Consider the following 72089-nt stretch of genomic DNA (forward strand, 5'->3'; position numbering starts at 1 on the left):
TTGGGCACCAATCCGACCCAACCCACCCGACTTTCAGCCCTACTGCCGACAGAGCACTCGCATTGACAATGACCGCAAGTTCATAAGCTTGCAATTTTTATACATCATCAAGATCAAACCATCCAAATTATGGGCCCCACTTTGATGGATCATTATCCAAAAATTAAGCAGAACTGAAGACTGGGGCATCTAAGACATCTGATGGACGGTTTAAATGAGAATTATTCAACTGTTCAAATTCAATTAATTTTTTTTTTTTTTTCTAATAATCGGAGATTTCAATCGATCTGATTTTGACATTATGACTTACTGAAATTCGGTCCTACCAACTGGACTGCTTAATCTGAGTTAATACATGACATGTGTCCAGTGACCAAGGCGCATGCACATGAACTACCAAGTTCTTCCAGAGTATCAAATAACTCCCGTGCGTCATTTGGTTCCTTTGGGCCCCCATGCACGTACACATCACAAGCAACTCGTGATGCAGGGATCGTATCGTTTCTCACCTGCGGCTTTTTACTCCTTCATTTCTTCTTCTCTTATTATTTCTTTCTATTTCACATTCTTCCTCTTAGGCATTGCTTTTTCTATTATAAAAATCTATAAATAAATGTGTTAAATAAAAGGGGTCCCGGCAGGCTAGGGCGGCTCAACATTCCTGGGGGCCTTAGGCAAGTCATAAAAACGAGGTTTTTAGTTTTAAAAAGTGAGTCAAGTCATAGAAAAATGACGTTATAATTTAATTTTTTGAGTACTTAATTAGTAATAAAGTAGGTAGTTGTGATCCTAGGTTTTAGGAAAAGAATTTATTAAAAATTATGCTATTATTTTGAAAAGAAACAATAGAGTTAAACTGTTATTATTGATAGTGTTAGTTTCTAAGATTTGTTTTTTATTTTCAATTTAAAATTTGTATACTAATTTTTACATGTTTCTATTTTGTAGGTCTTTCAATAATTTTTATTTTAAAAAGTTTAGGCATTTTTTCTAATTCTTAATTTTAATTTTACTATAATACAGAACTTACATAATTACGGAATTTTAATATTACTATAATATAGGGCTTTCATAATTAGGAGGCCTTACACAATTGCCTCACCTGCCTACCCCTTTGAGCCACCCAGGTCCTCTCGGGAGGAAGGTTGCATGTGTACACATGGACTCTATGGTTATTCCTAACCATCCAATTTTTTTCATACAAATCTGGCTCGACTGATGAGTGGACCAGTTTGATTTATGGGCCAGGGCATGCTAAGAACCAGTGGATGGTCCAGATCTTTAACGCTATGCACGTCCACGTGGAACATATGTGGAAGATCTGGGAAACTCATCACTTGGGCCCACCTGTGAATGTGTCCCACCTTAAAGATCAGGCCAGGCCAGTTTATCAGGTGGGCCAAAAGGCATGTTGAATGAGAATCGGTGTCTTTCTACATAAATGGCCCACCTCATAGCAGATCAGCTGGTTTTGGCTTTAAGGAACGTTGGTCGTGGTGCCCACCTAATAAACAGACCGGATATCACACATGCATGGCATATTTGCACGTGAGAAGATGAACGGCTTGTAATGAGAACAGCTTCAGGAATCCTATCTTCTAACTTCTGTCATCCATCTGACGATCCAAACCGTTGGATTCTTGTATGCCGGACATATTTGAAATCGTACAAAATATAAAGGGGACGCGGGAGAAGTGACACCTGGGCCCACTGACGTTGATCATTTGGATGAATCAATGACGTTAAAATGCCATCCAACCCGTTCATAAGGTGAATCCAACAGAATGAAGGGAAAAAGCACAGTATCAGCCTACTACGAAACTTACGTGCGCCTGAAAAAGGGTTCAGTGTAGGCGTTGCCATTCCCACTATTTCATGTGGTGTGGTCCACTTGAGATTTCAATAGGCCTGGTTTTTTGTCCGACGTCCAAACATGACCTAACTCAAAAGATGGATGGAGTGGATGTCATACACATCAAGGTGGGCCCCAGATAGTTTGTTTGAACGGCCACCCTACAACAAGTGCTGTTGGACGACCGAAAAAAAACAGGCGAAACGGTGGGCCCCACCCACACAGATCAGCTTTTTGGATGCTTGCAAGTGGGCCCACCAATGTCTCAGCTCAGTCAATGCGAGGGGTCACTCTCGTGATATCGAGTGGTCACGCTCGTTTCAAGTCTTACTCGCACGCATTTTAAGAACATGGTAGAGCCACTTTCTACCGCACACGTGGCAGGTCATGTGTTAATCTGAACCGTCCAACTAGTGGGCCTCTTTATACATGGTCGTATCTTATTATTATTATAATAGAATAACAGCGATCGCTTATCTTCACGGCACGTAATGTTGACCATCAACTGATTTTCTTCGCTAACTATGTGAAGCATTTTTCCGATGGCTAGGATTATCCTGTGTATGTGTATATTATAAAAATATCCATCTATATTAGGGCCCACTAGATGAACGATCCAGATTGCCATATAACACTGCCACGTGGACTGTAGCACGATGGCTCTACAGCATTCTGATTCTCTGGCCTCTACCTTATCACCTCTCATGACAAGTAACGGTAAAAAAAAAAAAAAACAAAAAAATCCTCTTTGATTTGCATCCGTCCATACGTCATTTGGGAATTCATGTCGTTCGTAAACATGCTCCCAGAAATTGTACAGGAATGTATCATTCAAATCGAACCGTCCAAATCATGGACCCACTTTCCACGTGATGTTTGTGTTATATCCACTCCGTCTATAGGTTTCCCCGGCTCATTTTAGGACATTCTACCAATTATGAATGGGATCCAAAACTCAAGTGGGCCACACCAGAAGAAACGGCAAGGATTGAACGGACACCGTTGAAACCTTCATGAGGACCACAGAAGTTTTGGGTCAGGCTGATATTTGGGGTTAAGGGGAATCAATTTCTGACAGGTCAGATAGGGAATGGGACAGTCTACTCTCTATACTATCTGGATAATCCAAACCGTTAATAGAAGGAATAAAAATGGCCATTGATATGCTTCTATATGGTTGCCGCACACGCGGCATCTGGGAAACATGTAAATCAATTGGACCGTCCAAATCATGGATACCAAATTAGAGAAGATCCGAGATCATGTTGATTGATAATTGACTTATTTTCCTTTTCAAATTTCCATTTGATGGTCAGTGATTGCATATCTAGGATCATCCGTTGATTCTTTGGCTAAGGTTTTTGGATTAAGACCTATCCATAAGGGGGCCCCACCGATTTGGATGGTTTGAATTTTCGACTGAGTTACATGGATGCCACGTGTGTTGGTTGTGCACATGCACGTGTGTTACTGTACTCTCCAATCTATCAAATAACTGTGTAATCTGGACAAGTTGGCCAGACGGGAAGTATCACACACCACCGATGACCTCGGTGGTGTGTTGACGTCAGCAAGTTATGTGGGCCCCAACATGAGGTATGTGTTATATCCAAGCCGTCCATCCATTTGATGAGATTGTTGTAAGGCTGTAGCCCAAAAATAAAACAGAACCAAAGATCAAGTGGACCACATTGAGAAAGCAGCGGGGGATTGAACGACGGCTACGTTGAAACCTTCTTGGGTTCACATAAGTTTTGTATCAATTTGATTTTTTTTTAAACTCTTCGTTCAGGTTTGTGTGACCTTACAAGGGGATTCTGACAAAAGATAAACATTACGGTGAGCCAACCGAAAATTATTGACCCCACCGCTATTTGTGTCGTGGTCACTTGTGCTTTGAATATGACTCATTTTGAAGCGTGTTGGCACCGGAATAAAATTATGAATTCAATTACCATCTTCTTCAATGGTAACTACTTCAAATACACGGAGTTTCTCTTGACTTCTTATAAAAATTTCTCAAATTCATGAGAAAAAAAAATAAGAAAATAAAAGTAACATTTTTAAAAATCATAAATTGATTGATTAGTGTTTGATATGTATGTACATGTTACACTTTTAATATATGAAAAAAAAAAAAATCAAAATTCGTAATTATCAAAAATAGTAAAATTTTAACTTTAACAAAAATCTTAATTCTAATAAAACTTTTTAAAAACATAATTTTAAAAATAAAAATTTAAAATAAACTTTTTCTAGAAGAATCTTAACATGATTAGAAGTTGCTTCTAAAAAAGAAAAAAAATAATCTAAAACTCTAAAAATATTAAAAATTTTAGAACTATTAAAATTAGTAACTTTTCTTTAAAATTTGTTTCTAACTAAAAGTGCACATTTTCTAACAAAACATGCAAATGCAACTCACTTTGTAGGTTCATTTATCTCGGTTGGTCCATTTTAGGAAAGATTTATATATTGTGCGTCCCGTAACGATACCGGATCAAAAGTTACTGTCAATTTCCCATCCACCTTCTTTTGGTCCAACCATACTAGGAATGCATGCGCAACAAGTTCTGCATCACATATTCTTTAAAAATGCACTAAAATGATGTTGCCAGATAAATGAACGGTGTGATATAAAAAGTTAATATTACTATTGGTCTCCTGTCATTTTAATTCTTTTTCACTTGAGCACGCATACGAATGATGTCAATGGTGTGTGGTACACCTGCAAGACGAATCGTTTATCCAGAGCATTGATCTGACCGGCCTCACTGTTGATGGACCATGCACAGAACCTTGACCAAACAATCTTAGCCATCCAATATCCAACCTTTCTTTCCTCATTGAATGTGGACCACTGCTGTAAAGTTTTCTTCTAAACTATATATCAGCAGGATTTCCACAGAATTTTAGGGCAGGAGCCATAAGAATAACAGATGGGAAAACAAAACTTAGGCAGAAGAAGACCTTACCATGATATTTAAAAGGATAATGATTGCTAAGCCAACACCATTACAGTTATGATATGATGGCAGCCATTATCGTCCTATAGCAGACAAAACGGCTGTAATGGTGTTTTATTTTCTCATAAAGGCTATCATAAGGCCATTATTACTCCATGTGGTAGCAACTATTATTATTACCCAACCCACCGTTTGCATGTTGGCATAGGTGTGTAATAAGAGATTTTTGGTGAATTTTGAAATCCAATACATTTATAAGCTTCACATTATTACATGTTTTATTTATTTTGTGTATCCGTAAGTGTGAGAATTTAAAACTATATTATTTCCATATGTGCAAGTACAATAATGACGTAAATCCAATCTAATGGGATTCCATAGCATTTAATCCCACCCACGAAACAGGCCCTAAATCAAATCAGATGTTCAGTCAAAAGACTGTTTTAAGCGGAGAGGTTGAGCCATATTGCTACATGATCCCGGGAGCAGATGTGAGTTTTAACCGGGATCTCAGCCGCTGCTTTCAGGATAACCATCTAGTGGGACCCATTGATTTTCAAAACATGGTTCATCTATCATGTGGACCATTGATGAAGGATGAACGTGATGAGGTGGATCACCGTCTTACTCCGAATTTACACAACTTCTTTGGACTCGGCTTCTTGAATTCATGAGGAAAAGAGTAAGGAAAATAGAAAATAAATTTTATAATTTAATTGATAAATAAAATAAATAAGTCTACAACCTTTTAAATAAAAGTATCAATGTTGGAAGAAGTTTCGGTCAATATAATGGTATTGGCAAATTCCACGTGGCTGCATCCACGTTAGGTGGCTAAACTAGCTCGTCCTACCCCAAAATTATATATGGTACGTTCACTAGCTAATTTATTTTGATTTTCCAAATACATCCATTTTAAGTTCTTATTATACGAATCACCTCCGCTTTTGATCGGGCCTCTTCTGATTAATCTCAGCCATGAAACTGTCCGCCAACCATTCTTCAGACATTAATTGGACAGTTCATATTGATGGATACCCAGCCCCAATGTAATGCAGAGGGTATGTTCTACCATCTCTCTCCTCAGCAAAATTTGGGCAGATAAAATAGCCAGCGTGATTGTTTATGACATCCAACAGGTGTACGTACTCACATGTCAGGAGACCAAAAGATAAGACGAACCAATCATCCAGTGGACCATGCATGAATTTGGATTTTTGGATCATATACATTGTTGAATATGGTGAGGCTCACCTGCTCATCAGATTGCCCTAAATTTTCTACTCATCAGATCACTGTGGAGGGAAGCACCCATTGGACGGCTTGGATTGCACACGCAATGTAGGCCCCACAAACCTGGACTCAGCTAATTTTTTATGGAAAAAAACAAAAAAAACAAAAAAGCTTTAATACCAAAATTTTGGTCATTTCACTCCATGAATTGCATGCTTTGGGAAATTAAGTATAAATCCCTTAAACATATGAAATTAAAATTTACACCAAAAAACATAAACTCTTATTTATTTGACAGTCTTACATTGTTTTTAGCTTCTCACACGTGGTAACATGGCACACGTACATAGCATAAAAGCCGCTCATCAGGTGGAGCTGACCAACCAGATAGCTTCGCAGGCTTTGAATTATGACTTTCCACCAATCAATCTAAGCCGCCCATTCATTTTGTACATGCCCATCTCAGCTAGCGATCGGATCGGCCTATTTCTCCCACGCCATCCGATCACACCCACCTAGTGTGAGGCTTGAATCATTCACACGTGTGACACGCTACCCCTCTCTTTAGTTACACAGGGGGTTTTATAGCAATAGACAAAAAGACCAGGACTTATATGTTAAAATCCTAAATATTAAAAAAAAAAAAAAAGGAAAAAAGAAAAAAAAAAAGTAGAGAATAAAAATCACAAAATTCGAAACGCCAATCTGCCAGTCTCAAATATAACCACCTCACACGAGCCGGACCATCGTACGGCTATAAAGTGGCACGTGTGGGGCTCTCAAGCATGTAGACATTCACGTGCGAAGCAACCCCGGTAAAAAAGAGAAAAATACAGAAGGAAATGAGAGCGTTCTCTTTGTTTCTCTGTCGGTCTCTCAGATTTTAGAAAATATCGAGAATTTCCAGGATATAGCCATTGCAGAGCGGGCAATTCCCCCTACTTACCCATAGCTCGCGGGAGCACAGTCTGCAGAACGTGTGCCCGCACGGTATAAATGCCGCTCCCTTATGCCTTACCATGCACACGCAGCACACGTACTCTCCACTTTCTCCCCAGTCCTCTTCATCCTCTTCATCCTCCTCCGCGACGGACCCGTCCTGACTGTCCGCCTGCAACAGCGACATCAACGAAACCTTAACGGGCGGCTCCACCACCTCCTCCACCACCACCGCTTGCCCCCGATCGACGCTGACGGGATCTGCAGCCGGCGCCGGCGCCGGCGGCACGACGCACTCCGTCACGATGCCGGCGCGGCCATCGGGTGGGATCTCGATCGTCGATCTGGGCTCCACCGAGCCTGTGAAATCGTCGATGACGGACATGGAGGAGCCGGATGAGCTCCAAGCGGCGCCGGTCCGTCGCAGACGGAGGCGGTCCTTGAACGGCTTCCAGTTGATACGGTGGCCGCCTCGGCCGGTGCCGATCATGCCTTTGTATGCGACCGCGGAGCTGGATTCCTCCTCGCCGATGATATCGAGAAGCGTGCGGCCCGGCGGGAAGATTTCAGGAACGGCTGGCATCTCTTGGAGGATGGAAGCTAGGGTTTGGTTATCTTGCTGCTGCTGCAGCAGCTTCTCGTTTTCTTCGACGTCCTGATCTGGAAATTTCATGAGGTTCCGAGGGGTAGCACGGTCAACTACGGACATTTGATGGGAGAGAGTCGGCCTACGCCTGCCTTCCTCCATCTGTAATTTCTTGAAATCGCAAGGACAAATATGGTTATTTCAGAATGCGTTATGACGCCATTACAAGATACGAACCATTTGTTGAGAGAGGGCACTTGGATTTTAACGGACGTGAACGATCGTTTTCTCCCCTCTCCCTTCCTCTCCCTCTCTTTCTTTCCTTTTCTCTTCGTTGGAGAAGGGAACGGAGCTCTCTCTCTCTCTCTTTCTTTTCTAAAAACCGACAAGAGAACGGTTCTTCTGGGAAACCAAGGGTCTGTCATACTCCGTCTCTTATAGCCGAAAAGGCCCAGTTTTAACGAGCGGTCAGAAAAGGTATTCACCTCGTGTGACCGTTGGTATCTGTTTATTTACACAAAAGCCCTACCACCGTACACGTGGCATTCTGAATTATACATCAATGGGATCCGAAGCAATGAAAAGCTCTGTGAGGTGCACTGTTTATCAGTGATATGTGTGACATCTAATCCGTTCATCATTTTCGCCAGCTCATTTTCTACTGTGGGATCTGAAATGATTGAGATCCATTATTTAAGTGGTCCACACTATCTGGAAAAGTGGGGATAATGACACTACCGTTGAAACCTTATTAAAGCCTACTGAGGTTTTGGATTAGTTTAATGTTTGGATTTTGTCTTTATCATCGTGGGATTCGTCTTATGAACGGTTTGGATGGCATAAAAACAGCACGGTGGGCCCAGGAAAGTTTTAACGGTGGACGTTCCCATCCTAACTTTTTTTGTGCGGTGTGGCCCACTTGTGTTTTGGGTCATTCTTATTTTTTGTTTCACGTCTTAACATTAAGCAGGGTAGAAGATGAACGGAGTGCATGACACGTACACATCACCCTGGGCCCCGCAGAGCTTTTCATTGCGCACGCGGATTGCGTCCTACGCCGCCCGTCTCTATCTCTAGTCACGAACGGGCAGTTCTGTAGACGGGCCCACCATGATTTATCTGTTTATCTATGCCGTACATATCTTTTCTAAGATCATTTTAATATATGAACATAAAAGTTAGGCAGATCCAACGCTCAAGTCTACCACACTACAGATGACTCCTTGCATTTCATGCTTTGTGCATTTAATGCAGCCAAGTTTATTGTTTGGTGTGCTGAATTTGAGCGTTGGATGTGCCTCATTTTTGTTTACATAACTTAAAATGATCTGAGAGATGGGATGGACGGCGTAGATGAACAGATAAATCACGGTCTCCCCGCCCACAAAACTGCCCATTCGTGGCTAGAGACGGCGGGGATAGGACGCAATCCGCGTCGGTGCAACAGGCTCCCTAGTCCCTGCTACAAAAATTCACGTCCATATCAATCAGGAGTCAGGACCAGACAATGGGATCTCTCAGCGAGCGGATTAGCTGTTACCCGCTAAGGTGTTAGCCTAACCGTGTGCGGCCCACCTTGATGTATTTGTTGTATATCCATGCCGTTCATGTGTTTTTGAATCTCATTTTAGGATGCGATCCCAAATCTTAAGAAGATACAAATCTCAAGTGGACCATTGCACTAGAAACAGTGATGAATGCCATTAAAAACATTTTAGGCCACAAAAGTTTTGGATCTCCCTTCGTCTAGGTCTTCTTGACATTATCATTAGGTTTTATGGCAAATAAACGTTAGGAAAACCTCACTCTGGGCCCTGTGAAAATTTTAATGGTGAGGTACTCAATCACAGCTGTTTCCTGTGGTGGGGTCCACCTAAGATTGGGGTCTGCATAATTTTTGGGATCACGTTATAAAATGGGCTGGAGAAACGGATGGACGGCGTGGATATACAACAAATCACCAAGATGGCCCCCACGGTGAACGGTTATGGATGGATCATTTTTCGAGAGTTTATACTGTTCGTTCTTAGGGCGATCCAAGCCGTTTAGACGATGGCATAGCAGATGCATGAAATTATTCTATCTTGGAGAATCCTAGCCTTTGAATATAGGCCTTTTCTCGGTCGAATTTAGACGGTTATTGTATTTTCTTTCTTAACCGTCTATTCGTTGGCCAACATCTGATGTATAGTCTTCCATGTTTTTTAGTGTGGCCTTGTATTGTGAACCTTTGATGGATATAGTTCCGCGTGTGCGGTGGAGATTGATGCGTCATACAAACTGGGGTACTCCCGACGAATCCCGTTTCTCTTGTCGCAATTGATTGAAGGTATATGCTCCAATGCTCCCAAAGCACCGTAAGTTAAAGTGCTCCGAGTTGCATAGTTCATTTGGACAGTCTGATCGATCGATCTGACCCGTCTATTAAGTCTACAACACATTTCATGGAATACCATGCAAAAATCAAACCGATTCCAATTCATGTTGGTCTTATTTTCTATAGCTAGCCTTTTCCAGTCCATAGATTGGATGGCTTTGATTGTTTAATGAAAGTGATTATTAAGAACCATAAAGAATCCATGATATGTCTAACAAATAGATGGATCAGATTGTTTATTGGACCTATTATATAAATAATCTTGACCGTCCATTTTAAATTTCATCGATCAAATGGTCAATATCTGTCTAATAGATGGCAAATTTGCACTGTAGTCTATGAAACGTGAGTTGGACCTAATGAACGGTGTAGATCCGGTGGATTTAGACTCTCTAAGCGTCCAAATGCAAGTAAGAGCACTATAACTTATAATGATCTATAAGCACTGGAGCATTTCTCGGTGCTAGAGGCACAAGTGGGGCCTAGGGGTGCACTTGGTTCGGTCCGGTTCTAAGATGAAACCAGAACAGAACCGTTCCTACCGGTTCTACACTTTTCCAAACTGAAAGCAGGCCATTAGCACCTTAGAACCAAACTAGAACTAAAACTAAACCGTGAAAAACGGTTCAACTCCGGATCAATTCCACATTTCCAGGCTTTTAACAATATACACCAATTTTGATTTCTGAAATGTGGAGCATGCATGGCATGACATGAATTGGAGATACAAACTACATGCATGTGTTAGCACCTTTAGTTTAGTCCGCCAAAAAAGTGGCCTTAAGCCAACAAAGACAGCATGGTTTTAGGGTTATTAAGAGAATATGTAGGATCCTTGACTTGAGGATTTGAATAATATACAATGGTTTTTTTATTATGAAAGGTAAAGATCATGTTTAAGAAGTTTAGATCACTCCTTGAAAATGTCTTCAACATGATAAAAGAAAATACAACAAAAGCCCTTATTCAACAGAAAAATTTCAAAATTAACGCCGGAAATCTTTCAAACTTGGATGTTTTTGGCGCATAGTCCATGCATGGTGGAATGTAAGAGATCAGTGGTTTGGATGACTGATCTATTTGGGCGCCATCTATCATAATTGAAAACCCAAATATACTAAGAAAAGCCTAAGTTAAGGATCCTATAATTCATCATTAGAGTAATCTTCTCAAGTGTGACAGCAGTAAAGATGTAGCACAGGTGAAAAACGGATCAATTCCACGATTTCGGTTCTGTTCGGTTGGGTTCTACATGGCCCTAATATGGAACTAGAACTGAAACAGCTGCAGTCTAGAACCGGACCGTTGGATTGGTTTCGATCCGGTTCCACGGTTCTACCAGTTCAATGTGCACCCCTAGTGAGGCTCATAATTAGGCAATCAAGACCTTAGATCCATTGAGTCCCACTTGGATGGATGGACCATTGTCAGAAGAAATCTTTTTGAAAGGACAATCATAACCATGAGATTTCTGTCCTACAAATAAACGGTTTAGATGAGAAGTAAGACAATAGTCCACGTTCAAATTAAGAAAAACCTCCAAAAATTGGCGTCTAGGATCATAAAAGAGATGAGATGTTTTGGGTCATGGTCCATCAGCGGTAGGAGGCAACTGAACATGGTTTGGATTACGACGCATGGGCCCCACTCGTCAAAACTGAAATCCCACGTGTACTGTGCAAGGCCTTGGGTCGCGTATCATACGGTTGCTATAATTCCTCTTTTCTGGTACTGAAAAGCTTCGATACTCTGGCAGAGTGTGATGGATGATACACAGGCGCTTAGATTTTACATAGAAACTGCACACTTCGCATATAAGTAATACAAATTGAACTGTCCAAATTATAGATCCCATTCTGCATGTACCATGAATGAAAAATTGAGTTTATATGACCGTTGGATTGGACGCTGTTTATTGGACGGTTAGAAATGAAAAGTATCTTCAACGAACCATTGTCCACGAATCAGATCGTAGCCACAGTGGGTGTCATCATTTAGTTGGTCTAGTTTATGTTATCACATGCCACGTGTACAATTTATTAGTGCCGCGTATCAAACGACATTCACTGCATGAGCACCAAATAACTCACCTTTACGAAAAAGGAGCCGTTGGGGTGCTATATCCCTGGGTGGTCCCCCCTATTTGTGGGCCCCACCAATAACTAAGGAGTTATGATTCCAAGCAGTATTTTTCGATTTTTGTTTTTAACCCGTCCAGCCACTTTCTATAGCGCATGTATGGCATGTCTACGATGATCTGAACAGTTCATTCATCTGGGCCCATGAATGGGTCATAGGCAAAGTTACCGTGATCGCACAATCCTAACCGTTAAAAATGGGGTTCTGAAATTAAGAAAATATATAATTGATTTTATGGACCCTTATAGAGAATGGATGGAATGGATTATCAAACAAGTGTACCACCGTGTAAATTTGGATAGACAGGATCTCGTTTCCTTCTTTCGTAGTATCATTTAATACTCCAGCAGAGTACCATGGTTCATAGGTAGGGACGCGGATTAGGTACCTTCTCCGCTGCTCGTAGCTCGGAACAGGCTGGGGATCTGAGGGGCCCACCGTAATTTATGTGTTTATCAACACCGTCCATCCATTTTTTTCATATCATTTTAGGATATAATCCAAAAAATCAGATATATCCAATTCTCAATTGGTACACACAATAGGGATTAAATTTTCACCATTAAAAACTTCTTGGGATCTGCAGAAGTTTTAGATCAATCAGATATTTGTGTTTTTACTTCATTCAGGTATATGTGACCTTATGAACAGTTTGGATAGCAAATAAACATCATACAGGACCCTAGAAAGGTTTCAACGGTGCGAGTCATTATCACCGCTGCTTTCTGTGGTGTAGTCCACTTAGTCTTGTATCTGCCTCATTTTTTGATTTATCTCTAGAATGATATGTAGAAATGGATGGACGGTGTTGATAAAACCATAAATCACGGTGGACCCCTCGTAGCCCCAGCCTGTTCCGACTCGGGACAGGTGGGAGTAGTACCTAATCCGCGTCCAGGAAATTCTCCGAATACTCGGTACTACGGAAGCTCATGAGGGTTCATACACATTCGCTCAGAAATTTTACATAGACCATAAACGTGACTCAAATTTAACGGTCCAAATAGTGGGATGTACCCTAGATAGGTCGTAACCTTAAAATAAAATTCAATTGATTATGTGAATCTCTGATATGATGGACATCTTTTGATGAATTCAGACCGTTGACTGTTAAAATTCAACTGTCCGTCAGATGTCCGCTAATAAGTCCGTTATCCGTGTTAGCATCAGCTCAGTCTTCCGTTTTGCTTTCTCTAACTAAAATTAAACCGTCTAGGCCGTTTATAGATGGGGTACGTGTATAATTCCGTATAGCGCATGCGTATCAACCTTCACATTCTGACAGAGTATAAAATGTTTTACTCTTTTATTTACCCAAAAGATGCAAGGCCTTCAATGGGCTGGGCTTGAACTAATTGAACTGGGCCTTTGGGGATCGCCCAAGCCCTACAAAATACCTTAGTGCAATTGGCATGTGGCCCATTCACTGACCCATACTCAGGTGGGCCCACTGATCATGCGGACCAGGCCAAAGGAAACGGACCGTGTTTTTCATTAGTGATCCTGCTACTATGAAATGACAACAAAACCTATTTTTGGGTTCCAAGTGACAAAGAATGGTGGGCCACTTAACAAATGGCCTGGATCGACACACGTTTGCGATACCATACTGGCAGGTAGGGGTGTACACGAGCTAGCTCGGTTAGCTCACTCGGCTTGACTCGAAAAGGCTGGTGGCAAGGAAGGTATGTATACGAAACAAATACCCTTTTTTCTTGATTTTTATGCTGCTTAGGTGTTTGATAAAATACATGTGAAACTACCGTTGCTGTTTTACATACAGTGAGATTTTGAAGGTGCAGTCCATGTGTTTGTGAAAATGCTGCATAGGCAAACTTGGCTCAAACTTGGCTTGAACTGGCCTGAGCTGCTGACCGAACTGAGCCGAGCTGGCCAGTCAGGCTCGAGGACCGAGCCGAGCCGGGTCAGCTAGTGGCCTCGACTCGATGTACACCCCTACCGGCAGGCTTGTTGTCCCTTCAGAAATAACTGATCCAAAATATTCATTTCATGGGCCCTACTTGATGGGCGATGCTGCACAAAAGTGCTTCATCTCAGCCATAGATCTAGATCAGACAGTTTACAGGCAATCATCCAAGCCATGGGAACTTCAAGGTGAAGGCAGCATTTCCTTCCCTCATAGTCTGAGGCATGTCGTTTCTCTCAGTCTAGATGTCAATCATAAAAATAAGATTTGACACATACCCATCCACAGTAGTACACACCAGATGAATGGCATAGATCATTAGAAGATAGATCCCACCAGCCCAAATGACAAGATTAATTCAGTCGACGATCTAATCTGCTATTCACCATCAGATTTTATAAATGGACCATAGCCCAAATCTCGCGATGATTTGGACATTTCCAACCACCTAAGAAAATGTCATACAAACACCACATTTATTTTGGTCCAGGAATATTGCACCTAATGAATGAGAAAGGAATATGAGGACCATCGACAATTCATCCTAAGACTCCATAAATCCATAAATGGACCACATGCTAAAAATATCTGGTCGAACTAAAAAAAATGGTGTGGTACAAAAACCATACACCATGGTTAGGATTGTCCGATCATTGTGATCTTTCTTCGTCCATGAAACCTCGCACCTAATGAATGAATGGTTTAGATCATAGGAGAAAAGGATGCTAATATGAAGGGCCACCCAATCTCATTGCCCATAAAACATGAAAAATGGACCGTCTTCGGAGCCCCATAATAAAATAAAATAAAATAAAAAACACACACACGCACAACGATTATTCTCCGCCTCTTTTCCATTTTCCTTTCCCCTAATAAAAATTCCAACACTGCTCATCTCTCTTTCGGGCACTCCCGTGCTGATAGATACAACCATGCTCTTTCCGAAAGAGACCCCGCTGATAGATTCATCCATCCTCTCTCTTTGAAACACAATAATACAAAGTAGTGGTCGTGGTTGTGAATTTCGATTCCCGTTTTCCTAAGACGCTACATTTTCTCATAAAATAAAATATAAGCCTCGGATTGAAGTACTTCTGTAAGTGAGACCTCACGCACATAGGCATCACTTGCATAAAACCACAGCGAAGTCCCGTCTTCTTTCTTGATTGTGTTCCCTCTGCTTTCGGCTTTGAAATATGCAACATAATGTCCACTTCTCATGGTCCCCGAATGCTCCACCACCCCCACGAGGCGGTACCTACACTTCTCTTTCTCTTCGCACCTGAAAAAAAAAAAAAAAAAGGGTCATCGACCAACCATGCTGTCGCTTCGTCGTGTTGGATAATGTGCAATGTATGTCTATCAGCGTGCATTAACAGCACATAACATGCATGTTGGTAAGCAAACAACAATGTTTCCACAGGAAATTTGTGTGGTTTGACAATGCAAAGGATTCTGTAGGTTCCATGATTATGTTATCTAGACAGGAAACAAAACCGGGGATGCTCCAAACATCAGTCAGTTCAGATGATCCTAACATTCCAATAGGTGGCCCAGAAATAGACAGTAAAGAAAAAATTGAGTGCAATAGTCTACATTCAATGGAAAGTAGACAGAGATCCGAGGGTTCGATCATCGATTTGAGAGACTTTCATGCATCCCTCATTGCTGGTGGCACCCATCCAATCAACAGTTTGAATGACTAAACCATGGGTCCTACTTACACGAAAAATGAGCTGAGGCAAAGTACATCATGATACTTTCTTCCTCATGTGAAATGCGGCTGGCAATTAATCTAACAGTCAGGTGCTTTGGGTGTATGGTTCCACAGAATCATGCAAACGTGATATTCGCTCGGTTGCCGAATGAAGCCACTGTAAGATATAGTTAGCAGCTACACAAGTAAAAGGAATTTTGTCCTCGTATAATCCATTGTTTTAAAAACTTGTTGACTTGAAACTCACATTAGATTTTAAGTAGACTCAGCAAGAATTTGTTTTTGCTGACTTTTTTCACGTCACGTCGAGTAAAAATTCCACTTAGTGAAGTGGAACTGAACAGATCGATCCGAGTTCCTTCTGGGTTTTCTATCAATTTCCATATTTTGGTAATATAAGCACTTTTTAAATAATTGTCAATTATCAAGTTTGAGATATGCCCCAGTTCTCTCAGAGCACTATAAGTTATAGAGCTTCTTATTGCATCAGTCCACTGGGACAGTCTAATCAATCAATCTGAACTGTATATTAAGTCCAGAACACATTTCACACTGATCAGATGATCTAATCCAAACATTTGGCATTATTTTCTATAACCATCCCTTTTCCAAGCCATGCATGGGATGGCTACGATGGGGTCTAACAAAAGTGATTTTATTTTATTTTTGTCATAAGCAATCCATGATAGACCCTAACGAATAGATTGATCAAATTGTTGATTGGACATAGTTGTGTAAACAATCTTGACTGTCCATATCAAAGGCCATTGGTCAATGGTTAATATTCGTTGGGTTTGTGTGATGTTTGAATTGTAGCCCATGAAATGTTCATTGGACCAGATTGAACAATCTGGATCAATGAATTGGACTGCCTAAGTGGGGACTGATGCAACTAGGAGCACCATAAGTTATAGCAGTCTGAAAGCACTGGAGCATTTCTCATGAAGTTTTAACTTAGCAAGTTTTTGGCTGGGTCTCCGAGTCGGCTCACAACCTGATGAACTATTGAGTTGAGTTTTTGGGTCTTTGAACTTTTACATGGGCTCCGTCCATTGAAGTGTGTGCCATTTTCGGCAAGTGCATTTCATTATACAGGATTCTAAAAGAATTCCAGTGTTGATATGGAAAGATACAAAACAGATCAGTCATGGGAATATGCACAAGCCAAAGTTATTGATATTAGCAGAAGTAACAAAAAATTTAGATTCATTTGTCAATGTCAAGAATACTTGGGTTGTGTTTGGATGTAGGAAACTAAAATGTGGATACATAAAAGGAATCCTTGAGAAATGAAAAACCATGGAATCCAATCTTCCTTCTGTTGTTTGTTTTGAATTCCAATTTTAAATGGATTCCACATGTGCTCACCATGTGTCTCTTCTGACTTGGAAATTGATTTAACCCCTTTTTAAGGGGAGGGGAGGGGAGGAAGGGGAATGGAAGTCCATAGTTTTTTAGCAAAATCTGGGAGATGGAAATTGATTTCCAAGGCTACTTCTTTTTCCCCCTCGTATGGAGGAAAGGTGGGTTTTCAGAAAACAATCTCATTTTTAGGGTTTTCCATCTTCCCAAACACCCCTTAAAACCCAAAGGGCATGATGCTTTCTCGACTCAAACTTCAAGTCACGGGCATTTCAAGTATGGTCTGAAGCACAGAGAATCATGGAAAAAAGAAGAAGAAGAAGAAGAAGAAGAAGAAGCTCAATCATTAGTTCTGCCACTACATCACCAAGACTCGCAATTTGGGTTACATCCAAATGCACCCTTAAAAAGCAATACCAAAACCAATCCATGAAAGTTGTATGCAAAAGATGAGATTCAGGCTATCGCCAATACTGGTAGAATAATCTGGGAGCATGGATAATGTTATAGGGAAGATTATAACTAGCAACAATTCATTTGATCATGGAATCACATATGAGAAATGAAATGACATAACTACCATCAATAAAGACATGATACACAGATATGCATATGCACAATGTATTGTGTCGAACATGACATGGTACGGATACTCGTAGCATACTCGTAGGAAAATGTTTTGACCAAATCCTATGTTTTCGCTTTTTTTGTTTTCTTTCTTTCTTTCTTTACTGTAATTTTTAAAGGGGGGCCACTCAAGTGGTACCAGTGCCACCTAAGCTTAGAGTGGTGCTGGGTAAAAGTGGGGCCCACATGATGTATAAAGGCCATCCAACCCATCCATCCATCAGATGCATCACTTCATAGTACCCACAGGCGTCAACCATCAGCCAATCCAATACTCAGGTAGGCCACAACACAGGAGAATGTGATAGGGGACGCCCACCCTTAATTTATGCAGGGGCCCACCCAAATAGAAAATCGGACTGATTTTTGGCCTACCCCTCCGAATGGACATGATTTCATACATACAACATGGTAAGCCCTCCACGCAAAGCAAGGGTGGATGTTCCCTCCTAATTACAAAAATGGGGTCTAGGTTAAAGCTATCAAAAGAATCAATACAAAAGGCCCAACCCATAACATCCACCTTGACCCTCCTAATCACCTCCACAACAATTACTGAAACATTTGTTGTTCCTTTCTCCCCAAATGGCCCTAAGGCCCGCCAATAAAGCGAGATCCCAAAGCACCTAGCCTTTCTGCCCACCTCCCCACCTTTCCACACCAGGAGGAACTCAACAATAGAGCCCACTGGGACCCACGAGACTCTAAAAATGTCGATGAAACAATCCCGCACCTGTGGCAAAGGGACACGAAATGAAAAGATGATCCACCGACTATGCATCCCTCATACACATCAAGCAAATATTTGTAACACACCGATCCATTGCTCAAGTGGTATACTAAGTGAAGATAACCTCATTTCAACACTGAGGTCTTGGTATCGATTCCCAAGTGGGGTATGGCTAACAGTGGAGTGTACTAACAAGCTAACAAATACAATAAAATAAGCAAATATTTGTAAGCGTCATGTTCCTCTTCTGAAGGCTATCGATGGTTAACACTTTCTTTTTCCCTACTAACCATGTGAACACTGCTACCATCCAAGTGGGGCGACCATACGACATAATCGGCCGACGAAGAAAAGCACCTTGCCACAGGGAATCTTATCTGTTCCCCCATCTCGCATGGAGAAAATAATTCCCTCCATAAAGGAAGATCCCAATTTTCCCACTGAAGAAAGCCTGCCTAGATTTGGGAAATCTTTTTTTAAGAGCTCTTTCTACAACCCAAACATCCTTCCAAAATTTTATCCGTTCCCCATCTCCCACAGGGAACACAATCCCCTACATAAAGGAAGATCTCAATTTTGCCATCGCCTTCCAAACAGCCAACGCCTTATTTATAAGGACTCTTTTGGCAACCCGACCCTAAAGCTCTCACTCATACTTCCTAGAAACCACACCACACCCATAGGCTCTTTCATACCAAACCGCCACCACCATTTACCAAGCAATGCAAAGTTCATGTTTTCCAATTTCCTTAAGGGCCTGTTTGATTTTCCACATTCAGTGTAAATGCACTGTAAATAACCAATTATTACAATTTCACATTTTGAAAATAGGTAGATATTTCTGCTTCGAAAAACGGTCCAAAAGGACTGGCTTAAATTTGTGGGCCCCGCCGTCATGTATATGACATATCAGCGTCGTCCATTTGTTTTACCAGAACATTTCGAGGCATAAGCCGAAAAATGAGGCAGATCCAACATTCAAGTGGCCCACAACAAAGTAAACAATGACCCCAAGAAGTTTTTAACAGTGGGTGTTCGATTTCCTTTTTACTGTGGTGTGGTCCACTTGAACTTTGAATCTGCCTCATTTTTTGGCTCATGCCCTAAATTCAGCTGGCATAATGGATGGACGGTGTGGATAATCCATATATTTGGCAACATCCTCGATTTTAGCGTTGAAAAAGTAGGAGTCAAATCAACCCTTGGGATCAATGTGGTAATTACCAAAGGAAATAATTATTACCCATTTGCAATGCATTTACATTTACTTTAGAAATGTGCCCTAATAGTCGCCCTTCCCTTCTTAGTCGGCCGACAAACCCCATCCCGACATGGTGGAATTTCTTCTAGACTCAACACCTTGCATAGGAAATCGCTTCTCACCTTCTCAAGCTTAACCAATACCGCTTTTGGACACCAGAATAGGCATGCAAAGTATAAGGGAAAGTTAGATATAGCAGCCATGGTTGAGTGTCAATCTGCTTCCCAAAGAGAGGTCTGCTTTTCCAACTTAAAAGTTTCCTTTCCATTTCCTCCATCACTCTGCCTCACAAGTGTATAGTCAACTTACCAACGCAAATGGAAAGCCCGAGTTAGGAGGACAGAAATGCTCCTACTTGACAACAAAACACCCAAGGGAGCCTAGCCACCTCTTCCTTGGAAGCACAAACCCTAAGGGACTTGCTCTTCAAGATGTTTACCTTGAGCCCCACGACCACCACGAAATACCTAACAATATTTTTGAGGTTGTCCACCCTCTTCGGCATCATAAAAGTGTTTTAAATTGCTTCACTAAGTAGCATGTAGCTTACACTAGGTAGCATAGCCTTAATGCCACATAGCTCATGAAAGTAGTGTAAGTCACGGGTGGCCTACACTGCATGTTAATTTTGCATACGCTACATGCTATATAGCCTATGGTACATGCTACATAGCTTACATTACAAATTATTTTTCCCTAAAACATTAAATCAATTAATGTTTTTAATGACTTGTTGCATTATCCATTTTTTAATAAAAATTGGTTAATCTCTTCAGTGATTTTAGTAAAATAATATAGGTAATAAAATCGGTTAGGTTGCACTTTTTTTTACCTTTGTACTTAAATCTTTGCATATTTTTTCTATTATTTTAGGTTGTGCTTGGTTGCATCAAATGTCATTAAATTTTATTATTAATTACACAAATTTGGTGCAAAATATTGTGAAATTTCATCGTGTTTGGTGGAAGCAAGCACAAACCTTAACTAAAAATCTCGAAGAGGCATGTAGCTGTTGCACGCTATGTAGCTTAAGCTTCATACTTCAAAGCAATGTTATCAAAATCCTACAATTTATGATATACGATTTTAGTTGAATCTTAAGAAAAATGATTTCAATCTCAACCTCGAATCCCTTTTTATATGAATCCTCCTCCTCCTCCTCCTCCTCCTCTTTTAACAAGAAACCACCCAATTACATTTAACTTTGCTCTTTTACATACATCCCCCTCCAATTCACTTGTGTCTTGAAAGGGTCGTGCATTCCTCTCCCTCTATATCACCGCCATCATCATTAGCTTTCGCCACTTAAACTCTTCATTACTTATGCTACCACTGGGCCATGCCAAAAGGAAGCTTGTGATCGAGCCTAGCATCACCCAAGGTGATCAGAAAAATGCAATAAATCTATCCCACAACTTCAACGCGAAGGAGCAATGGATGAATAAGTGATCTACCATTTCTACCTCTTTCATGCATAACTTACAACAATTTGGGATGATCATTGCCCTCTTCTAAACATTATCGATTGTTAGGATCTTATTTCTCGCCACCAACCATATAAATGCCGCCACTTTAGGAGGGCACTACAAGACCAAACAAATAATAGTGTCCTACTCTCCTTGCTCGGATTAGGCTTACCAAGAGAATCATAGAAGGATTGTACTGAAAAGTCTCCTGGTCTCTCTGACACCCAAAACATGGAGTCTTTCGGTCCCCGTTGCCATTTGAGATAATGAAGCCACTCTGATAGCCTTGAATGTTCTGCCTCTTCGTTTGACAATTTTTTACAATATGGCGGAGTCCTCGCAACGGAATCACCTGAAAAGGATATGAATCTGTCTATGGTCGCCTCTAGGTCCTTATCAACTCTGGCTATTAATGGAAATTCCATACTACATGGAACCTCCCCTATCCAAATACCCCTCCAGAATCGAATTCTTCTCCCATCTCACCATGTGAATCAGACAAAAAAGGAGTTTTTTTGTGACTTTTGGATAGCATAAAAAATACATTTCTAGAGAAGTCTGAATGGGTGAAGAGGGGAAGTTCAAAGATAGAATTTTCATTGACTATCGAAAGGGAGGAGGCTGGAGATAAAAGTCGGGCACTTTGGAAACAAATGCTCCCCCCTTCACCTGAATTTGTAGCTTCTTCACATCATGCTTCAAACAATTATAAGTAAATATAAAGATTTGTTGTAACTGAAGTGGCAGCTCTCAAGGAAAGATGTACAACTGATTTCTGAGTGATGGGTTGCTTGAAGGTCTCCCTTCCTCTTAAATATGAGGATTTTTTAAAGCTTTCTTCTCTTTTGCTTCTTTTTAGAAAACTTCGAAGCTTTCTAGTACTACGCTGTCGAACTCCTCTAATGTTAAAGAGGTCATGATGCTAACTTGTTTAAGTTTTGTGAAGAAAAAAAAAAAAAAAATCAGTTATTTTTATCAGCTAAAAATTGGTAAGATTTGCATTAGTAATATTGCTTTATTTGTGGTGGGGAATGGGTGTGTTTCCTAGATCGATACCCACTCTTTCCAAGCTTGGAATGGGGGTATGCAAGGAGCATGGGTGAGGGAGGGAGGGAGGGCGCTATGGCTTCTGTCTTTCTTGGTAGCGATTTGGTCAGTTTCGAAGGTGCGTAATGAGAGGGTCTTCAACTGGTCCAAGCAAAAGGAAGCGGTGTCCCATAGGGCTTTCCTACTTTTGAGGATTGTGATTTAGGTCTGATGGGTTCCTGGGCATTTGCTCCTGGTCAGCCAAGGGAGGGATGATCTTTCACCATCTTCTCCTTTTGCTCTTGTACACACACATACAAAAAAAAAAAAAAAAAAACAAACGAACAAACAAAAAACTCTTTCCCTTTTTCTTTTGTTCTTTTGTTTGGTCCTCAACATAACTTTTTGAGTTATCATTGAAAGAAGGTAAAAAGAAAATTAACCAGGAAACTAAACCAAATTTCAACGTTTTTTCATTGCAATTAAAGGGCCGTGTTCAAAATTACACATTACACTGTCCTCATCAGTCACACCAGGACATGAGCTTCCAACCATCCTTTCAAGAAGAGAACTTCTCAGCAGTGTTCGAAATATCGGTATCGCATTACATATTGCATCCTTGGGATACAGATACGTATCGGTTATCGCACAGGATATATCATTTGTATCGGGTAATTTACACTTTTTGGGAAATATGGGGAAACATTGGGAAAATGGTTGAATTTTTCAATGAAACTTCAAGAATTGTTAAAAAAGACCTTAATACACACTTTTAAATTGTAACATCTCAAAAAAGAAGTGCACCAATAGGTTTATTTTGTATAGGTTCTTAAGCTATGCACTGCTTGACTGAACTAATGCAATCACATCCAAATTGAATGCATAACATTTAGAGTATATGTGATAATCATTTCATCAAACATTACTAAATACTTCGAAATTAATCTCAATTGACAACTGGCTGAAGGGAAATTTTGAAAAAATATATATATTAATATTTTAATAAATTTTATTACTTTTTATTAATTTTTAATTAAAAAATGATTTTTATTTTCTGAAAATTGACAACGACATAACAAATCGGTAGATCAGCCCTCATACATACTTGATTTCATGTTTGGAGTGCAACATTGCAAGCAATTTGGGACAAATTAGGAAAATTTCGAAAATTTTCCAAATCGGACCACCTACACTCAAATTTCAAAATTAGAGTGTATGTGATGATCATTTCATCAAATACACCTAAATACTTTGAAATTAGTCTCAATTGACAGTTGGTAGAAGGAAATTTTTGAGAAAAAAACATAAAGAACATGAATAACCAATGGATATCAAAATCAAAGCTCCAACTCCATGATTTTTCATGCAAAACATGAAGAACCAATGGATAACCATTTGACACTTATTTAACATAATTTCAACAAAAAAGGATCGGAAATTAAAAATGCTCAACGGATCGAACATGTGGTATATATCGGCACTACCTATGCATTTCGTATCGCATGGGTGGGAACAAGATATATAGTGAGATGTATCGCCTGATATCGTCAATATTTAAAACATAGCTTCTCAGTGACATTACAGAGAGTTTCTAAGATGATTAGTAAAAATCTACCTTCTTTAAATAATATATATATATATATATATATTTACACACTCACGCCGTTGTGGGATTTCACCACCTATGGATGCTCAAAACCTTGACCGGGTGTTGAAACTCCTGAGAGTCTACCACCGGAGCAAGAGTAAGGATCCATTAAAAAATAATAATAATAATAATAATAATAAATAAAATAAAACAAAATAAAATCTACCTTCAACCTCTTTTCAAGAGGAGACATCTCACAGTCAGCAGCAATCATTGTAATTTAACTCCCCAATAGATCTTTGAAGATGCTCTATGAGCATTTGCATTTTTACATGGACATATGCCCACATCCCTCCTTGATATCTTGCAGTCATCTATCATCTTCAGATTGTTAAAGATTATCCCATCTTCCAAAAAGGTTGAACCCTTCTAGATGGACCTGCCTTGAAACCTTTGACTCAAAATTCTATGAAATGTTATCATACTCTACAAAAATATAGCATGCTTATCATCCCACTTCATCTTTGGATCCATTACTCGAGCATTTATCCAAGTTCAATCTAGCCTGATTGTACAACCGTACGGCCATACCAAGCCATACCCACATGTCAATACAACCGTACGAACAGACTTGTAGGGTTGTTCGTACAGCCAACCTCCCCATTCCTTTCATCATTTGCTTACTCCATTCAAACCCTAATCCCTAAAATCCCAAATCCCAAACCTAGTTTCCTAAAAATTCTAATTCCCTAAAACCTCAAACCCTAATTCTCAAATCCAAAATCCCCAAATCCCCAAACATTATATTCCCCAAATCTGAAAATCTAAACCTATTTTCCAATTCCTTAAAACATTTAAATCAGCCCTAGCCTATCAACCCTAACAAAGACAAGTACTTCCTTTGAATGACGATTAGTACCTATGCTAGATGGAAGTCCTACCTTCCATAGGTCCTATCTAATCATGTTCTATAAGATATAACTGACGGGTTGTGATTTAGTCTTGAATCTGAGCATAGTTAAATACTTGAATTCTTGTGATTGATTAGCATTATTTTGTGCTTTAAATTGTCTTAGTTAATCCGTCAATGATCTCATTGCATCATTCTAGGCTAGGCCATCCGTCCCGCATCACTTCATATACCCCATATAGTCGCCATCATCATTAGCTTCCGCCACTTGATATATTTTTTCTTATGCTACCACTAGGCCATGCCAAAAGGAACTCTGTGATGAAGGCCGACATCAGCCAAGGTGACCGGAAAAATGCAATATATCTATCTAACAACTTCAAGGCGAAGGAGCAACGGATGAATAAGCGATCTACCATCTCTGCCTCTTTAATGCATAACGCACAACAATTTGGGATGATCATTGCCCTCTTCTAAAGATTGTCGATTGTTAGGATCTTGCTTCTCGCCACCAACCATATAAGCGCTACCACTTTGGGATGGGCACCACTAGATCAAACAAATGATAGTCTCCCACTCTCTTCGCTCATATTAAGCTCACCAAACAAATTATAGAAGGAATGAATGAAAAAGTTTCCTGATCTCTCCAATGCAAGGTGTCCCAAAACGGTTACGTATCGTCCGTAACGGCCGATACGTAACGGTAACGGTAGTACCCATTACGCGTTTCGGGGTCGTATCGGCCGAGTCCATATTCTGTACACGTAACGGCCGTTACTGACCCGTAATGGCTATTACGGGCCTTTAAAATTTTTTTTTTAATCAAGAGGGACAAACACAAGTGTTGCATTTCTCTAAAAGTTTGTCTTCTTCTCTTCTTCGTTCTCTTCTACCTCTTCTTCATTCTCTCTTCTTCTTCTTCTTCTTCTTCTTCTTCTTCTTCTTCTTCTCTCTCTCTCTCTCTCTCTCTCTCTCTCTCTCTCTCTCTCCCTCTTTTTTCTTCTCTCTTCTTTCCCTCTTTTCTTTTCGGTTTCCCTCTCTCTGTTTTTTTTTTTTTAAGGCGTACTGCGCACCAGCCAGGGGTACGTGTCACGCTAAGACGAGCGCTGACACTCCTCGAGCTCCGAGTTGTACGAACGGTTCAAAGGAGATCAAAGTTATATGGACTCCACAGTGATGTATTTATTACATCTACACCGTTCATCTATTTTCAGAGATCATTTTAGAGCACTACCCAAAAAATGAATTATATCCAAAGATCATCTGGACCGCACCAAAAATAGCAACGGAGATAATATTTTCACCGTTAAACAATTCGTAGGGCCTACGATAACGTTTATTTTCCATCCAATCTGATTTGATCAAACCCGAGTGGGCCCCACCATGATATATATATTTTATCCATGTTGTCCATCCATTTTGCCACGTCATGTTACGTCAGGATCTAAAAAATTAATAATATCCAAATCTCATGTGGACCACACCATAGGAAACAATGGTTATAGAATGCTCACCATTAAAAATTTCTTAAGGTCCATTGTAATGTTTACTTTCAATCTAACCTATTAATTGGGTCACACTGACGTTGGATCAAGAGAAAACACATGTCAGCTTGATCTAAAACTTTTGTAGCCCCCAATAAATTTTTAATGGTGAACGTTTAATTAGTGTTGTTTCTTATGGTACAGTCCACCTGAACTTTGGATGTGCCTCATTTTTGGGCTCATGCCCTAAAATTATTTGGCAAAATGGATGGACGGTGTGGATATAACACATTCATCACAGGTAGGGCCCAAAAAACTTTGACAAGTGTGCTACACTTCACAATCCGAGTCCCGCCTAATTCGAGCCTTAAAAAATTGTACACGAGACATATATTAACTTAAAATTTAGCAATTAAATTATGAACTGCAATCGCTAACTCACAATGCCAAAATCAAATTGTTTGAATAGTTTTAATTGTTAATTTGTGGACTTTTATTTTTTAAAATAGGGTCTTTTGATTTTTTTTCATGATTCACTATCCAATAAATGTCCACCAATTCATAAGTGAGATAATGACAATAAATTGCATGAATTTGAGGCTGATTTGGTGCATAGATTGGTCCTCCAAGTCAGCCCCAAATTGGCAACGCCATCTACCTAAATTTAATTTCATTTTTTTAAAGAACTATTGGAAGAAATGATATCAAGTTGTTAAGTATATAAATTAGATATTTAGAAAATTAAATAAATAAATTTTGTAGTCAAATTCAGGTTATCTAGTTCATAAATTTATTAGACAGTCCGATACAACTTCTCACCAAAGAGTGGACCGTTACACCACCATAAACATGTTCCAATTTATAAATGAATGCATATTTGGAATGCTTAGAATATTCCGGATTTAATCCATATTTTTTCATTTTTTTTGGCAAAAAAAAAATTTTTGAGCCGTTACGGGCCGTTACACCCCCGTATCGCCATTACACCCCCGTATCCGTATCGGTTTCGGAGGGCACCGTTACGCCAACCGATACCGATTCGGGACACCTTGCTCCAATGCCCAAAACATTGAGTCTTTTGCTTCCAATTGCCATTTGAGACAATGAACCCACTCTAATAGCCTCAAATACTCTGTCTCTTCATCTGGCAAACTTCTGCGATACAGCGGAGTCCACACAACAGAATCTCCTAAAAAGGACATGCATGTCTATGGTCACCTCTAGGGCCTCATCAACTTTGGCTATTGGCAAAAATTCCATGCTAAGTGGAATCTCCCTTATCCAAATATTCCTCCAAAATTAAATTCTTCTCTCATCTCACCATATGAATCAGACAAAAAAGGAGTTTTTTGTGACTTTTGGATAGGAAAAAAAAAAAAGATACCCTTTCTAGAGAAGGTTGAACAGGTGAAAGATGGAATTTTCCTCAAACATCGAAAGGGAGGAGGCAATATGGAGATAGAAAGCTGGGCACCCTTTGAAACAGACGCTTCCCCACTCTTGCACCTGAATTTGTAACTGCTTCACTTCATGCTTCAACCAATTATAAGTAGATAGAAAAGTGTTATAACTGAAGTGGCAGCTCTCAAGGAAGATGTACAACTGATTTTCGAGGGATGGATTGCTCAAAGGTCTCTCTTCTCCTTAAATACCCCGGACTACCGCTTGGGGGGGGGGGGTGGGCGGCGGGGGGGGCGAGGCACAAAGCATTGTCTCCATCTTTTGGGATTCGATTATCAAAAGACTAGCAGGTGGAAGAAATCCAATTTATCATTAGGAGGTAGGAGTGCCCTCATCAAACCGGCTCTCGCTAATCACTTGTGTACTTCATGTCCCTCTTTAAGATGCCACCAAGCGATGCAAAGCACATAGAGATGTCATTTGGGATGGCAACGACAGTGGCATCAATTCCATCTAGTTAGGAGGGATATTCAAAAGCCTAAGAGGGAATGAGGTATCGGGTTATAAAAGTTAAGAGAAGAGTTTAGCTTTTCCTGGGAAGTGGTGGTGGAGTTATGAGGAAGAACCAGGGGCTTTGTGGAGAAATTTCACTCATTATAAATATGGGGAATGAGGGGGGTTAGTTCACTAGCGTCCCCCATAGAATATATGTTTAGGTTATTGAGAGAAAGACATTAGCTTGTTTGCCTGTGTTGAATGGCTGATAATCAGAATGTCACAGAAAAGGTGAGCATGGCTTTTAAGAAAAAGGTTCATTTCATCATTGGACGAGCTAATAGGGTGAGGTTCTGGGTGTGGGATGATGCATTGACCGACAATGTCTCTCTTGTGGAATATTTTCCTTCCTTGTATGCACTCTTGGTATGTAGAAAGGCTGTGAGGGATTGTTATGTTATTTAAGGAGGGGACATGGTTTGGAATGTGCTAACCAGGAGTCTTCGAGATCAAGAAATCAGCCTTTCGGTAGGCTTGCGGGGCAATTATATGGCATCAAAATGAATCTTGAAGTTGAAGATAAAATGGTGTGGTTGCAGTACAAAAATGGCATCCTCTCTTCGAAGCACTGTTACCTGGACCGTAGATTGCTCTGGTATGAGGTGTGGGAACAGGTACGCAATGCTACTTTGTCCAATGTCCTTTATGCTACGGTAAGAATCTGCGGGTTGCTCTATTCATACACTAGGTATGTACGGTATAGTTTTATATACAAATTGATATGGTAATTTATATATAAATTGATGAATATTATTTTCATAGGCCCCACATGCATAATATTATATATGTTGTTGCATAAATAAAAGTATAAAAACTCTATGCTCTAAACGTAGATTGACATTAAAGTTAACCTACGGCAGGACTACAGCATCATAATTTCAGATCTGCAAAAAAATTTAAAAAAATTAATAAAAATTAATAAAAAATAAAAAATAAAAAAAGAAGAAGAAGAAGAAAGGATCAAGATCACGAATGACCAATAATCCAGACAGTGGGATTCAAAATGGAAAATGTAGGGGTTGCGATCCATGTTAGAGAGAGGTGATCGTCCTTCCCTACCTGCTAAGGTGTGGAATGGTGTTTTAAATAGCGAATAGGGTGTCGCGTAGTAATTGCCCCTTTGAAGCGCGAGGCATAAGCTACACAACATATGGTGTAAGCTACATGCTACTTCTCATTTTTAATTAAATTAATAGGAAAGATTGAGCGAAGAGTAAATATAAAGATGAAATAGCAATGAACTGATTTAAAATTGTTGCTCATATTATTTCATTGAATTCATTGAAAGTATTAACTAATTTCTATGAAAATAGCAAAATGTGACAAATGATTGAAAGTATTAATTGATTTTACTGTTTTAGTGAAAAATAGAATGTAGATTAAGCTCCGTAGTGTTTAATGTAGGTTGCATAGCATGTAGCATAGCCAGTAGCATACACTACATGCAATTTGTGTTATTTTTATGCACTATGTGGTAGCAAGGCTATGCTAAGCTACATAGTGTACACCATTTAAAGCACCGGTGTGAAAGCCTTCCATCCCTCCAAGAGTTCAGGTGTTCATGTGTATAGTTGTGGTAAACAAGATCCCCGCGATCAATAACTGAAGAAGAGTGAACATGTGCTTCATGTTAGAAAGGAGGAAGAGTTTGTGAACACGTATTCATCCATTACAAGGCCTAAGAGCATTTGGAGATGACTTTACCCTCTTTGGGTGTCATGGGTTCTCAATTGTTCTATCCAAGGTATTTTGTATCGGTAACGGTGGTGGTAATGGTCACCACCATTAGTGATACAGGTATCGGGCAAAATGGCCGATATGGGGGTGTAACGACCGTTACAACCCCCACAACAGTTGATAAAAAAAAAAATTGCCCAAAAAATTCTGAAAAACATCTAGAAAATCCTAAATAATGTAAATATTCCAAATATGTATTCATTTTTTGTTTTGAATATGTTTATTGTAGCGTAATGGTCCACTCTTTGGTGAGAGGATTGTATTGGTGAATTTATGAACATGGTTAAATGACTCCAATGTTTACACATCTCAATCAAGTATTATAACTAGAAATCAGGAAAAAAGGGTTTCATTTATTTAAAAAAATGGCCGTTGGAGCTTCTATTCGCTCAAATCACTTCAATCTACGGTTTTAATCCTAAAAACTATAGTAAAAGTAGTCGAAATCTTCTGTAGAATGATCTAGGAGAGCTTTTGGAAAGAGAAATGTAGAAAAATGAGGAGAAAATAGATTTAAATTTATTATTTATTTATTTTTAAAGTATCGCTTTTTCGACTATTAAAGGGGTAACGGTCAAAAAAGTGATCGTAATAGTCGATACGGTCCCAAAATACCAACTACCCTAGTTCACCCCCGTATCACGTAACAGTCACGGCCGTTACCTATACATATCAACCTTTACGGCCGTATCATAATGGAAACAAAAAACCTTAATTCTATCCTAGCTCTTTTGGCGGGGTGGGATAAAGTCCCTTTTTTCCCTAAAGGGGTGACACTACGGGAGATTCTTCCTTTGCAGTCTTGTGGGGCATCTGGAAGGGGAAGAACCTCAAAAAAATTTAAGATAAAGAGAACCTGCCAATCCATTTAGAAAGTAAAATTCAGTACATGATTTCAGAGTGGACCTAGATCAATCTACCCTTTAGGAAGGGATGATTTGCTCAGCGTGTAATCCTGGCTATCCTTTATTTTTGGGGGAAGCTTTGCTTTTTTGGGTATTTTAGTTGCTTTGGGGTGTGGGCTTCTTCTGTCTCTTGAAATGATAACTCATAATCTCTTTTACTTCCGCTTGTTTTCTTGTTTTTCTTTCTTTTCTTTTTTTCTTTTTTTTATTCTTCTTTTTTCTTCAGTAAATTAGAGTTATCAGTTTTATATAATAAAAAAAAAAGTAGCCCCAGGTTTTCAATTCTAACAAGTGGGAGCCATACTTCGGTAATCTGTAATCCAAACCACCAACCTATTGTGTCCAGCTGTGGATGGAAGATGCCCAAATAGGACAATATTGACCTTTTGACTCGCAACCTACAAATAAATTATTAGAAAGCGAGTAAAAACAGAAAGTCGAAGCTTTTGTCAGCCAAAAGAGAGGTTGAAGACGAGAAATACAGAAAATGGTCCACACCCAACTGAAAAATGTCCATTGGTGGATAGGATTTTCCAATCTGGGAGATGTTTGGGGCGCAATCCATCCACAATGGGATGCAAAAGAACAATTGTCTGGATTACTGACACATGGGCACCACTTTTTAGAATTCAAATCAGTATATATTATAGAAAGCCTCTTCAATATAACACGTTCGTATACATATTTTCCAAAGCATAGCATATTTTTTACTTGTATATGTTGCCATTCAACATATAATTCAGGGAAAGTAACTACTCAAAATAAAGCCAAAAAACGCACAAATGAAGACAAAACCCGCATCCTCATCATCATCTAAGCCTTATCCCAACTTGGAGTCAGTAAAAAACTGAGAACTATACATCCATGGAATCAAACCACATTCAGTATCGTGGGTGGGAAAATACAGAACATGCAAATCAAGAATTTCGAAGCCCCTTGTTGGACACCGAACCAGATATCTATCCCTGCACCTTCTAACATACATGTGATTCCAAAGAAGAAGATTGCATAGTTAGTAACTTTCTCAACTTTCCCATCACACCCAAGTTTCAAAACATAGGAGTTGCCAACTCCTTGAAATTGGGTGATGAATTACGATCAGGTCATTGCGTAAACAAGATAACCCTCTTTTCTTCATATATCTTCAGAGGATTTGCCATTATAAGCAACACATCAAACATTGCCAAAAAGAAACTGATATTTTATGATGTAACATAATCAGCAGTTAGATAGCACAGAACCAAGGCCAGATTCACAACAACAGAACTTAGATTTAAAAACACAACACTTAGCTATGTGCCATCCCCATCATTTCAAAAACAATGGTGACTCATCTACCATAAACATGGCATCCATGCAAGTCAATCCAGGCTGGCAAAATTGTGAGCATATACCAAAAATCACACTGATGAGACTATCAACAATGTGAAAACGCCCATGGAATTTGTATCAATGACCACTTCCATTTTAACTTCCCATATACATGTGTATGGTTGACTGACCACCACCACGTAATAAATCATGGAGACAGTAAATAGCAATCCAACCCAAAAGGAAAAGATCAGATAGGAATACCACAATGCAAGATAATAATAGCAGACAACCGACATGAAGGATGAAGAGAGTTTGTGGCAGTACCCGGGGTCCATATAAGGCCAAAGATCAAGCGTATCTCTGAAGCTCACATGTCCGCTTAATTTACTCAATCGACCACGAGCATCTTGGCTGAATCTCTTTAAATGAATTGTTAGAATAGGTGGGGCCTTACTAATAAGATATCTTTTAGTTGCATCTCTCTTGACCTTCCCACTTCCACTGTTGATTTCCTCAACCTCACTGTCGTCCGTCTCATGTCCTCCATGTGACGAATGGGACTCTTTTTGTCGCACTTGATCAACCTCACAAAAGCTGTCCTTGTCTCTAGAACTAAGCTGGATCGTTTTGCTACCATCCGATTGGAAGCTAGCTTGATCGTTAAGCGAAGTGTGTGGTAGGTCTTGAGGAGCGTGGTTCCGTGCACCAAGATCATCATCCCTCCAAGAAATTTCAGCATGATCAGCGACACCATTGGACAAAAGCTCTTCGCCCATGTCATTTCCCGACCGTCTGAGTTCATGTGTAGTGTAAGTTGATTCTTCACCAGTAGGACCGAGCAGTTTCTGAGCAGCACTTGCATCAGAGACATCCAGTCTTACGAGATGTGGATGTGCTGTTTGGACAGTAGTTGCAGAAGTTGAACTGCTTGCCGGCTTTTCATCGTCTAAGGTTTTGAATGTAGCAGAACTCAGACGGCCTTCATCTAACCCAGTTGGAGAATTTTTACTTTTCGATCCGCCTCTATTGGTCCGAGACTTTAATGTTTTTGACTGCTTATCCCTACTAACAACTTGCTTTTCGCCATTTCTAGCTTCCATCCTTTGGCATCGCACGTTCTTAGAACAGCTCTCACAATGCCATGCATGCTCATTAGAAAGAAGCTCAGGTTTTGTGAAATAAGCCAAGCAACTATCGATAGATACTTGAGCATTTGTGTTATCTACCTCATCTTGATTAGATTCACTGCTATTTCCGGCTAATAAAGCCGTTTCCATCTCGTCATTTGCTTGAAAGCTCAGGTCACCTAAACTAGATTCCATCTTGGGATCAGAAACCGTCTCCGGCTCATGAAATAAGTCACCAAAGCCATCAAAGTCTTGTTCAGCTTCACCCCAGCCATTAATAGATGAGGCTGCTTCAATGAGATCCTTACTTGGAGCATCTTCGGATGCCACAATTGTGGGATTTTGACAGTCAGGCGTCATTCCCTCTCTCTCTCCCATAGCCGAAACCTCATCTTTATAAGGAAGCAACAAAACTTCGGAATCTTGAACATGTAAAGGGAGTTCATCAATGCAACGATTCTCCACAGATTCTATTCCTGCTTTTGGCTCCATATCCAACGTACAAACATCACTTGGCAATTCAATACTATATTGTGTAGTATCCTCATTTTGAAAGACTTGCTTGCATTCGGAATCTTGAACAGCCGAAATATCATAACTCTGAGAAACTGAACTTGCATCGTCAAATGCTGTATCCTGTCCAATATAATCCAACCATGATAAACCATCAGCTGCTGCCAAAGAAGCTGTTTCTCCCTTAGGTGTATCCTGTCCAATGTAATCCAACCACAATGAATCATCAGCTGCTGCCAAAGCAACTGTTTGTTCTGTAGGTGTATCCTGTCCAATGAAATCCAACCACGGTAAGTTATCATCCGTGACCAAAGCAGCGGCTTGCTCCTTAGCAGGCGCAATAGAAGTAAGAGCACCAGAAGGAAGAGTGCTAGAAGATTCGCGGCATTCTAATGGCAAACTAACACCTCTTGTTGCACATTGAGCTGATAATGGAGCAGTATCGGCATTCTTACTTTCTCGATTTTTTCCACCTTTATTCCGTTGTTCCTTCAAAGGCTGCTTTTTTTTCTTGGGTTGAGAAATGACAGCTTTTCTGGGTGGAGGTTTCTTCGTTGGGACTGGCAGTGATAGATCCAAAAACGGCTCGTAGACTATTGATGAGTGCCCACATTCTGTACAACAAACTGTGCTAGAGAGTTGGCCCCCAAAAATAACATCCACAAAAGTGGGACCCATATTCGAAGCGACACCATCTTCACTAGAGGAAGTGAATGATTTTCTGGCACTCAACTCCTCAGTATGCAACCCGTCAAGTAAATATCGGAGCAATTCGTGGCTGTCCTGTTGCTGATATCCCCTAAACTGGGGAGCCTTGGAACATATGCACCCAAAAAGGGATTTGGGATTTGTGCCGTTTCTGAAATCCACTTCAATATTCGTTTCTGTGAAGAGCTTCCTCAAAGCCATCGTCAGAGGTCCAACGGACCGGTCCAAGTCCATGAAATATACCCGCAAAAGATCTATCGCAAGAAGATTCTGCATGACTGAGTTAAAGAAGCAAGTATTTCCAAGGTTAGGCAGACCTCTTACCTTATAACCTCTTGTATTTGAAATTGAAGATTCACCGATTTCTGTCGTTGTTCTTTCTTCAACATTTCCACCACCAAACCACACATCCTCGACATCCACAACAGCCCCTTTCATTGACCACCCCTTAATCAATTCATGTGCTTGGAATAAGATGTTGTTCCTTCCACCATTCTCCTCCGGTTTTTCAACTGGAATCAATGAATTGCATGAAAAGCACCAGCAGAGAAGCGGGTCTTCAAGTTGAACGGCACTAGGATGACGGGTTTGTTTAGCATGCCGGAGAGCATGGCTTAGGGGTGTTGAATCCCCGACAGCCCCTCCACACGCAACATGTCCACAAGACAAACAGACCCATAGACATTTCAGTTCTGATTTCGTGTCTGCAGATCCCGTTCCTTTCTTCCTAGCCTGTTTGCCCTTTCCTTTACCTGCTCTCCTATCAACACCGTGGCCATCCCTGCAATCTTTACACTTAAGGTTGTCCGAAGAACTGATGTTCCATGAAATCTTATCCAAATCCACACTGTTATCAATGTGATTACATGCAATGTGATTGCATGCTTTTCTCTCCTTTCCTGCCGAAACTCCCTCGTTCATAATCTCAACTGTCGGATTTGAATGCTCTGAAATGCTAAGTAGAGAATTGGAGGAAACTCGCTTATCCTTATATGCGCTTCGTGTCTTCCTTTTCATCTTTTTCCCCATTGATTCCTAAATGAATCTGTCAACAATCACAAACACCAAAAAATTTTGGGCCCCAAAAGTAAATCATCATAAAAATTCTCAACAAACACCACTTAAAAATCATCCAAACAATCAAACAAAACATAAAAAGGAGGAAATCTGCTTTGTTGATTGTAATGCATGGAATTACATTAAGTGCTATAAGGACATTCCCATTATAACTCTCTCTTTTTTTAATGATCCTCATGCACAGTCCACACTGTACATGTGCACATTTGCATGGACTGGAGACTACAACCTTTGATTTGGTTGGCCATGATGTTGTGGGCCGTAGCAAAAAATACAAGGGTGATCAGACCATGGCATCTATCCAATTAGTTTCCTGCGATTGCATAATCAGTACAAATTTAGGAAAAAATGAGCAATGATTCACATTTAGACAGCAAGAACCATGATAATTGGACATGCAATCGTCCAATCCAATCACCACAATTTTGGTTCTCTGTTCCATCCATGTCTCTGTTGGACACGCTGCTAACAGTGCTAAGTGGAACATCCATGAAATGCACATCACAATAGCATTTCTCAACAAAAATACAAAAGAAACTTTTTTCTTTTTCCATCTTCTTCTTTCTTTTTTCTTTCTTTACTGAAAAATGAGGAGACACAAAACATGGAAAAACATGCCATGTTTTAGAACCCTTTTTTTTTTTTTGGCAGAAAAAACACAAATAAACCATCAAAATGCTAGAAAATACTCCCTAAAAGTCATCCATATAACTGCAGAAATAGGTGTGCAGGGATTTGATAATGAAATACCCATCAACAAATACATGTTAGATTTTGGCAACCATAGAATCACATGCACGCACGTGTGCGCGTTCACCTATGATTCCTCACTATGTTGTGCGTACCATGATTCCCCACTATGTTGTGTGTACCATCCAACCTACTCAATAAGTGAGTCCCACCATGATGATGGGATGCTGCAAAAATCAGGCCTATCCTATCATTACATGGGCCAAACAATAGGAAACAATTGACAACCACCCAAAACCTCCAAATTCACGTGGATACCCACATGATGATTATATCGGAGTAATTTCTAGGCCATTGAACTTTCACGGTGGAGTGACCCTTCTGGACATCCACATAGAAAAAGTAACAATCCCCAGAGACTGCAAAAGTCACACGTAAGTTTTTGCATGGAAAGTGCTCCCGAAGAAGGTTTGCCTCCGTACATTGACTTTAGCCTTTGAATCCAGGTCATCTTCCAATGATCCAAATGGTTTACATGATGGGTCTTTATATGGTGGAAAGACTATAAGTAAAAGCTCTTAATTGGATTGTTTCAACCCTTTGATAATTTGGCTCCTTTTTTTTAACATGAACAGTCACCATGACCTTTGCATAATAAATGGGTTAAAATATTCAGTTTGAAAGTTTTTTGGGGCATCCCCCATCCAAGGAGATGCTTATCGAATACATGGCAGTTTGTGGTATTGAAAAAGGCCCAGAGTCCGACATATCTTATTGTAATGCATTAGGATGTAGTCAAGCAAACCTCTCTAAAGAACTGCAGTAGCTCTCTGAAAGAACCATACTACCTTTGCTGCACAGTACACAATCAGATGGGGCATGCCTACAACTAACAGAGCAGCTCGTGGAGAGAATGTGCATGAGATCAAGGCCGTCTATCAGGTGCACTGCCTCATGTTCACCTTTGGAACCAAAAATTGGGGCAAAATAAAACTCGGATAAGGAAGTGTTAGGACGAGACACCCACTGTTAGTTGTGTATGGGGCAACTGTGGTTAAATATGCCATCCAACCATCCACTCAACTCTTCTTGCCAAGACAAAGGTACTCTCCAAAAACCACATTATTCTAGAACTCAAGTGGATCACACCACATGAATTTAGACAGATTTCACATTGTTTCCTATGGTGAACCCACCTGAGTTTGGATCTGTGTGATCTTTGCGATCAAGGCCTATGTGCACTTGATGGACGGCATGGATCTCATCCAGAAGAAGTGATATGTCCACGCCGGTGAATGGTCATGCCCCTATATGACTATGCATGGTCACAATGCATGCAAGCATCTTAGTGTGCAATTTTATTGGAAATGATATTTAGGTCTTTGAAATGCATTCAGTTTGGCCAAGTGTACAGAAGAAAGTCTTATAAAAAAATTATGGTATAGTTGTAATTAGAGGAATAATAGTGGGCTAACTGTATTTATACAATTATTACAAGTGTTTGAATGTAATTTTTGACAAAAAGTACGCTCAACATAGCATGCCATGCATATACATGCTTGCATCCACTATACAATGGCACTTACTTTCATCCACCCAAACCGTCTAAATCATCGGAGCTGCCTATAGCTGCACAAAGCATAAAGCAAAGTGGCAACAAATTCGGTTGAAGGAGTTAGGAAGTGTCTCCTTCAACCTGTAAACAAGAATGAAATTGGTAGGAAGCTAGAGAGAGTAAGAATCCAAAGAATCCAAAGTTAGAGCAGCACCTAGTTAGAAGGATCCTGCAACTAAGCCCCTGCCTCTAAGGAGCCCTGTAGGCAAGAGCTTTGCAGAAATCACTTCTTTTATGGTACATGGGGCATATTTGTGGGATCAAGTTGAAACGTTGATATGTTCTTAGGAGTTAGGACCGAAGTTTTGGATCACACTGATATTTGTGTTATTGGTCCCTCTTAGTGTGAATAACCTTATGAGTGGTTGGATGGAAAATAAACATCACAGTGGGCCCCAAGATGGTTTCAACAGTGGGCGGTCTAATACAGGGGCATTTTCACAGCGGGCTCGAGTGGGGTCGCCTATGGGATGCAAGGGCACACTCGGGGTAGGCGGGGCCCACGGGGGAGGTCTCGTGTTCGAGACTCCTCACCGGAGGTGATTAATGCGCATTTCATACCGGGCTCGAGTGGGGTAGCCTGTGGGATGCGGGGGCACACTCGAGGTGGGCGGCCCATGTCTGGCGGTACCCATGTGATTTGGGGCCCACGAGGGGGGTTCGGCCGATGTCCTAACCCATGAGATGTGGGGCCTGGACTATGAGATAAAGAGATTAATTCGTCATGCTTTAACAGTTCGAGCTTTTAAAGCAAGTGGTTAATTGTCCTGCATCAAATTAGTATCAAAACGGAAGGTCTCGTGTTCGAGACTCCTCACCGAGGATGATTAATGCAGGGACATTTTCACACCGGGTTTGAGTGGATTTGCCTATGGGATGCAGGGGCACACTCGGGGAGAGCGGGGCCCACGGGGGAGGTCACGGTGATTAATAAGCATTTCACACCGGGCTCGAGTGGGGTAGCCTATGGGATGCAGGGACACACTCGGGGTGGGCAGCCCGTGTGAGGCAGTACCCATGTGATTTGGGGCCCACGATGGGGGTTCGGTCGAGGTCCTAACCCATGAGATGTGGGGCCTGGGCTATGAGATAAAGGGATTAATTCGTCATGCTCTAACAGTTTGAGCTTTTAGAGCAAGTGGTTAATTGTCCTACATCATGGTCCCATCCCCACTGTTTGCTATAGTGTGGCCCACTTGAGCTTTGGATCAACCTCATTTTTTAGCTCATGTCCTAACTTGAGCCGGTGAAATTGATGGAAAGAGTAAATGTGACAAGGGCATCGTGGTGGGCCCCATAAAGCTTCTAACTACATGGACTCTCTATAGGAAAGGGTTACAGGGGAGTTGCACCGTCTACTGATAACCAACTGCCATGTGGATATAACTTTCATGAGATCCACCCGTCCATAAGGTACACCACCTAGTGTTTGCCCTTGGTCTCCAAAAGCAAAGCTGATTTAACACTCAAGTGGAACACCCCAATTGGAACAATATAAAATTATACCTAAACTCCCCAGATTCATTCAGGTGGGCCACCTACATGAGATACACTAGTGCAAGGGAAATGATATGCAACGGTACAGATCTCTCTACAATATACGTTGAAGAGTGATGTGCAAATCAGGTCCGCACATATGGAAGGTCCTGGCATGGATGTCCGCTTATATGCAAAGCCTTGGCACAAATGTTTTGTGTCTCAACAATCATGACTGTTTGACAATCCTATCGATCTGATCTATGGCCACTAAAGGGACAGTGAAAAATGAAAACTGTCAAAAAAGATAGCATTGTTTGACGGGTTGAGAAATGTCTCATGGGTTGATGGGCACATGAAGTGCATTTTTTATCTGGAGCTTGATGGTGGGATTATAGAATTAGCATGGAACTTTGTTTCCATGGAATTAAACTTCTTGGATGGAGCATCCATGGATGTGCAATCTTGTGTGCAGATTGCCAGAGTCTGCAGACGATATCCAGCCCACCTTTAGAGACATGACAACTTGGCACATGTGTTTACATCTGAGTCATCCACAAGATGAGCCTCTTGACTTTGATTTGTTGGGGAAAAAATCAGTCCATCCATTAATAAAGTATGCCATGTGTAAATTGAATGTGAACCATTGGCAAGCTTTGCCAAATGGTCAGTTGTTTTGGTACAGAGAAATCTTCTAATGAGTGGACTACCTTGACGTTTAAACTAGATATTAAATTTGGTTGGGCCCACATATTGCACAGTTCAAATTTCTCATAAACTTGCCAGCCCTGTGGAGTGTAAAGATGCATGTAGTGATACAAAACCGCACCATGCACCCAACCTATGATACAACAGTGAATGACCAGGTTATGCACTTTCTACTCATCAGGTGAGGCACATTTAAAATTGAAGCGCCCCTCCCACGTGCGGTGCAAGTGCTTTTTTACTATTGCATATACATACATAAAAATACACATGCTCACACGCATACCCAGCATACATGCATACAGACAAATAGTATCAAAATTGTAAGGTAGACAGTCAAAATGGTGAAAAATCCTCCCCAACACCCATACTAGCAATCACAGACCATAGAAGTATGCGTATATAGGAAATGATATCTACACCCACCCTGAATCACTGATTGATCTTTTCCACCAATTCTCAATTTTAAGAATTAAACTAGTATGCTTTTGTACTACAATTCCCAAAACGGAAACGCGCATGTGTAAATAAAACAGGGTATTGCATATAGTAGCTCCTCATGCATGCATGCATCCTTACATATATAAGCTGAGTTATCTATTAGTATAGAATAGGGAACCTGCCTATTCCTACATGAAGAGCTCATGTTCTGGTGATCCAGGCCATTCATCTGACAGACCAACTGCAGATGACCCATGCCACAAAAATCTCATAGATTGGAATATCATAGACATATAAACTGACCTTTCCCCTACTGAATGTGGATCGTTCAAGCATTCTTTTCTTAACCATTTATGACCGAGACCAACAATCTAAATTGATTGGGATTGTCCCTTCGAGGAGATTTTGGGAGCATGGTCCATCCATAATGGGGCCCATTAGATCCATTGTCGAGATGACTAAACCATTGGCCTAATTACAAAATCTGTGTGAAATAGGAAAGTTTTCGAATGCCCACATGGTTTGGTTAACCTTCACCACATTGGTTTACTGTGTTAAACTTCACTGGCACTCATCAGCCCAATGTGCTAATTGATCCGGACCATCGATTAGAATGGCTACCTCTTGATAGGCATTACCAAAACATAATGATTGGAAGGCCTACAACATTCATCGATCAGACGATCAAAACAATTCCAGCCTAAAATTTCACAGATTGTCCTGTCGACCAACATTGTAAACTACCAAGAGTCAGTCGTTCTATTGGACGGGTCAGATGGAGTGCATTTGCAATAAAGGCCCGAGAAGGCTAATGAAACCCATATATGCATACATAAAAACATAATGCTGAAACGTGCAGAGATTAAAAACCTGATCGTCGAATTCACAATCCGAGAATAACCCAGATCGTATTTTGTAGTGAGAAAGCAAACCAGGGCATCAAGCAGTTCAAAAATCCTCACCAAAATCATCCAGAAAATCATATAAACAGCACATAACGGATTTTTTCTCTAGAAATATTCACAGATATCGAAAACCCACCAACAAATCGATGTTTCGAGAAGAACCCAGATCATAGTTTTCACAGAAAATCACAAAATATATGAGAAGCAATCGAGCAGATGAGAAAACGATATACCAAACGACAGAAGAAAAAGGGAGGAGGAAACAAAAATAAAAATAAAAAATTTGGAAAGAAGAAGATTTCTTACCTGAAAATCGATATTGGAGATGGAAGTAGGATTGATTATATACTCTTTAAAAAATCGGATTGCATTGTAATCCTTCTCCTTAGAGGATTCAAAATCAGGGAGTAGAAGAAGATGGGAAGAAAGGGGTGCGCATCTTCACGGCGTGCGCACCGGCCCCTACTCTGAGAGGTGTAGAGTAGTAGTAGTTTACAGGGTTTATCTTTCCTACTAAACAGTGCTACCTGATATCGTGCACTCGCGGCTCACACGTGCACACGTGTAACAAGCGTGTTTGATATAAAGCATCCGAAAGTGGGCCCACTGTCTAGATTCCCTCGTTATGAAAAGAATGAATTTTTGCTATTAAGGTGGATTGAGTGTTTAAGAAATATGAATTGTCATGCACTGGTGCTCCGGATTTTGGATTGTACAAGTGGGACCTTTGATTCAGTAATCCAGGCCATTGATCTGCTAGACCAGGTAGTGGATGGGCTTAACAACGGCCAGCACATTTCAGAAAGGTGAGGCCCACTGAATGAGCGTCTCGGATTTTGCACGAGTTGGCCAAGTCAGCATGTGTGAGCCGTGAGTACTTCGAAAGTGCACCTTCCATACTCTGGCAACCTATGACGGTTCATACGCAGGCGCTGATAAAATTAAACCGGCTAAATGTTGGAACCCATTTTCGATATTTCGTAACCCTAGCAACAGATTGGTTGAGTAATTCTAACCTGTGATTCGTGGACACTTGTTTGTTGAAATAGGACGGTTGAATATTTTTTATTTTATCCGTCCAATAAATGTCCACCAATTGAGCAATCGGATGATCAAATACGCGTATTTTGGTTCATGATCCATCTAAATTGGGACCCACATTTTGACGGTTTGATTTAAATTATTATATCCATATATGCAAATTTTATGTAATTCTAAGTGCCCGTGTATCGTCCATCACTCTCAGGCAGAGTTTCCCCTTTTTTTCTACCCTTCTAGGAGCGGTAAAAGGTGAAAATTTCGGATTCGATTCGGTAGTGATCCCTCCGGTGCCACTGTCTGTTAAGGTAGGTTCTGTGGGCTCCAAAATAATGTATATGTTTTATCCATACCGTCCATCCACTTTTCCATCTCATTTTATATATTTAACCTAAAAATGAGGCAGATATAAATCCCAAACGGACCACACCACAGGAAACATCGGTGATTGAACGCTCACCATTAAAAAATTCTTGGGGCCCACAAAAGTTTCGGATCGAGCTGATATTTGTGTCTTCCCTTCATCCAGGGTTGTGTGACCTAATCAAAAGGTTGGATGGAAAATAAACATTACAGTGGGCCCAATGAAAATTTTAATGGTGAGTGTTAAATCACTATTGTTTCTTTTTCGTATCCATCTGATGTCTGGATCTACCTAATTTTTCGGCACATGTCCTAACATGAGATGGAAAACTTGATGAACGATGTGGATAAAACAAATACATCATGGTGGGGCCCACACAACCGACCAGTACGGAGACATGTACTCGAGGATTCAGTATCGATTCCGAATCCGAAAATTGCTGAGGTTTGCTCGAATACATCCGAGGTATTGCGATAGGATATGTCGGGACTTTAGTTTTGAATCTGGATCATCTTTCAACGATCCAAACCGTTTATATGACGGGTGTCACATTGCATGTTGGAAATTAGACGTATACAAGCTCTCTCGGTTGGATTATTTCAACCTTTATAATTTGCCTCTTTTGCTTTGAACATAAACGGTCAGCGTAACCTTTGTACGATGGAAAGGTTGAAATACTAAATGGATGATCTTTTTTTGAAAAAATTTAATCCAATCATATACGGGATCACTATCAAATAAACGGTTTGGATCATTTAAAACGCTTAAATCCAAAGGCTAAATTTCCGACGTATCTTTCTGCAATCCGTCTAGGTGCATTCGAGCGTACCAAGATTTTTTTTACCGAAAAAGGAATAATCGGAAAGAGAAGTTCTTACGTCCAACCGGTTGTACCATAAGTTACGGTCCATACAGTGTAGAACTTACAACCTGTAATGTTTGTGCGACTTTCACCGGTCCAATAGGTTGGCCTCATCATGAGGACCACCTTGGACAAAAATCAATCGCATCCACTAATCAAGTGGACCAAACATGTATTTTGGTATTTATCAAGGGCTATTAATTAATTTCAAATAGAGCTGATTTTTATACTATGTTATCACCATAGTGGGGCCAACCTATGGGAAGGATTGAATATTACGTTCACTAATTTAAAGACAAATGACAAAAACACCCTCACTTTAAGAGGTTTTATTTTTTTCTGCCATCATGGGTATGTATAAATTGGATCCAATCTGTCCAACAGGGTCCATCATATTCCACGACCAAAAAAAATCATGATAATCCAATTATTTAATTGAGTGGCCAAACCCACCCAAAAAAGGAAGCAGATTGGCTGGTGTACCACACACCACCTATATAGCTGATGTATTGACGTCAGCAAGTTCTGTGGGTCCCATCATGAGGTATGTGTTATATCCAAACTGTCTCTCCATTTTGCGAGCTCGTATTAAGGCTTGAGATGAAAAATATGACAGATCTAATACCACAATGAAAAAAGTAGTGGGGATTGAAAGTATACCATTGAAATCCTTTTGGGGTTCACAGAAGTTTTGGATCAATATGAAATTTGATTTTCCTCTTCATCCATGTCTTTGTGACCTTAATAACAGATTGGATGGAAAATAAACGTTATGGTGGGCCCTACGAAAATTTTAACGATGAAAATCATTATCTCGGCTGCTATTTGTAGTGCGGTCCATTTGATCTTTGGATGTGGTTCAAATTTTTTTTTAATGATACTCTAAAGTGATATCAAAAATTGGATGAACAGTGTGGATATAATAAATACATCACTATGGGGCCACTTAACTTTGATCTCCTTTGAGCCATTCGTACAACTCGGAGCTTGAGGAGCGTCAGCGCTCGTCTTTGCATGACACTTACCTACACCTGCTATATAGCTGGTGTTTGGTACACCTACCCATCCGCTTCCGTCCGGCGCTTGCTGATACTGATACATGTCCTTTTGTTTTCGCTGGCTCCTACAACATGAACTGATGTTTGGTGTTGATCTCTGTTGCTGTGAAAATCTATTGTCCGCAGTTGATTTACACCGTCCATTGTTGTTACTGTGAAGGTCCGTTGTCCGTAGTTTAGCAGGGCTTTCGTCTCTTTCGACTTGCTCGCACGTGCATGCAACTCACACGTGATGGGTTCTCTGCTCATGGGGTTTAATTTCCTTCTCGAGCTATTATTTCTTTCTATTTTCTCTGCTTTTCTTTTTACAGAAAATATTCAGTGTATTTACATAGAGTCAGTGTACCTTAGTATTCTATCACCCATGGGCACCTGAGATTGGGTTGCAACAAGGATACGTGAACTAGGGCTAGAATTGGCTTCAAAGCTTGAGCTCGAATTTGGTTCAAGCTGACCTGATCTGTTGACAGAACCCAAGTTAGCCGAACTTGAGTAGGGATAGGTTGTTGACTGAGTTAAGTTGTGTTAAGCTTGACTCGGTTCGACTCGTGTCCATCTCTATTAGTAAAATAGAGACCGTATTTCACACGGGCAATAAAAGGGTATCTAACCTCTTAATTTTTTGTAAACGAATCCCTTAGCCATAATCCGTGGTGCAAACCTATCCAAGAATCACTTGAATCGAAAAATCTTTGGTTTTCCTGATCTCTAGGTGATTACAGAGATTATAGCCAACTGTGGATTCTAAAGCCTTCATTTTGACTAGTGGTAACTTATACGGTATTGAAAAGTCATTTTGTTGACCTTGTGGAAGGTAATATAGAATCAAACCAAGTTTATAAATCAGTTACACCTCCCCCCGAGGGGCTCAGCATCCAAGAATACTAACATATTGCATGAGATGTTACAAATAGTATAAGTATAATTATTAGCTTCTCATCTCAACCCATTCGCGAGGTTTGGGTATGAACGTATTAACTATGGGTTTCACTAAATCTAGATTGACTTCGAATCTATGACTTTATACGCTACTGGCTATATCAACCAAGCACCTAAAATCGTTATCATTCTCTTTTCAAACCTTCACGAAGTTTGAATGTGGAGGACTTATCAATGGATTTCACTAGATCTTTATAGACTTCAAATCTAGGCATTCACATGCTATTGCCCATATCAACTGAGCATGTAGTATTTTATAAGTTTATGATTAACTTGTCGGGTATTCGAATAATGTCACATCAGGAATCGAAGTAAGTTCTGGTTTTATATCTATCACACACATACACATACATCCATTGTTCGACTCATGCAAGCATTAGACAGTCCGACCCAGACACCTAGTGGGCAGCCCAGGGAAAATTTTCTTGCCAGCATCCATAGTAGCTTTATGAAAGAAGTGCTACAGAATCTGAAACTGGCCGTTTGTTAACAACGTCTAAAATATCTTACCATAATCTATTAATTTGACACATTTACCCCTATCTCCTATTTGAAGATGTGGGTGGGGTCCATGAATGTGGGACCCGCCATGATGTATGTGCCTCATATCCACATTGTCCATCCATTTTAAAAACTCATTTTATGTTATGATCCTAAAAATGAAGCAGATCCAAATCTTAGGTGGACCATAATATAGGAAACAGTGGTAATTGATCATTAAAAACTTCTCTTGAGCCACAAAAGTTTTGGATCAAGCTAATATTTGTGTGGTCTCTCCATCTATGTCTCTGTGACCTTATCAATAGGTTGGATAACAAATAAACATTCTGGTAGCCCTCTTGAAGTTTTTAATGGTGAGGATTCAATCACAATTGTTTCCTGTGATAGGGGTAACACCTACTAAGGTGTACGTGTTACCCGGTTAACACCTAATCACCTCCTAGCATTAGCAGGCAGTCCTGTTTAGATCTAAAATCCACAAAGCTGCGCCCGCACCAAGCTAGAGATCGACGGTCCTATCAAGGGCTTTGTGGGGCCTACCGTGACATATATGTTTCATTCACGACCATCCATTTTTCTATACTATTTTAGGGCATAAGACAAAAAAAAATGAGGCAGATGCAAGGCTCAAGTAAGCCACAGTATAGGAAACAATGAGAATTAGGCCCTCTCATTGAAAACTTATTAGCCTCACAGAAGGCTCTAATCAAGTTAATATTTGGGTTTTTCCTTTATCTAAGTTTGCATGACCTAATCAACAGGTTGGATGGTAAATAAACATTAATGTCGGCCACAGGAAGTTTTTAATGGTGAGCGTTCAATTATACTGTTTTCTTGTGGTGTGGTCTCGCCTCTCTTTTGGTCTCATGCACTAAAATGATATCCCAAAATGAATGAACAGTTTTGATATAACACATACATTATAGTGGGCCCCACATAACTTAGTGACGTCAAGCCGATGGTATGTGACATACCATGCAATCCACTTCCACTATTGGCAACGTCATATGCAATCCAACACAATTTCCTGCTAAAGGCTTTCGCTGAAACTTCCTATGTTGGGATGCTAGGTGGGGCTCACCATGATGTTTGTGGGAAATCTACCATGTTCATTCATTTTGTAAGCTCATTTTAGGACAAGAAATAAAAGATGAAGCGGATTCAAAACTCAAGTGGGCCACACTGTAGGAAATAGTGGGAATTGGGTGCCTATGGCTAAAAACTTATTGGGGCCACAGAAGGCTTTGAACAAGTTGATATTTGTGTTTTCCATTTATTTAGGTATGGATGACCTCATGAAGAGGTTAGATGGCAAATAAACCTCGCAATGGATCCTAGGAAGGTTTCAACAGTAGTTGTTTAATTCCTATTTCTATTGTGTGGTCCACTTGAGCTTTGGATGTGCCTCATTTTTTTGGGCTTATGATTTAGAATGATCTGAAAAATTAATGGACAGTGTGGACCTGACACATAAATCATGGTGGGGCCTAGACATGATCACAAGTTAGTAGTTATGTTTTGTATTACGTAACTTATTTCAAAAGAAAATATCTTTAGCAACGTGTGTAGGGGTAAATTTGGAAGCAATTTTTAAAAGAATGATTCGTGGAGTGTATTCCGTATTCACCATTAAGCCAGCCTTCCTCACCGAAAATATTTTGAAAAAATCATAGAACGCTTTTCACATTCAGCATTAACAAACATCACTCAATGTAAAAGCACTTTCCAAGTTCCACATTCCGGGATTTTTTTCATTGTTAACAAACAGGGCCTAAGTTTAGCCTTGATTGCCATCAGAGTGAAAGAAGTTGAGTTGACGACCTAGTGTTTATCAAACAGAATGCCTCAAATTTTGTGATTATTTTATTATACCTTGATGATGTTATAGTCGTGAGCAATGATGATTAAGCTATTATAAAACTTAGTCTTAATGCCAAATTTGATATGAAAGATCTCGGTAAGCTAAAATGCTTTATGGGTATATGTTCGTCAACTCCAAGTACAATGTTGTAATGTAATATAAACTCGGGAGTCTGAAGTCGATCCACAATGACCGTATAATCAACGATTCTTAAACACAGTTAGATCTAAGCTAAATTAGAACTAAAGAGCAGTTAAGATGAAATTAGGGTTTTTGGATTTTTTAATCAAGTGAAGAAAAGTGAAGTAAAAAATAATAATTAAATGCAAATAAGGATATGGGGTCCCACTTCTAATTAACTCATAATGTCTAATTCATCGATTCAATTCTATATTGCATTTGGAGTCGAACGAAGATTCTCTCTAATCAGAAGATAAAAACAATTAAAGCATAATTAATTAACAAATATAAGATATATGAACATCAATTAATTAATTCTCTCATAAAGAATAAAGTAATTGATCACAAGGAATCTAAGACATCTATCACGTCCGTAGTCTATGATGGATCGATGAATTTTACAGATCAACACCTTCCCAAAAAGCCAAGCTAATTAATCTTAGAGAATTCTAAGCATCCAATGTGTCCAGAGTCGACAATGGATTAAAGAATTAACTAAAATAAATAGTTTTTCTCAAACTTAATCAATCGAAAATCATGATTCAAACCATTGTCTCCAATCTATAAACTAGAATATGTAAAATTAATCAAAAACTTCACCCCTTAGCCTTGGTTAAGAGATTAGCTAAGTAAAGCCATCTTAAAAACATGAAAACAGAAATCTAAAAGTAAGAAAGCGGGAAATTCGGTGTAGATCTACTCCACCCTCGAGCTCCTCTGTCTCCCCTTCATCTCTAGATGCTTTTGAACGTTGGAGGAAGGCCCTTTAAATAAGAAAATTGAACCGACCTTGAAAAATCATGAATATTCGCAAGAACCGATGTTGTCGATCGATACATCGATCGATCAATAATCTCAAAAAAAGTCTAGCAACTAGAATTCAAAAATATGTTAACTATCAATTGATTGATTAACATGTTCAAAAATTGTCCAACGAGTTTTATGTGAAATTCTGTCATTTTCGATCGATTGGCCATATATGTCAATCAATCAATCAATAACTCTAACGATCGATCAATCAGATTTGTATTTATGATAGTACAATTTCAAGATTTTATTTTATTAGCCTTATATTTTCAGGACTCCTGTTTCTTGACATTTTTACTTGTTTTCAAGCATCGTTCAACATTCATTAGTTCTTCCTTTGATCTTCCATTTCCAAGTGCTTTGTTCATCGTTTCTTAAGCTTCAAATCTTTAAATACTCTATCCTTTATTTCTCCGATCCTAATTCTCTCAGACTTTAATTTGACACTTTACGCACAGATTCACCTTAGACTTCAAAATCTTCTTGCAACTCGAAAACATATCAACTTAAACATTTTTAACACTTATGCACAAAAAAATGATGTAATGTAATGAATAAATATGCAATATTTAGGTCTTATCAGTATGGAAGTTGCTTATTCGAAAAAGAAGATGATAGTTTTCTCTCACGGATGAAAATATGTATTGGATTTGTTAAAATAAACGAAAAAGTTAGATGTAAAACCTGTTGATACATCAATTACTGTAATGTTCAATTTATCGAAAAAATGGAAAAGTCTATTAAAGATACTGGACAATATCAATAACTTGTAGGAAAATTCATATATTTTACTATTACTCGTTCAAGTATCATTAAGCAGTAGCTATGGTCACTCAATTCAAGAATAGTTTGTGCATTGTTCACACGGAAGCTGTGAATAGAATTCTCTTATACTTAAAAGGCTCCCCATAAATAGGAGTGTTTATGACATAACTGACATTTGGAAGTTGCAAAATACTTAGATGCTAATTAAGTGTGTTGTCAACTTGACAGAAGGTCTAAAACTAATATGTATACCTTTGTCAAGGGTAAATTTATTATATAGAAAAGAATGAAATAAAGTATTATTGCACGATCCAGTGTTGAAGCAGAATATAGAGCAATGACCTCAACGGCTTGTGAACCAATATGGATAAAAGCTCTACTTAAATACATGAAGTTTCTTATTGAAGAGCCAATTGAATTGTTTTATGACAATCGAGTGACTATTCATTTACCATCCATTCCGATATTTCATGAAAGAACAAAGTATATTGACATAGGCTGCTGCTTTTTTAGAAAAAAAAAGGGTTCAAGCTAGAGAAATTTCCACCCATTTGTACAAAGTAAAAATCAACAAGTTAATTGCTTCGCAAAAGCTCTTGAAAAACAAAAAGGTTTTTCTATTCATCACGAAAGTTAGGCATCGTTAATATTTCAACTCCAACTTGAAGGAGAGTATTGAAACATTAGGCGATTTGGACCGTTCATCAAATTAAACGAGATTGAGTAATGAAACATTGGGTAACCTAGACCGTTCATCAAATGAACGGCCGAGATGATTGGTCAATCTTACATTAATTTGATATCTCTATACAACCAATAATTAGCTACATTTCATTGTAATTAGGTTGATTGTAATTATTTATAAAAATATTCTAATCTCTTTCTATAAATCATTGAGAACGGAGGAAATTTCTTTCTTCTCGAATCATTTTCTTCCCATGAGCCCTTCTTCTTCTCTTTTCTTCTCTTGTTTTCACACGTGACAACACCAGTATCACACAACTCCAACTCCTCTATTAGGGACATGGACCATTTACCATGGGGCGCAAAATCTATATGGACTGGATTGGTGTGAATGTACTAGAGATGATTTGCCATCATTCTAATTCGGGCAGTTGACCATGTGTACTGAAGATCTGCTTCGCACCTCCAAGTCGTGTTGCATGCCCATGGATGAGATCAAAACCGTTAATTCAGTAGGCCCAGTTGTGGATGAGAGCCTAGGCCAGAAGTCCCATTGTTTAGAGAATAATAACCCTTATATAAGTGACAATGGACTTCAACATGCACAACTCACCAATTGTTAGAAAAAGCTAAGGATGGTTGGGATGGTCCGATTGTTGGGATTTGTGCTGCGGAATCACACAGATCTATATCTAGGATAGCAATCCAAGAGCACTAAGCAAACACAAAAGAACAAAAAAATTAACGTGGAAAACCCTTACGGGAAAAAACCACGGCACAAAGCGACAGAAATCCACTATGAAAATAGAAATTACAAAGAGAGAGGACTTACCTGATTCGAACAACCCGAATCTCACCCTTGCTACACCCTTTAGAAACCCTAAAACCCTTTTAGGAACCCTTAGAACCTCTTTAGAAAGCCTTAACATACCTAAGAATGGCCCTAGGGACTCCTATTTATAGATGGGGAAACCCAACTTACGCACCTCCTTAAAAACCGCCTCAAATCTACGCAGTCTGTGCATAAACCGCGCACCGTCTGCATAACCTTCGACTAGTCGAGCCTGGGCTTAGACTGGTCGAAGGACTCCTTCAACTGGTCGAGCCTATCCCTCGACTGGTCAAGCATCCTGAAAATCCTAAATACATTGTTGTTGGACTTCGAGTCGAATTGTCTTTGACCAGTCGAAGGGACCTTCGACTAGTCGAGCCAGTCCCTCGACTGGTCGAGCATCTCGATGAACCAAGATTTAAGACATCTGTTTTACAACACTGATTAGATTGGTCAGTGGTCAACCAACATAGGAGCCTACACATGGCTTTGATCATTGCACACGTGCACATGTGTCTGCCCCAACTTATTAGATAGTTGGAAATGAAAATATCCAAAGGTCATAATTCAACAAACAAGTGTCCACCAATAAAAGGTTAAGATTGCTCAAGCAATTTGATTTTTAGTTGGAACTCAAGCTAGTAGTCCCCCCCATAGCTTTATCTCCGGAAATTAGAGTTATACACAAACTAAGTTAGCTCGGTTAACTCGTTAGATTCGGAAAAGCTTGACTCGACTTGACTTGAAACTGGGTTCAAGCTTAATTTAGCTGATATTTTGAGATTGAATTTTTTTTTTTTTATATACAAGTCCGAGCTCGACTCGACTCGGCTCAGAACATGACTCGAACTTGACTCGGTTCAAATCAATTTGACTCGGATCATGTTCACTTAATATAAATATTAATATATTGAAATAATTTATATATTATAATATATAATATATATTGTATATATTAAAAATACTAAAGCCTAAACTCAAACTTAGCTTATAGGTTTAAACTCGAACGCGGCTTGAAAGACCGAGCTCAAGCTTGGCTTGAACTCTGCTTGAGTTGGCCCGAGCTACTGGCTGAGTTGAGTTGAGGGCCGAGCCAAATCAAGTTCAAGTTGGATTAGCCTGCAGGCTGAGCCGATTCAAGCTAGGCCAAGCTCGGTTTGGTTCAAGCTAAGGCCAAGCTCGATTTGGTTCAGCTGGTATACATTTTTTATTTCCTCGGATTGAAACAACTCATATGAGAGCAATCATGTATTGATGTGTTTGGTGTTATGGGGCCGATGTTATCTATGCGTTTTACATCCATTCCGTCCATCCAAATTTACACCTCATTTTAAGGCATAGAGATCTGAAGCTTAAGTGGACCACACCATAGGAAACATTTATGGATAACGACACCCATCATTTTACGGCACGAAGATCCAAAGTGTAAGTGGACCACACCATTGAAGATCCGAAGCTTTAGTCATCCAACCTATTGATAAGGTCACTCAGACCTTGACAAAGGAAAAATACAAATATCAGCCTGATTCAACACTTTTGTAGCCCCGGGAAGTTTTCATTGGTTGTTGTTCTATCACCACATTTGGTCCACTTAAGCTTCAGATCTGCTTGGCAGACATTCTGGTATTACCCCAGCTGTCCCCAGGTAGGAACGGACAAGGACTCTTAGCTCTGATGAGCCGCCCTGGTGTGAGAATTTTATCCACTGTATCTATTTAGCCGTATCATTTCAAGGTACAAGCCAAAAAATGAGACAAATCCAAGGCTCAAGTGGACCACGCAGTGGGGGATTAAACAGGAACACAGATTAGCTACTGACATAGTGGTGAATTTCGCTACTGAAGTGATGTCACCAACTTATGTGGGCCCACTATGATGTATGCATTGTATCCACACCGTCCATCCATTTGGAGAGATCATTTTAGCACGTGAGCCAAAGAATAAGGCAGATCCAAAGCTCAAGTGACCCCACCACATAAAACAATGGAGACAGTGACACCCACTGTCAAAACTTTCCAAGGCCTACTATGATGTTTATTTGATATCCAACCTGTTGATAAGTTAAAACAGATATGGAGAGTAGGGAAAACACAAATATCAGATTGATCAAGAACTTCTGTGGCCTCAGGAAGGTTTTAATGGTAGGCACTTGAGCTTTACATCTGCCTCATTCTTTGCCTCATGCCCTAAAATGAACTCTCCAAATGGATAGACAGTGTGAATACAACACATACATCATGGTAGGGTCTGCGGAACTTAGTAACATCACTTCAATAGCAAATTCGGTCAGTAGCTAATCCACGTCCATTAAAGCTGATAAAGCTGATATTTGTTTTTTTTTATTTTTTCCCCTTCATCTAGATCTATGTGACCTCGCAAATAGGTTGGATGGCAATTAACCATCACAGTGGGCCCTAGGAAGGCTTTCGTGTTGAGTGTTATTACCACCGCTGCTTCCTATGGTGTGGTCCACTTGAGTCTTGAATCTACTTCATTTTTTGGCTTGCACCCTAAAATGGTATGGCAAAATGGACCTACGGTGTGGATAAACCCATACAACATGGTAGCCCCTCAGAAACCTTGTCTGGTCCTAGCTAGGGATGGTACAGCACGGTTAGTACCCAAACCGTGCCCATCAGCCAACCTTGGATTAGACTCGTATGCTTATCGGGTTCATCTGGGCCTTCATACTTAGCTAAGGAGATGGGCTTGGACAACCCTCAAATCCAACCCGTCCAAACCCACCTAGTTTAGCCATTTTTTTCACCGAGCCCACGATCCAACTGTCCAAACCATTGATGTGATGGATTTAGATGGGCCACACACAAAGAATGTCCGAGAAGGCATCTTTGGCATTTTTTTTAAAGATGTGGAATCTTGACGCATTTGATTTTTTAACCATGTGTGTTGACCATCTACTGAAGGATTAAGAGATTTTCATTTTCATTTTTTTTTTTTTTTGAAATTTTATATAAAAAAACTATCTATCATATGGAACTTACATTCCCATATTTTTTTATTTAAAAAAAGTTTTCAAAAAGCTACCTCATTGGCCAATGTAAATATCATTCCCTTGCCTTCTGTAGCTGCAACACCGTGCACGCAAATGGGCAGGTGGGAGGATTGGGTAGGCCCCACACTATGTTTTTTTTAATGTAAAATCTACCTTAAGTATTGTTGGGTATGTCACCCCATTTTAGGTTAAGGGCCTAAAAATTAGCTCCATCTATGATTCAGATAAACCACATGATTGAAAATAGTATACGGGCAACACTCACCTTCCAAACGATTTTCATTAGTGGGCCCACATGAATCACAGATGGGTGTGATTTTTAGGTCAAAACCATGAATTTTTGTATGGAATTTAATGGTTGTAGTGGATTTTATATAATTATCAAGGTGGGCTAGTAAAAATAAAGTGAAGACGTCTCTATCCTACTTGTTTCTTTTGGCATGGCCTACCAAAAATCATAGGTTTGCCTACTTTTTTCTGTCTTTGAACTTAATATGGGACTAAATATCTAATGGTCAGAATGGATCTTACATAAATATTATAGTAGGCCTATCAAAATAAAGAACAACACCCCATACAATTCTGTTTTCTAAATACTCTCTCAGCGTGGGGGATGCGTGACTTGATTTTTGGTGGGGCCTATTGCGATGTATATGTGAAACCCACTCCGACCATTTAGACACTCAATCCTAGTTATGCCATAACCAAAAAATTCAGGCTGACTTGTGATTCAATTGGCCTACACAGAAGAAAACACTCTGGAGAGAGAGAGAGAGAGAGAGAGAGAGAGAGAGAGAGAGAGAGATCAACTCTTGATTTTTATAGATCCCACTATAATGACTATATGAAATCCATTCCAACCATTAGATATCACAACGAAATTTAGGTTGGGGCCCGAAAATCTGGCCCATCCTTGATTCAAGTTAGCCATACTAAGGAAAATAGTTTGGAGGGCGGTCATTGCCTAGTACATTGTTTCCAATCATGCGGTCCAACTTAATCATAAATGGCAGCGATTTTTGATCCTTTAGCCTAATATGAGGTGATGCACCTAGTGGTCGCAGTGGATTTTATATAAACACCATAGTGGGGCCCCACCCAAGCAACCAATCATTTGCTTGTTGGCCCCCCAACCGCCATTGAAGAAATATAGTGGCAAATGGAATGATATTATATTGATTAATGAGGTAGTTTTTTGAAAACTTTTTTCATGAAAAAGGTATTGGAATATAAATTCCATATTAATTAGTTTTTTTTTTTTTTTCAATAATTTTCACTGTTTCAAATCAAGAGCAAATCTAACCTATGAAGCTTAAGTTAATTCTCATTGAAAGTATGGGTCTTTTACAGCTCCCCTCCCTTCACCTAATGCCCAAGGCCGAATGCTACAAGTAGTGATGCATCAAAATTTCTTTTCACTTAATCTCCAAAATAATCCAAAATTGTAATTCAACATTTAAATTCATTTTCCAAGCTTATTTTTCAGTTTATCAACTAACACTAAAGTTGGGTCCCAACTTCATGGCTCAGTGGTAGACAGACTTTGTATCAACAATGAGATCATGAAATCGATTGCCCATGTGGTGTGGGTGCTTCTGTGAGTGTGGTGTGGTGTGGATGTGTGTAGTTAAAAAAGGGCACCTAAGTTTTCCCTTTTTTCTTTTTCCAAATTGCCATTATGGGCCCATCATCTACTAGTCCAAATGACCCAATGAGCAAAGAGTGACTGAAGTTTGTTGTATACGAACCTGATTCATTTATCATTCGGGTTAGGTTGAGAACTTGTCTAGAAATTAAAATTGAGTTTTCATACAAATAATGTTCCAAATCATCCAATTGGTGGTCAATAGTTCAAATTGGATGAGTTAAATAAGATAATTATGGTAGTCCATCAGTGTGATTTTTATTATGTTCTCTATTGACAATAGGCCCATGATATGGATGGTCCATATTGTCAGAAATAGAGGATGGGTAATCCCATTTTAGAAAAAGGTGGTGAACCATTGTTATAGTATAGGTCAAATAAAAAAGAAATTCAGATGCTCAATTACCTACTTTTTTTAGTCAGGTTTTACTATTGGACTAGGTCAGGTCCATTATAGTACGACTCAAATTAGACCCATTTAAAACTTGTGTCCAGGACAACTAAGGTTGGATTGATTTTGAGAGGACCCAACCCTAACCTATTAAGAAATTCAGGTTGAACTTTATGTTTGGGTTGAACTCTAGTACCAAACAGGCCCCAAATGTCTAAAATTTTGGGCCTTGATCCATTAATTGTTAGGTCCAGTTCAATGATTCATCAGGTCGACTCGACCCATTTGCACCCCTAGCTTGGATTTTGAACCATTCAGACTAGGCCTACTAAAAAACTTTGATTTTGTTAGGCCAAGGCCTGGCCCACAGACAGCCCTAGTCATCATGATGCAACCAGACAGAAAGAGTTAAAATTTTCTTTGGAGTGTTTTTTGGCCGAAAGGGCGCCACTCGCAGCTTGAGTCTTTATTTTATTAAATTACTTCCATTCATTCATTCTCACCTTAGTTTAATTCCATGTCTTCGTTAAATGAAATGGCGGAACATGATTTATATAGCCTACCCCAATTAATTAAAATAAAGCTTGGATGATGATGGATTCATATAATAAAATAAAGAATCCCAGCACATTCTACTTCCTCATTAGGTTACGGCTTGGTAAAGGAACTTGCAAGCACTGGAGTAAGCACTACTTGCAATTTATTTATTTATTTTGTAAGACCAGAAGAATAATTAAGGAGAAAAAACAAGGATAAGAGTCCATCAAAAGAGCATGTACAACATTTTCTTGGGAAAGAAAGTGATATGATGCTATTTGAATTCTTTTTATAGGTTGAACGTGGATAGATATTAGGTCAATGTAGTGTCGTCCGTTCTTTTATAAATCTCTAAATCCCATCCTTAAAAATGAGCCATTCATGTTAATGGATCCAAGATGGATGAGTATAGAATCCAATTTATTATTGTTAGATTGATGGTTTTAAAAACATGGCCTACTTGTCAATTTGCATGCTTGAGAAGGATGGTTGTAGCATTTGGTATAGCATATAAAGTAAAAAAAAATGAATGGGCATGTTATCAATTTTTCATTTGGGACTGTCAATGGTCTAGATATGGGCCTAAAAAATGCAAGATCTTAATAGGCCCAACCCATCTGCCCGCCGAACAACTTGAAATCTAGACCCGAGACAACCCTATTTTAGCTCACTTCATTAGGGGTGGCAATGGGCCGAGGTCCTAGCTTAGCATGGGTGACTCAACCTTGAAGGGCCGAAGCTTGGGCAACTAAACTTGTATTAGTGTTGCGTCGTGCAAAGTTGAATTGTTCATCTTAACATTGATTCGATGATCTTCATTGTAAAACATGATGACCATAGATCTTGTGTGGGTATATTAATAATGTCATAACTAACATATGGGTCATCTCAAATTGTTTATGTGTAAGGTTAAAGGAGAGGAGTTTTTCTAATTGTTCTTGGGAAATTAAGATCAGATACAACGGTCGCTAGTCAAGGCTGAGTTAGATTCCATGATCTTAGTACTTTGTTGTTTCATAACACTTAATAGGTCGTAGGATAAACTTGTGGTCCAAATTCTCGTATGATTTCTTGTATCAATGACGAATCGAGATGAAAGGTCTACCCATACTATCAAGTTTGACACGAGTTAGTATACCTTGCCTTACTTTATGTAAGAGTATGTGTGCTATGGAGATAGGCTCTGAGTATTAGATTTTTTAGATGCTTGTATTGGAAAATCAATTTAAGTTTCTTGATCAAAGACACATTATGCTTGAAACATGATGAATTTGTGTTATATTAGTTTTGACTAATGCTTAGACTTTGAAAATGTATGGGAGTTCAAGTTCTTAATGTAATGTGCTTTGACCCACTTTATTAAGTCAATTGCAGTGACTCATATGTGGGTGTTGTTGGATTCATATATTGATATATGATTGAGATCCACATGATTAACAAGGAATCCATTGGTTTATTATGGATACTCTTATGCCTGAGATTTGGTAGATTAGACTGTCCATCAAATGTTTATTACTAATACCTATGCTCAAAAGACTTTAAATGGTTTCATGAATATTTTCAATAATTTATTTTTATTTTAACCGTTAAAATAATTTCATCATACTTAATGGTAATTTTGACGGTTGAGATCTCGTGGTCTGTCACTTATTTTGTATGAGAATTGGATCAAGGACGGATGACCACATTCAAAAGAAAAATTAGTCAATTTTGGTACATATAGTTACACAAGTTACAAGCTTTACATATAATAGGGTATACCTGTATAGTGGTAGAGAATCATACCAATGTCTCTCTTTAAAACCCTGACTCCTTGTAAATAAGATCCTAACTTTGAGGGAAGTATATATAACCTAAGAGAGCTGCCCATACCTTATAGGGTGTCACCATAAAGAGAAGTGATACACATGCACTTATAAACAGTCCAAATTATGGATCCCACTTTACATGGCGAGCAATATTTTAATGTACTTGTTTAAGTCCACGCAAATGGTAGAAAATTGGATAGGACATATACTTGGTTGATGAATGATCTTATTTGACATAGATGTGCCATGAGAAAAAACTTTGATTCTTTAAAAAAATATGATGACTCATGAATAGAGTTGTCAACGGCCATGCTAGCCTCTATCCAAGTCAGCCCACGATACTAGTATCAAAAAATTCAATCCAAGCCCAGCTCAAAGTGTTTACACTAGGCCTATCGAGAGAAAGATTCCTTCTTGACCACACATATAACAATATCGAAATTAAAAGAAAATAGAAAAAAAAATGCAAACCTTAACACATATATGTCGTTTTCTTTCAGTACGTCTACTAATTTATACCAATGTACTATGCTCAAAGAAAAAAAATGAAAATGTAACTTTCAATACAATAATGACTCTCTCTCATGACAATATATATATTAGCATAAATTGAAGTAGGATTTACATGAAGTTTCATGTAAAATTACAAATTTACCATTAGGCTCCACAGAGCCTAAGAGGGCTGAGCCTGAGCCCATTTCATAGAGAGAGAGACACACACAAAAAGATACTCATCCAAACCAAAATCCAACTTAAACCAAAAGGAACTAGGAAAAAAAAAGCATCTAAGAGCATTTGTCTGAGAATTAAAATAGAATAGAAATCCAAACATGCCTAGATATCTAGCAGAGCCGCAGAAATCATAAAAAGAAAAAAAATAATAAAATCAAACTCAAACAAACTTCCAATGGAAAAATCATAGAGCTTGATCCAAAACGTCAAAACACGAGATTTTAGAAATGCTAGAAAATCAGAACATGAGAGAGGGAGACCAATAATGTGGAATTTTAAAAAAATTTCCATACCATCTTTACCCTAATGATCCTGGCCAGGCCCGCCGGATTTAGGCCAGGCTGAGGGGCTGTTATATGTGGTCCAACTCACCAATGTTACTTATCCATTTTAAAAAACGAACTCACCCGTTTTTTAAATATAAGCTTGAGTTTTAAGTTAGGCTCAAAATCTTGATGGGCTAGCCCGGCCCATTAACAACCATACTCATGAAACGAACTCACCAATGTAACTTATCTTTAACTTATAGAATCAACCTATCTTAACTATGATCCGGACACCGACTTGTCCCAACCATCTAAGGTGAGGGCCAGGGCCAAGGCCTCTTTAGCCCATTAGGACTTGTCCAGGCTAGGTTGAGGCTTTAGGATCTACAGCCAGGACGGGGATGATACTGGGCCTAGCCCAGCCCATATCGACGTACACAACATTGTTCTCAGAAATTCAGGTCCTAAATAGCGGACGGGGAAGATTGCATCCTACCCCAGCCCAGACGATAATCCGTCCGGGCAGGGCTCTGTGGGGCCCACTATGATGTAAGTATTTTATCCACGCAGTTCAACATTTTTCTCAAATCGTTTTAAGGTATGATACAAAAAATGAGGTAGGTCCATGATTAAGTGGACTACAAAGTGGGGATTTTACATCCACCGTTAAAAACTTCTTGCGAGCTGTAGAAGTTTAGGATCAAAGCTGGTATTTGTGTTTTCACTTCATGTACATGACTTTGTGAATAGGTTGGATGGTATAAAAACATCACGGTGGCCCTTAGAAAGGTTTCAACGGTCGGTGTCATTATCACTACACTTTCATTTTTAATATCATACCTTAAAATGATCCGATAAAATCGATGAACAGCGTGGATAAAACACTTACAACACGGTGGGCCCCACAGATCCCTACCCAGACGGGCGGGGAGGATTGCGTCTGACCCCGCCCGTCTCCAGCCACGAACTGTGGGTGGGCCCACTGTAATGTATCTGTTTATCCACCCCGTTCATCCCTTCTCTTGGATCATTTTAAGGTATGTACACAAAATTGAAGCATATCCAACGCTAAGTGGACCACACTACAGACGACTCTTGCATTTAGGGCTTGTTTAATTTTTCAAATTCTCCGTGAATGCCCTGTAAATGCCTACTTATTACAATTGCACCCTGTTTGGAAATAGATAGGTTGGGAAAACTGTCCAAAAGGATTAACTTAAATTTGTGGGCCCCACTGTGATGTATATGGCATATCTGTGTTGTCCATCTGATTTACCAAGACATTTTGAGGCATGAGCCGAAAAATGAGGTAGATCCAACATTGAAGTGGCCCACACCAAAGTAAACAGTGGCCCAAGAAGTTTTTAACGGTGGGTATTAGATTCCCTTTTTCCCATGGTGTGGTAACTTTAAATCTGACTTATTTTTTTGGCTCATGCCTTAAATTTAGTTGGCATAACGGATGGACGGTGTGGATAATCCACATACATCACAGTGGGTTCCACGTATATTTGGCAGCATCCTGAATTTTAGCATCCAGAAGAGTAAGAGTCAAATCAATCTTGGGCAGTAATTACGCACGCAAATAATTATTAGCTCTTCACAATGCAAATGCCATTACGTTACTTTAGAAAATCAAAGAGGCCTTAATGTAAGTTGCATTTAATGGTGTGCATTTAATGCAACTCAAACTTATTATTTGGGATGGTCCACTTGATCATTGCATCTGCATAATTTTTGTGAAAATATCTTAAAATGATCCGAGAAAAGGGATGGACGGTGTGGATAAATCGATACATAACGGTGGGCCCACCCACAGAACTGCCCGTTCGTGGCTAGAGTCGGTGGGGGGGGGGGGCAGGACGCAATCCGCGACCTCCCCTTTCTTTTCTTGGAAACGGAAAACAGCGAAACGCTGAGCGCACTTGCCTCACACATGGAATTGAATAAAACGAAGGTCAGATCTGACCCGTTCATCAGGTGACCCTCACTAATTGGTTGCCAATCGTCAAAAATCAGGCCGATGTGATTGATTATCTGGCAATGGACAGCTGAGAAGAATTAACCAACGGTCCGAATTCAATATACACGTGTGGCTCATTTGATGATTGGATTGGCGTTATCTTCGGTACTTGGCATCTACACGGTGGTGATGATAAGCGGCTCGGATCTGATAACCGTGTTCGATGTTCACATGTGTGAGGCATCTAGTGGTCAGGAGCATTTATTGTGAAGATTTGAAACCGTGTAAAAGATCCCAGAGCCGGTTACTCAACAAAATCCCTGTAGAATAGGCTGTATCGTACAAGTTCTCGGCTGGGTCCCACCAGGGTATTCTCAAGGCATCCAAACCGTTAATTCCGTGAGTCCCATTACAAAATTTTAATACCCTAAAAATTAGACTGATCCAACCATGCAGGAGCTACCACGTGGATTTGGAAACTTTTTAATGGCCATCCATTGTTGTATTGGTTGGGCCCACTGTATTATGTATACACCATCCAATCCGTGCATTACGTTATCTGCCTATGATGATTGGATTCTTCTATAAATCATGCCTATAAGATCATCATGCGGGCCACACTAAAAGAACAATGGACAACAATCAAGAAACCTCCAAAATCAAGTGGTGGCCAACATGACTATTAGATCTTCCTGATTTTTATTGGGCATCCAATTTTCAGTTGGGGTACCCTACAGAAAAGGTTGGATGTGATATACAAATCCAAGTGGACCCCACACGCAGGTCTTACTATCAATGCATTGGCATCAAATAGAAAACGGTGAATGGAGAGTAGTGAAATTTGGAAGTTGATATGGATTGATATCTAATAATAGATGGGAAGAGTGAATTAATATAAGTATCTGTGGAAGGATCTTGATAGGCTGGAAGTGGGCCATGCATAGATGGTTTTGACAGTATATAAGAAAGGACGGAGGGGAGAGTCTTGCACCGTTCACATACATACTCTTGTTAGAGAATAGAGAGAGAGATGGTTCGTTTTTCAGCTGCTGCCTGTGCCTTTGTCCTCCTTGGGCTGATGTTTATTGCTGATGTCGTTAATGTGACTCTCTCTCTCTCTCTCTCTCTCTCTCTATATATATATATATATAGACACACACGAGGCATGCTCACTTGCGTATCATGGGCGTCTAATCCAAATTGTCCATGTGATGCGGCATCTCATGAAATCTCAACGGACCAATTTTTACCATGATCCGAAACTCTGGCTATAGCAGAGACAGACAGTCCAAGGGAGGAAATTGATTTCTTTTTTCCTTACCCACTAAAGTTAAAGTAAAAGTGGGGCCATTGGGGTCTCATGGGGTGCTGCATCACATTTTAGATTTTGGACCCACATCACTTATGACGAGTTTTAAAAAAGTTCGTTCAAATTTCGTGTGAGCAATATATATATATATATATCAAAATAGAATTTACGCATGATTTAAGTAGCACTCGTCTCTCTTTTTTTTTTTTTTTCCCTTTTTTATAAAAAAATAAAAAATTGTTAGTAGTTACTCTTCTTTTTTCCCCCCTACTTTTGCAAAAGACAGTTTATAAAGAATTACTTAGTTATTTTAGAAATTATATTTTGATACTTTTTTATCAAAAAGATTCGTAAGAGGCTACTTTATTCATCCATATAGCTATCGTTCTACTACCATCCGCCACTGCGCCGGCAAATGGGTTGGTGACACAAGTGGGCCCCCACTTTGATGTTTATGTGGAATCCACTTTGACCACCAGGTGCTTCATCGCATTTTATGCCAAGGGTAAAAAAAATAATCATCTCCATCTGTGATGAAGGTGGACTATGTGATTAGAAATAATTTATAATGCAATGCTCACCCTACAAATTGTTTCCATTAATGTGGCCCATGTGAATCATGGATGGATATGATTTTTGGGACACATGCATAAACTAATTTTTTGTAATCTAATGATTGGAGTTGATTTTATATATTCATCATGGTCAGCCCTGAAAAAATCCAAGGTGGGTGTTTCTCTCTCAGCCATATCCTTTGGTGGGGTACGGGCCACCAAGATCTTAAGTCAGTATGAATTTTTTATGTCTAGGCCAAACTATGAGATTAAATATCTAATGGTTGGAATGGATCTTACATAAACATCATGGTCGCCGCATCAAAATCAAGAGTCTCCAGCCATAAATACTTGGAGAGCGAGTAGGAACAATATTTTTGGTGGGACCCACTGTGATGCATCTGTAAAAATGAAATCCACTCTAACTAGTAAATGCATCCTTTGAAAAATCACTTAGACCGGCCACAACAAGGAAAACAATTGGGAGAAAGGTGTCTACCCTTGATTTTTACAATGTCCATGGTGATGATTATTTGACATCTACTCTACCCTGCCAAAATTTAGGATGGGGGGCTGACTTCTATGTGATTTAGGTGGACAATACAAAGGTAAATAATTTGGAAGGCGATCATTGCCATGTACATTATTTCCAATCATGTGTTTCGGACGTGAGTTTTGACATAAAGTGATGCACTTGATGGTTGGGGGTGAATTTTATATAAACATCGTAATAGCCCCCACTTAAGCAACTACCTTATTTGTTGACGAGCCTGCCCAACAGGACACTAATGAAATGTAATGAAAGTTAGTGGGATGATAATTCTATTAATTAACTATGTAGCTCTTTGAATACATTTTTCTAAAAAGATACCAGAATGTAAACTACATATTCATTAAATACTTTTTTTAAAATATAAAATTTACTAAAAGAATTATAAATATTGTTGTACTATCAATATGGGTGCCCACACCTTGATCCACATCTCAAGTACTAGACTGAGTGAAAATACACTCATTTCAACACTGAGGTTTTGGTATCGATTTCCTAGTGGAGGTCACTACCCATGTGTACTGATAGTGGGGGTATACTAACGAGCTAATCCAAAATAAATAAATAAATTAATAAATAAATAAATAGGGGTGCCTCATCTAGAGGTAAGAGGATGGGTGCAAATATGATTTCCCTCAATTTCATTTTTATTTTTTTTTGACCATTTTGTTGAAAAATATGCAGGCTGGCGGAGAAGGATCCCTTACACCAGCCCGTAAGATCTCTCTCTCTCTCTCTCTCTCTCTCTCTCTGAGATTTTTATTAAATGCCGCCCAATATATGGCCTAATTAGATAGAAATGCTCCAAAAAATTTTCTTTAGATGTAACCACCTACACTTTGAGGGATTTATTTTATCACTTTTCATAAAATCCATGCATAACAGTATTTTTATGAAAATGACAAAAAAAACTCCTTAAAACAGTAGATAATTATTTTAAACAGTTCAAAAGTACACGGATAGTTATTTGGAATGTTCCATATCAAATGGTTGGCAATTTGGATTGTTTATAAATAAATGGATAGTCATTTGGACTACTCAAAAGTACATTTATAGTAATTACGACTGTTATGTAATGTCTCACAATGATTTAAACTGTTCAAGAGTAGGTGGACAGCAATATTAACCGTTCCAAAATGATGGGCATCAATTTATACTCATCCTTCCATCGACATATGCAAATATATTATTACATTTTTTAGGTATAGTTTTGTCATTTTTCAGAAAATAGCTAATGGTTGTGATTAGAATTTGAAAAAGAGTGGACATGACTTGGATTTATTGAAATTAGTAATATAAGGGGACCCATTAAAATGTGGGTACTAATATCTAAAGGAAAATTTTTGGGTGCAAAGTGGTGGCATTTTATAAAAATTCCAATTTCTAAAATATGAAATTGACATTAACACCCATTTAATATTTTCAATACACATTTTGTTTTCTAGTGCAATACAATACTACTACTATTGCATTGCCAAAAAGTATGACTGGGTGTAAATAGTGACTCATTTAGTTTTTATTGCCTATGAAGAGAAATAATCCGTTGATGGATCTGAACCGTCCATTAGCTGCAGCATGCGTTTCACTATCAAACATGTAAAATGCACACCGAGCAGCTAACTCTATGCATCCGATTGTTGATGTATAAAAATGGACGTTCTGGATTGGTTGTAGAAATAGGTCCTTCATTAATTTGAGCCGTCTGTTTTTCTCAAGCTTGTCTAGATGGCTTATTGCTCTGAAGAATGACTTCTATCAGATCATCCTTCCACTTCGTGGCTTGGAAAAATGAATGGCCAAAAATGTACAGATCGGATTGTCTTTTGTACTGTCCAAATGCCCTGATGTAATTGGGAGGTGGGGCACTATAACTTACAGTGCTTGAGCACTGGGTCATTTGTATACATGTCTATCAAGTCTTATTATTTTTTAAAGGTCAAAATTCTTATGTGGGGCCCAGTGGCCCAGTAATGATCATGTGGATCACTAAACTGAAAGTGTCCACGTGGAATTCTCATGCCCCCATTCACCCACAAAGGATATTCATAGCTATTTGATTAAGTCGTCCAAAATGGACGGTTAGATCACCTCCAATCCTACATTTCGTTTTGTGGGGCCCATTGTAATGTGCAATCCATCCATCATGAACAGGCTCTTATTTTTCCTTGGTTTGGAAAAATCAGCCCGTTCTAAAACTCAGCTCGGCTGCACCATCTACAATGATGCCTGAAACCTCTACAATCATGTGGTGTGGTTCATCTGAGTCTTGGAACTGCCTGATTTTGGGTTTATCCATTCATCCTAGTGCGATGAATCTTATGAATGGATTTGATGGTAAATACAAAAATATGGTAGGCCCCACACATAATAAGAAAGGTTTTTTCTTCTAACTCTGGCACCCTATTCAAACTGATCCTTGTGGTGTGGTCCACCTTAGTTTTGGATTGCCCTCATACTTGGGCCTCAAAAGAGAATGGATCGATTGGATATTACACACACATCACCTTGGGCCCCACACATTCTATTGTAAGGTTTATCTTAACCTACGAAAATCCTCCATTTCATGCCCTTATTTGAAAAGCTATGACAATCCAAAGTAATTTTGAGCCATTAAATGATATCTCATGGACCCACCTATCCATAGCCGATGTGATCATATAAGGTCCCCACATGGGTCTCTTTAGAAATTTACACCTTAATAAGGTACTTAAGAGTCAATACATGATCATAGTTATATATATACATGTAATACAAGAAAATGCAGCACTTATGTGGCCCACCTGATTTTCGGTGCAGAATGTCCTGGGGCGTGCGATTACAGATGTTCGGCGACGTCCCACCGGAAGCCATGCTTGTTCTTTTGCAACAAGTGCTGCCTGAAATGCTTGTGTGTGCCGTCGGGAACTTATGGTCACAAAGAAGAATGTCCATGCTACAACAATTGGAAGACCAAGGAGGGCAAACCCAAGTGCCCTTAGAACTTGGAATCACATTTCCATTTTTATCAAGAAATTTGGGGGGTATTTTCTAATTATTATTAATAAATTAGAGTGGAAGAATTTAGGATTTACACCCTCATTTTTTTACTTGATATAAAGATGAGGAAATAATCACAAGAAGAACAAAATAAAAATTTGTGTTTAAATTTCTCTTTAAAATGCGTTTTGGTGTTAAGCTATTTCTTTTGTGGGAAATGATCATGTGCATGCAGTGTTTCTTTGACGGCATTAGATGGTATGACCCACCAAGAGCGAAATCAATCACGTTTGGGTAACACCGAGTTCAGTCAGGCTGTGATTGTGAAGCCCACTTTGATGTATGTGCTGTATATCTATGTTGAGCATGGGCTAAAAAATGAAGCAGATCCAAATCTCATGTGGACCAAATTACAGGAAAAGCTTCATATGGCCCACCGTTTTGTTTATTTGTCATCCAAACTGTTGATGAGGTCACATAGAGATGAAGGGAAAACACAAATATAGCTCAATTTAAAACTTTTGGAGCTCATTAGAAGTTTTTAATAGTCAATCACTACTTTTTTCACTGGTGTGGTCCACCTGAGATTTCGATCTGCTTTATTCTTTCTGGGTCCATGCCAAAAAAATGAGCTGGAAAGGATAGACGGTGTGAATATACAACATATACATTAAGGTGGGCTCCACAGTAAAGGCCTGACCGAAACGGGGGTTACCCTAATTTCGAGTTATGGATTGTGATGAATTATGGGGTCTAGTCCTAAACTTGGTGGGTTTATAGACGGATTGGATGGCACTCTCAGATAATGGTGGGCCCGGGCGTGTGTAATTGTTATGGATCTACATATACTCGCAAGTCCCAATTCTTGGCACGTGTGAAAGATCCCACGGGGGTTATCAGGTTGGCCACATTGTATAGTTTCTCATCAGGTGGGCCAGTGGTGTAGGATGGAAAAGAAATTTGTATAGCCGTCCATTTGTTTTGTAAACGTGGCCCATCTCACCAGCATACCTAACTTATTCATGGGTCCTAATGATGTGGGTCAGGTAGACGTTGGTTTTGTGCTGCTGTGTAGATGGGCAGGGCCATTATTCACCCGTGAAACAAAAATGGTAATCCTAGCCATCAAATGAATGGACTGCTTGCAGATCGGATGGCTGAGAACGTAAATGAAGTATCAGTATCTATCTCACTTACCATATGTTATTGACTGTCCCATTGATAAGATATAAATGGAAGGTAGAAAAGTAATGAAGGTAGTCTATGCATTGAACAATAAACGCCCAACGATTGGATGGGTAAGATCACTTCAAATCTCAGATGTTTTTTCCATCTGATGAATATAATATAAGATCATCATCACCCATGACTTGACGTTTCCACTGAGTGTACATTTGAAGCGTCACCACCATTTTTTAAATGGTGCAAAACTAATCGTACGAGTATATGCTCGCTCCCTAGCATATTCTCTTTCGAAGGCTTTTTGATCCTTTTATCCTTTTTTTTTTGTTTTTTCTCGTGAGAGGCAATCACATGCAAACAAGGTTAGACCGGAATCATCTACAACACCTGCGAAATCCAATCAGTCCATGAGCTGCATTCATTCCCAGATTATAGATAAAAATCAGCTATGACCATCGATCAGGTGGGCCACACGGTAGGGAACAAAAGGTTTTATGCTTCGTTGGTTTTGTCCATACGAGTGTTTATTTATTTATTTTTTAAAAATTATTTTTTAAAATTGGGCCGATCTTTTGTAGATACGGTCACATATAAATCAATCGTGGTGGGCCCCACAGAGGTTGGGTGTTTTACCTAGAAAACGATTCCGGACCGTAAAGGCACCACAGCATGTGGGATCGTATCATCTTTACAGCCAAAATGCCCACTGGGACTTTAAGTACTAACAAAGAGGTAGACCCCACCACAAAGATCACCTGTCAAAATATTCAGGCTGGTTTTTCATCGGGTGGGCCACACCGGGAAGCGGATTGCCTGGTATACCACACACCACTGATGTGGCTGGTGTGTTGACGTCACCAAATTCTTGGGTCCCATCATAAGGTATGTGTTATATCCAAACCGTCCATCCATTTGGCCACCTCGTCCCCAAAAGTAAGACGGATCTAACGATCAAACCACACTGTAAAAAGCAGTGGGAGATTGAACGTCTACCATTGAAACCCTATCGAACGGTCGCACTCACACTGTAAAAGCAGCTTTTATATTGAACGTCTATCATTGAAACCCTTAAGTTTTTCCTCTGACCTAACGAAGAGACTGGATGGAAAATAAACGTTACGGTGGCCCAACGAATGTTTTAACGGTGTGAATCATTGTCCCACTTCTTTTGGTGGTGTGGTCCACTTGAGATTTGGAAATGACTCATTTTTGTGCCCATGCTCTAAAATGATCTTGGAAAATGGATGAACGGTGTAAATATAATAAATACATGAACCATGTTACTTTGATCTGCTTTGGACCGTTCGTACAACTTGGAGCTCAAGGAGCGTCAGCACTGTCTTCGCACTACCCACACCAGCCAGGTCGGCGTGGTGGGTGGTACACCATCCAATCCGCTTCTGCCACACCGTAGAAATCAGTGAACAATCGGCACTTTGATTCAACATACAGGTATGCCCCACCTAGTAAGTGTATCAACCTCATTTTAGAGAGAGGTGATTTTCATGGTGGGGCATATAGTTTTCTTGGTACTGATTTCCTATCTACAAGCTAAAACATGTGCCAGCATGGCGTGTGAGTATGCGATCGCATCCGTCCATCAAATGGTTCACATTGTTTTGATATTAAAAGACTAAAATTGAGCCAGTCCCATCAGCCTACTACTTGCAGAAGTAATGGACGGATGAGAGAACACTTAAAAACAATTATTATTATAAGCAGGGGCAAAAATGTCCACAAGCTGTTTGCATTGTATATAATATAGATTTATCATATATGGGGCCACTTTTGTAATTTTCTTTTTTTTTTTGAAAAAAAAGAAGACTCCAACTATCAAAGTTACAGATACTGGGATGAAAAACGTTAACCAATGAGATGCCTTACTGAAATTGTCAATTTAATTACATATATGAAGGCACAAATACTGAATTGAGCTACTTCTCCATACATATCCTGTGATATGTGCCTGTTATCCGCCCATATCAGCCCAAAACAGAGCCTCATACAGGGCGATACAAGGGCATACTGTTGGTGAAAGCAGCCTCATATCATACCCAGTACACCAATTTCAAAACATGGTTGTAAAATTAAAAATTTAAAATTAAAAAAAAAAAAAAAAACCCAATGGGACCCACATGCTGAGATGCTCTGATGATTGAAACCCCCAATGTTACGAATTCTGTGCTATTAGGGCCATCATATGTTTGGAAGGAACCTCAGATAAATGGATGGCTCTGACCATCACTATGTGTAGATAAGCACTTTGAACATTCACAAGTAGGTCGGGATGCGCATGCACATCCTCGGTATTGATGTATGAAGCCATACATGCAGTCCTTCAAGCACGAGATGTCAAACGTCTCAATGAACCTGAGGTCCGACATCCTGACTTTGGCGGCTGCGAAACGCTGGTACTCCTCAAACACAGAAGACAAACACCAGTTCTGCAGTTTCCTCAAACAACCCACAACACAGCCTGTCCGATGCTGAAATGAATCACAGTCGGAAGATAGAGAAGAATAACTCCACATGAGCATTTGAGAAAGATGCTTGTGTGTGTGTGTGTGTGTGTGTGTGTGTGTGTGTGTAGAGGTTAGAGAACATGGATTGATGACTCATCCCAGTTGGATGTAAGGTTCTCTGAATCTTATCCAGTTCGACACCACACATCATGGAATCGACTCGGACAATCATCCCCCAACTGGGCAAAGATACAATTATGACACAGGACCAAACTAGTAGGTCTTTGTCACCTAGTCTCAATCCATGGTAGTAGAGAAGAACTTTGATACTCTAGCAGAGTAATGAAGGTTGATCCGCATGCACTAAGAAATTACACTTGGCGTCAGCTAAAATTTAGCAACGTTTAATCAAACCAAATGTTGGCTGATGGCCCATCCACAATCAGTCCAATGATTTGGACGGTTTAATTTGAGTTTATTTATGCTACATGTGCACTTTATGAGTGCCTACGCATCATCCATCACACACTGCCAGAGTATCAACTGTCAATCTCGTACGTGTGCAGAGAAGGTATGCCCAAGCACATTTTGATTGGTTCATATGGGTGTGGGACCTGTGTCCAAATGTGATAATAGCCTTTTTGGTGCTCGGTTTGGCTGTTCTTATGTGACCAATCAGAGTGCTTATGGGCACCTTTTGCTCAGAGGCAAGTTCAGCTCAAATGTACTTTGAAAGGAAGAATGTTTGGTCATTGACTCAAGCATATGCACAGCATCCGTGAGTTTTTCAGTTTGTACAAGGTGGTTCAAGGATCCAGATGGCTCCAAACATGGATTGGAAGACCCTACAACATGCACCCTTGGGCCTCCTTTGTTTTCCCATCTATTTGCTGGCCACTGATCTAACAGTTAGATTTCCACCTGCTAGTGCAATGTCTAAGGTGGTCTAACACAGTAGGGCCCATCAGATCTCAACAGTGGATCACTGTGCTATTTCCATTTGCCCTTCCTGTACATATTGAGAACCCCAGGAAGATCGTATAGTTCCTCACTTCTCAATATGTTTTGAAAAGACAGAGTAATGTACGAGAGCTGAGGCAATGTGTGCTATATACCTTTCCTTGTTTGCAATGGATAAGAACTGGATGATTTCTGACATCTGCAAACACAAGGAAAGAGGGTTAGGCAGAAGAAATATTTAGAGCTGTTAGTACCCATGGTTTGGTGATCCAAACTCTACATGTGATGGGACCCACTTTGGACGGCCTATGCACCAAAAATATCCCAGATGGTAAATCTTAACCCCTTAATTGAGAGATGGCAAACAAATATTTAACAAAGAAAAATATGGAAACTGTCAAACCAAACTGGAAAATACCCAAAGATTTAATGCCTAGGATTTTCCAATCTGGCAAACTTTTTTGGTTGCATGGGGCATCCAGAGCGGGGCC

General features: G+C 39.6%; 3 protein-coding genes across 4 annotated transcripts in view; all 3 read right to left on the reverse strand.

Annotated features, from left to right (window-relative positions):
- Positions 1–6702: 6702 nt before the first annotated feature.
- Positions 6703–7967, reverse strand: LOC131239565 (uncharacterized). Its single transcript, XM_058237331.1, has one exon. The coding sequence runs from the start codon at positions 7736–7738 to the stop codon at positions 6935–6937; it is 804 nt and encodes a 267-aa protein (XP_058093314.1). The 5' UTR covers positions 7739–7967; the 3' UTR covers positions 6703–6934.
- A 6654-nt stretch (positions 7968–14621) lies between these two features.
- On the reverse strand, positions 14622–41844 carry LOC131239567 (ubiquitin carboxyl-terminal hydrolase 2-like). 2 transcript variants are annotated; one of them, XM_058237333.1, is made up of 4 exons: positions 41666–41844; positions 32427–35495; positions 31122–31186; positions 15001–15301 (listed from the first exon to the last, which is right to left on the reverse strand). In XM_058237333.1, exons 2-4 carry the CDS (start codon positions 35477–35479, stop codon positions 15237–15239), a joined length of 3183 nt encoding a protein of 1060 aa, XP_058093316.1. In that variant the 5' UTR covers positions 35480–35495; positions 41666–41844; the 3' UTR covers positions 15001–15236. The 2 variants fall into 2 exon arrangements, with proteins under 2 accessions (XP_058093315.1, XP_058093316.1); XM_058237332.1 differs by lacking the exon at positions 31122–31186 and having other exon boundaries at positions 14622–15301.
- Positions 41845–70030: 28186 nt separating this feature from the next.
- LOC131239568 (probable tyrosine-protein phosphatase DSP4) overlaps positions 70031–72089 on the reverse strand; it is a 6590-nt gene continuing 4531 nt past the window's right edge. Inside the window, exons 4-5 of the mRNA XM_058237334.1 lie at positions 71754–71797; positions 70031–70662 (exon numbers count right to left, since the gene is read on the reverse strand). Of these exons, the coding sequence (XP_058093317.1) occupies positions 70393–70662; positions 71754–71797 (314 nt within the window). The 3' untranslated portion in view covers positions 70031–70392. The remainder of the gene's footprint in view (positions 70663–71753; positions 71798–72089) is intronic.

The sequence above is a fragment of the Magnolia sinica genome, chromosome 3 (genome assembly GCF_029962835.1).
Source record: "Magnolia sinica isolate HGM2019 chromosome 3, MsV1, whole genome shotgun sequence".
Taxonomy (NCBI): Eukaryota; Viridiplantae; Streptophyta; class Magnoliopsida; order Magnoliales; family Magnoliaceae; genus Magnolia; species Magnolia sinica.

What these genes read in the sequence shown, in the direction of transcription:
- LOC131239567 (XM_058237332.1), bottom strand. Translation starts at nt 35,479, where the DNA reads ATGGGGAAAAAGATGAAAAGGAAGACACGAAGCGCATATAAGGATAAG. An exon ending in TGGCCTTATATGGACCCCGG is followed by an intron (nt 15,302 to 32,426) that starts GTACTGCCACAA and finishes TTTTTTTTTCAG; the next exon opens with GTGCGAAGAGAAAGAGAAGT.
- LOC131239565 (XM_058237331.1), bottom strand. Translation starts at nt 7,738, where the DNA reads ATGGAGGAAGGCAGGCGTAGGCCGACTCTCTCCCATCAAATGTCCGTA.